Genomic DNA, 72,089 nt, shown 5'->3' with positions numbered 1-72,089 from the left:
TGGCCATGGGTAGTTTGGTCCAACTCTGTCCCTGGCCATCGACGCCAACATCAAGCGGGGATTATTGGCCGGCGAGGCGGACCGCCAGGCCATCAAACCACCTAGGAGGACCACTAAGGCCCTCCCCCTACATCGGATGACTTATGTGACCCCTCCTAGGCCATTAAAAGGGGATAAGAGCCCCTAATTTGAGATATTTTTTTGACCGAGGTTCTTAGAGACGACTGAGGACCCGTCTGAGGCTGGCGGAGCAAGAGGAGGTGTGTGACACCCCCCCCCCCCCCCCGACAACTCCTAGAGCCCCAGAAGGTGCCAGAAGAAGGTGATGAAGATGAGGACTTGTGCCGGCACGGGAGAGAAGCAAGGGGGAAACCGCATATTAAAGTTAGGAAGACATAGATGAAGGCTCGTGCCACCCCCTTACTTCGATTCAGGGCGAGTTGGTAAGTTTCTTCTGCTTCATCTGGATGAGAAACGGTTAGAATTTTGTTAATTTGAATTATTTCAGTTCAATTGCAATATTGATTAATTTGTCATCGAAAATTATCATCGCAATTTTTTTTGGACATTTCATCGAACACCTCGTGTGTTCGATGAACATTATTCGTATTATCTAAGATTTATTTTATGAACTTTATACAAAATATAAAAATATTCATTCCCCCTTATTTTGACTTCTATCGGGCATTCTGACGAACATCTCGCGGTCGTTCAATAGAAATACCTCGTATATTCGATTTTATACTATTAAGAACCTATATAAAAATTAAATACAACATTTATTTCTCTGATTTCGACCTCCTATCTGATATTTGGTCAAACACCTCTCGGGTGTTCGACTAAATCAAACCATAATTTTAGTAAATTGATTACAAAAACTCTATAAAAAATCTATAAAATATAAAAGCATCTAAAATACCTATAGTAATTCTATACTAAATAGTTCACCTATATAAGTAGTATTCTTTAAGTATAAGTGATCTTATATTAATATAATTACTTCTTAATTACTACTGTGAACCCTCTTATTCCCTCTTAATATCTCTATATACTTTTCTGACCACTTATTTAGTATATTATATTAGATATACTCTTCCTATCTATATTCTTAATATATATATATATATAATAATCTATTTCTCTAGCTACTTAATCACTTCTCTAGCTTCTACTTCGTCTTCCATCTTATTACTGATATTAAGTACTTTATACTTCTTCCCTAATTGTATTACTATCATCTTAAATATAATATCTAGTATCTCACTTATTTCTTATTATTAGTATATACTATATATATACATTTGATATCAGGTTTTTCTCCTCTCTACTTCTCTTATTATCCTATTATTTTATATCTACTTATTAATTGTTTCTTCTTATATTCACTACGTCCAGTACTATTATTATTTTATCTTAACTAACAACTCATTTATTGAATATATACCTAAATGCCAGTCCCTGTGGAGACGACCTTACTCATGCTATACACGAGTAAGTTCCTATATTTTACACATTTATTTGATTGTAGGCAAATTAAAACTACAACAACAAATTAAAATTTTAACACACAATTTGCTTCCGTCAAATTGCTCAATTTGACAGAGGCAAATTGCTTAGTTAATTTAAATGTCGTTCTAAAATTAATTTGCCTACAATCAAATAAATTTGATAAAATATATAAACTTAAGTGTATAGCGTGAGTAAGGTCGCCTCCACAGGGACTGTCCTTTAGGTATGTATTCAGTTTTTCTTATTCATTTATTGACAGACTAATATTTATTGACGGATCAATTCGCCTTTTGCTTTACGCACGATTAACATGCCCGCATTGAGGAAGCCTGCGAGGCACTAGAACGTGATGCTTAAAGAATGAAGAAACACGCATGTCGACACAAAAGGGATGTGGAGTTCCAAGTGGGTGATATGATCTTGTTGAAGATGAACGCCCAGATGTTAAAGACAATATAGGTGAAGCAAAGGCATAAGGGTCTGGTACCACTCTATGATGGGCCTTTCAAGGTGATAGCAAAGATTAGGCAAGTTGCCTACTGGCCCAACATACCTCATCGGCTGGCGGTCCATCTGGTCTTCCATGTATCGGTACTGAAAAAGTATATATCAGACCCTGAAGTCACAACGAGGAACGAGCCTCAGCGAGCACCGTCAAATGTGCGGGTGCATTTCGACTGGGAGGTAGAAGCAGTCCTCGCGAAAAGGGAGACTGATCGGGGAGGACGTCACGTTGCTACCACAAGATTGATTACCTCATCAAATGGAAGAACAGACCAACTGAATCAGCGACATGAGAGCGCAACTCAAATTTGTGGCGATTTGAGGATCTACTGTGGGCATATGAAGTGGCACAACTGGCATCGACGAGGGCGTCAAAAAGTTCTGGCGATGGGGGCGTGTTAGACCCCTAACTAGGTGACTTCCTTGCCCAAAGGCATGTGTGCTTATTGGGAGGGCGTGTTTGCGTAGTGACTCATGATACCTAATGATCGGGTTCTATCTACAACAATGTTGCAACGCACTAAGGGTGGTGACAATCAACCCTAATCTTTCAGACCAGTGCCCCTGTAGTGGTAACACACTATGAAAGGTTTGTGTGCCCTTCAGTGCCTTGCACGGCGTATCAGGGTGACCCGTACGATCTGGAGCACGCGGGCTATCAAGAGCACGCGTGCAGGCGTGCTGAGCACTGCACACGCAGGATGCACAAGCTAGGCGACAGTGCCATGGTGCGACGCGTGGAGCTGTGCGGGGAACCGCACGGCTGCGCGTGCGCATTGCGTGCAACGCATTTGTGGGTCATGGGGTGGGGACATCTCGCCAGGAGACTAAGGCATGGCACATAGTGAGCGTCGAGACGGCTTAGGAAGTGTGACACCCCTGCTAGTAGCACTAGGCGCACAATGCCCAGCCCGAAGCATGTGTGTAGCGGCGGTGCCAGCAGGCGTGCGCGGGGCTGCGGGCCTCAAAGCGCAGGGACGCCCCTAGCGAGGAACGCGGCGCCTCGTCTCATTACCTCAGTATCAACCCTGGTCTTTCCCATGTAATGCTTGTGACGACTATATAACCCTATTCCTCGACAAGGCTGCATCCCATGTAATGCTTATATGTGATCTTAAGTTATTTCAAAAAACTTCCGCTACCAGAGATCAAGGTTGTTGAGTGTTCTACTACAAGCACTGAGGCCGGCATGCGCCAGATTCGAGCAATTGTCCTAGCTCAGAATTTGACCACATGACACTCCTCTATAGACATCATAGGATGGATGGCAAAACGCTTTAGCTCCACCTGAACGACAATGTTCAGTACATGGGCGACACACAAAATATGTTAACTAATGCATGGGGAATAAAAATGATTGTGCCATGTAGGGCATAACCACACACATAATTCAGGCTCCTCGAAAGTACTATGTGTGAAGCTCATGTTTCTATCACATAATTGTATTCCAATGATGGCCATTATCCTTTGTTTCTTAAGGCAATATTGGTTGTCACTTTAGAAACTTGCAACGTAAATCACCTTTAAAAAAATTATGTCAAGTGATAGTCAGTAGGAGAAGTCCAACATTGATCTTCAACTCTAAGTCAAATCCCTCTAGCAATTTGACAAGGATGTTAGGCATCAACTTGCCAGTGTGTTTCTCGTAGGGTCGTCAAATGATGAGGATGGTCTCATAGTACTTCCAAGGAGCCTCGATCATGCGTGTGGTTATGCCCTATAGGCCACAATCGTTTTTCATTGTCCATGCATCTGTTGTTACCAATGTCTTCTCAATATCAGTTAGCATATGCTTGACATCCACTTTTATATTGTAAAACAGCTTCATCATCCATGGCTTGATGACCTGTGAATAAAGAGGGTCCACCTTAGTTTGTATGCCATACCGCCAAGCTTTTTTTCTACGCATCACAATTTACTTAAATGCCGGTAATTCAATGCAGAAAATGAGTAGAGAAATGATATCCTTCATCTCCTCTGATGCTAACCCTTCAAGGGTGGAATTATGCCACAGACACTTAGCACCCCATCACGCATGAGCTAATTAGTATGAAACTGCATGGAGGCGATGTATTTTGCTCTTCCTGATATTTATGATGAAACTTGTTGTGATTATTAGACAGTAGTGCCAACGTCTCACATTATTGGTTGATAGAGAATCAAAGTCAATTTACCAATGAATCATGAAATGTTATGGTTCTTACATATGATTTCTGAATTTATTCAGAAGTAATTTGTCGAGATCATGCACATTTTTTATCCTACTTTATTAAATAAATAAATAAAGTGCATTTGGTTAGATCCAACTTATTTTTGAAATACACAACTCGCACACACTCTCTTTCCAAAATAAAAGAGTACACCAATTACTACGCTTAGATTTATTGGATTTGTTGCAAAAATATCGGTATTAAACCCAAAACCTCCGGCAGATGGCCAGTAGCCCAAGGAAACAAAAGAATCAGTGACATTTTTCATATACTCTCCTCTTATAGATAGGACTAACAAAGAACAGAGTTCTTTTTGTATTACTCCCCCCTCCCTTTGCTTTGGTTGATTTCTTTTTTTATGGGATTTTTTTTAATAGATTAATTTAATTGCTTAATTTTTAATTTTATAAATAATAAATTAAAAATGACAATTACAAGAATATACTTATTGGGTTAGGTCCTGAGTATTTTTTCAATTGATAAATACCTTGTTTGTTGCATTGGAACGCATACTAAAAAAGGTTTCCATTAGACTACGAATTAAAAACAGGAAGGAAGAAAGCGAGAGGATCTGCTAATTACTAATCCTAAAATCAGGCCTTCCTGGAGGTATTCCCTCAACAAATAACTAATTGTTATAGTGCAATTTAGAGCTAATTCGAATAAGCAAAAAGCTAGTATAAGTCAAAAAACACTATTACGTACTATTTTATTCGAGAATTAAACAAATGGATTAGCAAATAAAAGTGCTAACGCCACAACTAGTCCATAAATTTTTAAAGCTTCCATAAAAGCCAAACTTAACAATAAAGTACCTCGTATTTTACCTTCTGCTTCGGGCTGTCTCACAATACCTTCTACAGCCTGACCCGCAGCAGTACCTTGACCAACTCCAGGTCCAATAGAAGCAAGTCCTACAGCCAATCCAGCAGCAATAACAGAAGCGGCAGAAATAAGTGGATTCATGATAAGCTAAGCTCCTCGCAAAAAAAAAAGAAATGGTTAATGATACAATCAAGGAATACATCAGCAGAAAGACATTAAAATATCGCTTTTTGTTGTTATCTGTGATAGAGTTTTTTGTTTTAGATAAATCTCTATGCATAGCATCTTATTATAGTTATTACATTTGTTTATTCTAAAACCATTTTTGATCCAGTCAGTCAGTCAGTCTTCACTCTTTGACTTCCTTAAGTTCAGAGTTGATCTGGATATTTGTTCAATCCCCAATCACAGAAAAAACGAAGAATTTTCTAGTTTAATCCCATTTAAGTGCAGCGAGCAACCAAAAATATATAAGACCCTCACTATAACTAGTTAATTTATAATATGACATATACATCTATTTCTTCTATAACGTAAACGTCTTATTGAAAATAATTATAGAATACATTTTTTGAACCATTGACGAAGGCTCGTTATAGTGATTTGACTTTTTATATTTATAAGATAAGTTAGTTTTTTATATTTATAAGATACGTTAATTTTTTTAACTTTGCGTGGACAAAGACAAAAATTTATAGTGAACTAAACTCAAAAATAATAATATTAATTTAATAAAAAAATAAAATACACTATAAATACAATCAAATTTTATAAAAGGAAGAAGTATATAATCTAGACTCAAAGAGAAATAAATAAATAAATCTTAGGAAAAACCCTAAGATTTTTTTATTTAAATTTCAATGATATGGTATAGCTTTCTTTACTGCTAGGATTCTCTACCTTACCTTATCTATATAAATAAATTTATATAATCGATTAGAATTCCTATAAAATCGATTACCTAAAAAGGAACTTTCTAAAAAAGACCGACTCTTTGTCAACTGGGCTAAGGGTGAGAAAAAACTATCAAAAATTATTTAACGGTGACCCTCCATAGATTCGCCTATATAAGCTGCGGCTAAAGTTGCATAAATAAGTACTTGAATACCGCTTGTGAATAACCCAAGAAACATAACAGGTATAGGAACTACTAAAGGTACTAAAGAAACAAGAACAACAACGACTAATTCGTCAGCCAATATATTTCCGAAAAGTCGAAAACTAAGTGATAACGGTTTTGTGAAATCTTCTAGGATTTTAATTGGTAAAAATATTAGAGTTGGTTGAATGTATTTACCAAAATAACTCAAACCTTTTTTGCTAAGACCGGCGTAAAAATAGGCGACAGAGGTCAGTAAAGCTAAAGCAACTGTAGTGTTTATATCATTGGTGGGCGCCGCTAATTCCCCATGAGGTAACTCTATAATTTTCCAAGGTAAAAGAGCACCTGACCAGTTAGAAACAAAAATAAATAAGAACATAGTTCCAATAAAGGGAACCCAAGGACCATAGTCTTCTCCGATCTGAGTTTTACTCAAGTCTCGAATGAATTGAAGGAGATATTCGAAGAAATTCTGACAGTCAGCCGGAACGGTTTGTGGATTCCAAACAGCTAAGGTAACTGAACCTAATAAGATAGCAATTACGACCCAAGAAGTAATAAGAACTTGGGCATGGACTTTTAAACCTCCTATTTGCCAATATAAATGTTGGCCTACTTCTACATCCGATATATCATATAACCCTTTGAGTGTGTTAATGGAACATGGTATAACATTCATATTGTCCTCTGACAGAAATCTAACTTAAAAAAAGAATTTTTTTGATTTGATTCAACTATCTCTTTCTCAACTGACCCATTTTAATCATAAGTGGTCTATTTAGGATACTAAGTACTTAATAATATCCCAAGTCCGAGTATTTTCGTTTTTAGTTTTTTATGAAATACAGGAATAGTAACCAATCCAATAAATCAAATATATATAGAGTTTATCAAAGTAATTGACTTATCTTATTAATAATAATAATCAATAATTTCTTATATAGCTAGAACGCCCTTCAATGATTACAGAGACTAATTTGTTAAGAATCAATCGGATTGTCGCGATAGCATTGTCGTTAGTTGCAATCAAAATATCTGCAAGATCTGGGTCACAATTTGTATCAATTAAACAAATCGTCGGAATACCCAAAATGACACATTCTCGGAGAGCCGTATATTCTTCTTGCTGATCAACAATAATTACAATATCAGGTAACCCTGTCATATATTTGATCCCACCCAGATATGTTTGCAGCGTGGATAATTGTCTCTTCAACATTGCTGCATCCCTTTTTGGGAGACTGTTCAGTTTTCCCAGCCTTTGTTCCACTCTTAAATCCCTGAACTTTTGAAGTCTCGTTTCAGTTGTGGACCAATTCGTTAGCATACCACCAAGCCTTTTTTTTATTAACAAAATGGCAACGAGCCTTTATTGCAGCGGATGCTACTAAATCAGCTGCTTTTTTTTTTGTGCCAACGATCAAAATTGTTTTCCTTTGCTTGCTGCATCAAAAACTAAATCACAGGCTTCTGATAAAAAATGCACAGTTCTCTTAAGATGTATAATATGAATACCTTTACGTTTTGTGGATATGAAAGGTACCATTCTAGGATTCCATTTCCTAGTCCCATGACCAAAATGAACTCTTGCTTCCAGCATTTCTTCCAAATTGATGTTCCAATATCTTCTTGTCATTTTTCCCCACACTTGCTTCCTCTTTCTTAAAAAAAACTAAAGAGACGAGGTATGTAAAATAAATAATTGTTCCGATGGAACTTTATACGAAAGATTGACCCTTGATATACGCTCCAAAACCTTAATTACTTTAAATTCATTATGATCTACCCCGATCATCAAATAAAAAAATGACCGGCTAATAAAATTACATAAAATAAATAAACTTATTTTGACTTTACTTTAGGCATCGTTGAATTGTTTCAATGATTCTTCTGATGTCTACTGAAAATTATTTGGCATGCAAGAACTCAAAAATTCTCTATGGTGAATATAAGATATCTATCATCTTTCCTTTGAATAAATTCTTATTTTTGATTTCCAAATTAATGTTTTTTTGCTGACTTGAGTGCTGGACTAATTTTTTGAATCTGGTACCAACAGGTATAATTTCCCCCTAGAACAACATTTTCTTTCAACCGTTTCAACCAATCAATACGACCTCGTAAAGCAGCTTTTGCTAAAACTCGAGCAGTTTCTTGAAAACTAGCTTCAGATATGAAACTTTGAGCATTAAGAGATGCCCTCGTTATTCCCAATAAGATTGCTCGATAACAGATTGCTTCATCCAAAGCAAGCCCTGCTAGCTCCGCTCGCAACAATCCTATAAGTTCTCCGGGTAAAAAAAACATTAGACATTCCATCTTCTGTATAATAATCACAACAAGTTTATTTACTCATTGTCATAATATAGCTAACACATCTATATTAGATCCCTGACATGTGTCCTGTACTTCTGTATTGGAGACAGTTTGGCTAATCCACATGGCTCCAATACTACAATGATTGACTCCAATGCGAGATCTTTGTCTATATATCCTTACGCTATCAACAGGATCTATGAAATGCATGTAAATAATTACATATAACATAAATGCAAGAAGATTTTGGAGAGAGACAAATAAATAAAGAGAAAGATGACCCCTAAAACCATGCTGCTCCATGTAACAAGGAATGAGAAGTGTGGAATAAACAGCTTTGCCAAAATGACCCAACAAACCAGGATGTTTGTTCCCTTAAAACCATGTCCCTCATTCCCTTAAACCTGTAAAACCATGTCACTAATTCCCTTAAAAACCATAAAACTTTCCTTTTCAAGTTTTCTATTAGGATAGAACTGAATACAACTAAATAGAGTAAAAACACATGGCAAGTTAAAATCAAAATGACAGTGATATTAGATGCTGTCGAGGGAAAACACCAAAGCCTACATGGTATAAGACTTTCCTTTAAAAGATAAGTTTATGGCAGTTCAAGACCTTTCTAGTTAGAATTATTGCTCATAATCTTCATCAGGGTTATGCATTCGGTACTTGAAAGTTCATAGGTTAAAAAATGAGAAAGAAAAAGGATACTTCAAAACCATGAATGCAGCATGTTAATATTATATTATTTTAGCCACAATAGTGTAGCAGCTTCAGAAGACAGCTTCCCTCCTTTAACTATACAAACCTAGACACTTCAGTGTAGATATAGAACACTTGCTCAAATGAATAGTGAAAAGAAATGGTAGCCTGATCAATATTTAACTACAGAAATTTCCAAATCATTTAACCTTTTTGTTAATAAATTTTAGAAATGACCTTGATTATTTTAAACCAAAAATATGGTCACAGAAAAAATGAATCCAAACACTCCACACACAAATGGGGCAATTGAAGATTATCAAGACTCACTAAGTACCAATTAGCATAAAAAGGTATAACTAGGTCAATATTAAGTACCGAGCTTCTATTAAAAAAGTTGTAATTACAAATGAAGAAAAATACAGGTCATCACTGATATTTTAACATGTAAATATAATTTCTGAATTTTGTAAAGGATTCTAATGCACATTGCATACATTCTACAAAAGCTAAGCTAAAGAGATATGAACAGAGAGAAGGAGAGACAATGAGAAAATTTAAGGACAAGGATGAGAAGAATAATTGGGAAAAAGAGAGAGGGAGAGAAAAACATCTTGTTGTTATCCAATTATGCCAGCGGTCCATTAGCTGTCATTAGTATCAACTCACCTTGCAATAGCACAATTCACAACAACACTACCACCCCTCTCATAGGTTATGAAATATGAATTGAAGATATCTCAATTTATGAATTAAGTTAAAATCAAATTATGATAGGTGAATTTATTTTTAAAATTTTACTTCTGTGTTTATAAACCAGACATTAGTGTTAATTGTGCCATTTAAGGCTTTTGAAGTATGCAAAATATTAGTATTATTATTATGAGCATAGAACGACTAAGGGTCTAATCTATTTGGAGGAAGTATACAATAAGTGGAGTTTAAGTTTAATATTTTTAGGAAATAATTGAACATTAAAAGCAGAATAATGAAAATTAAATTAAAATAATTCTATAAAGGTATGAAAATATTAGTCATATTTAAACTAATTGATCCAAATTTGTATAGAATAATTTAAGGAATATTAAGTGAACTTTATTGTGATAAATAATAATCAATTCTAGCGAAATGGCCTTAACCGATGCTTTGGTAGTGCTTGGTGATGGGGGAATCGAAGTTAGTGACTAGAGCAGACTGATTTTTCATTTTCCTTGCCCAACAGATTGAGTGGTGATTTCTTTTTTATGAGTCACCATCTAAACATTCATCCTTCAGTCCTTCTCTATTAAGATTTAAGAACATAATAAATGAATATTTGAATGAGCAAATCACTTTGTTGATCATAATTAAAAACAACAAAAACTAGTATGGGGGGTCCAAATATAGATCTGGGATGGATAGAGGTAAAGATTGAACTACACCAAAATTCCAGTCTGGATTTCCTTGTTGAGAATTAGATATCACCGCTTGATGTTGGAGCAATCATAGCCATTTATTTTTTCCCTCTTCTTTCTTTGTTGTCATAGTCTGACTTTAAGAGCAATCTGTATTTCTTTGTAGAATCCTCAGATTTTCTAAAGATTTTGTGTCATAAATGCAGAAACTTGCTGTCTGCCCAATTATTTCTGCACTTTAAATGCACAATGGCGAGTAATGAAAGGACAAAGGAAAGAAGAACTGAGGCGCACTCATTACACCTTTTCTTTGTTGAATCATATCATGACACATGTCCCTGCATCACATTTAGAGTGAATGAAAGAGACGGAGAGAGACAGGTTGAGATATAGAGAAGGAGATAGAGAGAGAGAAAGAGAGAGATGTAGCTGAGATATAGAGAAAGAGTGTTTGTGTGTGAGAGAGAGAAAGATAAATAGAGGGAAGAGAGAGAGAGACACACACACACACACAATATGAAGGAGAGGGAGAGAGTGAGAGAGATATATATAAAGAGATGGAGAGAGAGAGAGAGAGAAAGAAATAGAGAGACAACGAGAAGAAGAGGGAGAGAGACAGAGCGATATAGAGAGAGTGAGAGAGAGAGAGAGAGAGGTGAAGAGAGACTGAGCTAGATATAGCGAGTGTGTGTGTATATGAGAGATAAAGACGGGGGAGAGAGACACACACAACGAGAAGGCGAGAATGAGAGAGAGAGAGAGAGAGAGAGAGACTGAGCTTGATATAGAGTTGAGTTTGTGTGAGAGAGAGATAAATAAAGAGAGGGGGGAAGAGAGACTGAGCTAGATATATATACGAATGTAATCTTAGTAAAGGGGGGGAGAGATGGCAGGTACAACTTCATGGGGCTATCCAGGGGGACGGCGGCGGTGGGGTACGTGGTCGTTCTGGGGTTGCTGCTGGCGGTGAACATGGAGGTGGCGGAGCCGATACCGAAGGATCCTCTCATCCCGACCGCACGATTTCGCCGCCTCCGTCAAGCCCTGGCTCTACCCGGCAGTCAAAGTCAACGCCTCCTTGAAAGACCTCCCCGACGTGGCGTCCACCTTCCCCACCACCGGCTTCGTCGTCGCCGCCCTCAGCTCGTACGCCAGCGATTAACTCTGATCTTTCATCATGATCATCATCACACAAAAGAGCTAGATATAGAGAATGAGCTAGATATAGGGAGAGACTGTATGTGAGAGAGAGATAAAGAGGGGGGGGAGAGAGAGACTGAGCTAGGTATATAGAGAGAGTGAGTGAGAGAGAGAGACTGAGCTAGATATAGAGACTAGAGAGTGTATGCGTAAGAGAGAGAGAGATAAAGAGTGGGGGAGAGAGACAGACTGAGCTAGATATAGAGAGTGAGAGAGAGAGACAGACTGAGCTAGATATAGAGAGTGAGAGAGAGATAAAGAAGGGGGGAGAGAGAGACTAAGCTAGATATAGAGAGAGTGTATGTGAGAGAGAGATGTTAAGGAGACAACCGTAAGTCTTTGTTTAAGAGACGCTTTGAAGATTCAGCTGATAAGGAAGCAACGGTCGGCTTCGCTCAAAGACTGGACGACCGTTGCTCCCGACATTTCAAAAGAGGGCTTCAACGGCTACTGCTGCTATTTGCACAGAGGATGGACAACGGTCGGCAGTGCATCAACCATTCGACGGTCATATTGACGGATATAAATACCCTGTAATTCATTTGTTCAAGTGAGGCTTTTCTTTCTATTGTGTCTCCGCCGGTCACCCTGTCTCTACCTTCTGTTCGGTGATTCAGCCTGAATGGCATTTGAGCGTTGATTGTGAGATGCCGCCTCATCTTCCTCTCTTTTCTTCTCTACTTCTATCTTCTTGGATACGGGCCATCTCACTGTCTTTAACATGGTATCAGAGCCAGATGCCTTGCGGCAATGCTCAAGATCCTGTGGCTATGTTGCCTAGGCACAGCCAAGATACGCCAACGTCTTCTTTATGTCGTGTGGCTTGCGTTCTTTCTTCATTGGCAGTAATTTTCCCAGTTTGAGTGGGAATATCAGTTCTGTTTCAAGAAGAAGCAGTTTGGTTAATTTGGTTAATCTGCTCCTGGCCATGGGAAATTGTTATGGGTTCCTATCAGGATCGATTTCCTGCCTTCCCGTGCGAGAATGCACGCCGTGTCATCCAGGCACCGCCGTCGAAGCCCGAGGCCGCCCCCACCACTCTCAGTCTTACTTCCCACGATGGCCCATCGTGCGGGCTGTCTGCGTAGCCTATTGAGCGCCGCTGCCGTAGGAGACAAAATACGGGAGTATCCGTGCGTTTTTTTTTTTTTTTTTTTTTTCATAAAAGGGCAGCGATAGATCAAAATGATGATAATGGCTTATGATAATCACCCCGGGAACTTCTACCTTACCTTGTCCTCCAACCTCCTCCCGATACAAACCTAGATCAAGATTCGTATCAGTTTGGTACTCTAAGGATCCCAAGGATGGGATTTTTTGGAAGAAAGATGCCCATGATCATGGAGCATTTGATACTCTGATAAAAATACTGTTTATATATTTAAAAAAAAAAACAAAAACAAAAATACTGTTTATATTTGATCATGTGCATCATAATCACAAATTAAGTGATTAGGAGTTCCTCTGGTAAGTTGCATTTTTATCGATTTATATCATCATTAGCATAACCATGATCAATTAGAAACCCTTAAAACATAATCACAAAACTCTGATGTATATCATTTTTATCTGTGATCGTTTGGATAGAATTCTGGGATGCATCTTGTATCAGCATGTGGCTCTGGTATGTTGAATTCTCATTGATGTTTACCCATAAGTTGTTCCATGATTAAGTAGTAACCCTCGTAATAAAATAGTTTTCAAATATGAACTTGTGTTACAAAACTAGAAAATTAGGATACGCATCATGTGTAACCATGTGCCTCTGACAAGCAGAACTCCTATCTAATTTTTTCCTTGAGCTTTTGATTGGTCAAGTAATAAAACTTCTCATAAAATAGCCATTATATCTGATCATTAGAAACATTATCAGAAATTAGGAGATGCATCAGGTGTGATCATGTGCCTCTGGTAAGTTGAACTTTCATCGATCCATGTCTAAATGATGATCCATGAACACTTAACAATCACCAAGAGACATGGTTACGGATGTTTGCTATTATTTTTTAAGCGAGGGAATTTAAACCAAACTAAGTATGTTAGATAGGTATCTCAAAAGCAGATGACATTACATTTCGTTTATGTATCGACATATTTACACTAGTTCATAGACAAAATATTGACATTAATCTCACAGGACGATGTTCATCTGGATGCCCAGCGAAGTCCCTGACAAGAGAAAAGAACAGATCTTCAGGCAATCAATCAGTTTCCACCCAAAAATGAAATTAAGAAAGCAACTACAATAAACGTGATAGATGTTTAGAGTGTCGAACCTGTTAGCTATCTAGTTCCCGAGCACGGTCAAAAATCTACATGCCTCACCTTTTGTTTCCTGTACAGTCCACTTTAAACTAGATTTCCAAGAAAACATCAATATACATAACTCTAGGCTGCAACAAAGAGATGAGATAACCCCTCATCTCTCTCTACATCCTGCAGCGACGAACACATTTGATGGGATTAAATGGGCCAGTCCGCCGAGAGAGCTTATTTGGCTTGATGTCCCATCCTTCAATGTTCTTGGGCACACAAACGTCAAACAACATCTGCCCAAGAACACTGTTAGGGTTCATAGCAGGAGGGTTTTGTAGGTGGAAATATCCCCCTTTTTGTTCTTCCTGAACTGAGCTTCCAGCGCCATTGCCCTCTTTCGACTCGAGATAGCCCATTGAACTTGGGAGGAAGAAATGGTCACTTGGACGGGTTGCCACCCTTCTGAAACTCTCATTGGAGCAAGCAGCTGCCCTGTGTAGGTCAAATATTGACTCTGTTATCTGGTCAACGCTGTTGTGCTGAGCTCTCTGAGAGTGGAACAACACTGCCTTGCCCAGCAGCTCAAAAACTGCAGAACTATATTCTTCTGGATGGTGATCATAGTGCCCTGCGCCAGAACAAGTTATAAGGATGAGTCTTATTCAAGAAAAAGTATCATTGATTGATAAAGTCAATTAATGACACCTAATTTTGGGTAAATGGGTAGAGCACAGGATTTAAGATCTATACCTAAATGGGGAGAAGACTTCCATAAAACGAGCTTCACATCACCACCGTTCTCTCTAAGATGCTGGGTGAAATTGCACACAATTTGGCGGGGAGCGAGTTCATCATTCTCTGAGGACAAAATGAGAATCGGCCCCAACTTCTGCAAAGGCAATCAGAAATTAAATCAGGACATGACCAAAGAGACGAGCACACAACTCAATGCTACAAAGGGCTTTTAAAAATAAAAAATAATGGTTTATGTGGAGTGTTTGATAGAAACTAGCGTCTGCATATGATAACGAGTTTGCCAATAAATTCAAGTAGGAAGGACAGTGATGAACTGTTCATGTTGTCATCATCCTGGCGACAACGAATGACGATGATTTGTCATCGTCCTTGTGTCTTCGTCCGCCCGCCACAGACGAAACCTGGTGGAGGCCCTGCATAGGTCCACATCTAGAAAGGGGAATCTAATGGAAGAGCGAGAAATGTACAGAGAAGATAGAAAGATAAAGATGGTTACAATCCCGGATCGGTGGCAGAACCCCCTCTGGGAGGATCTGCCGATCTTAGAGGGCTAGAATTATTTAAAGGGAATTACAATAAAGTCGACATGATGGAAATACCCCCAATAGGGGTTGGGGATTATAACAGTCTTTACCGCAGAGGAGTGAAGCGTATGCCAGTAATCTGCCCGCTGCTCTTCAAATCTGCTGAGGAAAAGAGTGTCTAGACCAGATGTCACCATTTTTGCCATCCATGAAACTATTCTTCGTGGTTCAGATGCTCTGACTGAAGTTGAATGGAGGAATTGGGCGGCTAAGTCACTAGTGAAATCTATGGGACCGGAGTCGTATATTTGCCCCCAAATGCAGTCTTTAACCAATTGGCATTCATCCTGCATCAGACACAGAAGAAATCGACCCATCAGAACTTAACCCACAAAGAAATCGACCCATCTTGAACTGAAAATTGTATAACGGATTCATTGTGGGAAAAATCTGGACTGTTGCTTGTACCTGATCGAGCAATCCTTCATATTTTCCTTCGATTATCTGAGAATAAAACTGAAGGTTATCTCTGAGAGATGAATAATATGATGTGAAATGAAGGAAGTACCTGGAAGACCTTATACATGCATGCTTTTGGACCCCCAGAGAAGGCAGCGAATATAACTGGCCTTGGGGTGCGTCTTAACTCCTGTTCACGAAAGAGAACACGCATCAAAATTAAATAAGCACGGAAGAGAGGCTAATCATTAATTTGCGTAGAATATCCAAGGACATTGGTGAAGTGACTCGATTTCCTTAAATAAATTCAGAAAACGAAATCTATGGCAGACAGGTTAAAAAACAAGCCTTTCAATCAGGCTACTCTCCAAACATAAAGAGTACAAGCACCAGGAGGAATCATACTATTCTATGAACAAGAGCATAAAATATCCCTCGCTTCATATTATTGAACATGAGTTCGTTTTAAATCTGCAGCTAAGACTACAGTAAAATGAATACAATGCAATCAAGTTGTCTACCAGTCCAAATTTCCCTCAATTTTAAAAATATGGCTGTTATAGAATGACTTCATATCATACCAATACTTGATGCTTGTAAGTTATATCATAGAAAAGGAATATGACTTTTTTTACGCTATGGCTAAGCTAAAAAAGAATGGCCTGAATTTCTTTTAAAAAAAAAGAATGGCCACAAGTTGAATCCACCGAAAAAGGTAAAACTACCTTTGCCAGCTCAGAAAGAAGACTGCACGCTAAGGACGCAGCTCTCTCCGGAAAGAACCTGTATAATTACCAGGTGCCAGCATTATTATTAACCTATTTGATAAAAAACTAAATAATTGAAAGTTAACTTTACTTTAAATAAATAAAACAGCTTTATGCGATGTCTTATACAGTTGAACATTTTTGACAAGAATCTCAGCTGAACATAAAAGCATTATTTTCAGAATCTCAGCTGAACATGAAATGAATTATTAGAACAATTTGTTTTTGTGAAAAAAGTCAAGGAAGATCACCCAAGAGAAGTGATCAACCTGATGCTATTGAAATAGATGATTGGTCAATACACATAATGACTGAACACCTCCTTCACCGCTTTCTAAACCAGAATACCACAAGAGACTCCACGTTACAATAAACCTTAGGTTTTTTCCATGTTCTAAAAAGCAGTATTGAAAGGGCCACTAAGTACTAAATCTGTTCTAGCCACTTATCTTTTGCAGAGAAGTAAATTACGACTTTTCTAAAAGACATATACTATGAAAATATGCTAATTAATATTACAGAGAAAATATTCAGTAAAATAACATTAAGTTTACATCTTTAAAACCGTAAGTCCTTCAGAACCAGGGAGGAAAAATAGATGGTTACTTAATTACAATGAAAAAATCGCAAATGAAACAGCTCCCTAATTTCTCAAACTAAGATTGAACATTAAATAGGCCAAGAAAATAGGTGAAACAGCAATTAAAAGACGATTGGCATCCCAAGATGTTCAGAACCAAAAACAAATACGTAACTGATTTTACTTATCAACAACACGGAAGTTACCAAAACCAAAGAAGCTTCCTTGGGCTGGGAACAGAATATGTTAGAATTCAGTTTGAGTTGGCCCTTTGATCGTATGATAATGGATTTTTTTCATAATCATATCTGGGTCTAATCAGTCAGTTAAAGGCAGAAAAACTAACGACGAGAGTATTATATCTCCCCTATATGATCTACCCTTGCTGAGTTATTCCCCCTGTTGCCTCAATATTTAAGCTTCAATGTTCATAAAATACGATAAAAACCTCCTAATTCTAAGATATCTTAGCTAGGAAAAGGATTAGCCTCGTGTCATATGCTTTATCTCTGTAAAGTGTAATTTACACAGGTTTACTGAGGTTTCGGTTTACTAAGGTTTTGGTTTGTATAGGTCGTTGTCCAATCCCTCTTGCACTGTACAAGCCTCTTCAGAGCCTCCTATATCTTCGGTTCAAAGTGAGAACCATTAAATTCCTATTAGAAATAGTTCAATGCAGAGATACTTTGAAAGCCTAAATAAAGATATTCTCGTTCAAGATGAAGGTACCCCAGTGACCTAAAGCATAAATTAAGTACTAAAAAGGAAAGTTTCAAATGATGACATGTATAAACTGTAAGGACAACATATTACATGCGTCGCCATAAATATCTGAATGGTGAATGCCGCCTTCATATGCTAAAAATTATGAAGCATCATGAAGTCACATCAATTACAGTTCCAATAAATACTCCAGTGAATTCGTTGTATTCTGAAATTTAGGTCTTCTCTTTGAAGGATTTAAGTATCATAGCCCTACTTTCATTTTTTTAAAAGAATTATAGCCTTATTTCCGTTTTTTCACGAGGGCCAAAAGTGATTTAACAAAGTAGCCCTTCCTGGAAACGTAATATTTCAAGGGTAAAATACTATATCGCCACAAATGTTCCCAGTTTTTCAAGGGTAAAATATCATCTTCCTCTGAAAATAAAAAGCAGTTTCAAATTGAGACTATTTTTGGACAGAACATAAATAACTCAAATTAGCTCTTCAAATCACTTTTATCTGAACGACTTCAAAGTAATGAAAAATCAGCACAGAAATTGAAGGGAAAATAGAGAAAAACAATTAATATCATCTTGAATCCGCAACCATCACTCCATATAGAGTCAGGATGCATTAATTCACTTATTTTCGTCACAAAATCGCTTTTCTTCTTCAATCACGCACCAAACCCGTCGGCCAGAAGCAATTAAACATGCGATAAGACAGATGAGAACAAGAACAAACAGAACATTTCTGAGAACAGCAAATTACTCACATAGTAAGAAAATCAGCATGACAGACGATTGAATTCCACCCCCAAGATCCACAGAGCTCGATGTACTGCTTCATGATCTTTTCCTCGCCGGATGCCCACGCAAACACCACGACAATTCCTTCTGCTCTCTCCTCCTTCCTCCCCCAAAAGAACCGACCCCCTTCCCCCCACCACATCTCCTCTCAAAATCAAAATCAAACTGCAACCCAAGACAAAACCCACTTCGATTCCGCCGAAGAACACTAAAAATTATCGGATCATGCCGGGAAAGACTTCAAATTTGGGAATTGGAGGAAGAGGGGAGATGAAAACCTTGAAAATTTTCCCTTTTTCCCTCGTGGGTATGGCTCAATCCTGCTCTAGCGCAATTTCCTTTTTATATTTCTACGTAATTGTCGTTTCTGCAAGGCTCGTGGAGAGGATAGCTCCTCTTCTACTCTATCCTCCTCCTCGTAAATCCATTGTTTGTACCAAAATACCCTCATTCTATCTAGTAACTTGGTATTTTATATATGGGTATTTTTGTCATAACAAGATGTGCTCATTTATTCAGTACTTAAATCCAAATTTCGCCTCATTTCAGTAATATTTACGGTTTAAGGCATATTTTGATCTTACTTTATTCAGGCAAAAAAAATACAAAAATCTACTTTAAATCCAGACTAAATGTATTTTCAGCATTACTTACCCTTTGGTTTATTTAATACTCAATTGACTATATTAGGATTTTGCAGTGTATTAATTAATTGTTGGGATAAATTAAATGACAGAGCGTATAATCTGCTGATTGTTTTTTTGGCCAATAATAATAATAAATCGTCTTTAAATCCTTGACTAAAATATTTTCAGTGTTACTTACTCTTTTGATTTACTTAATTCTTTGTTGAGTATTTTAAGATTTTGCGACATATTTATCATTACTGAGAATCATTAAATGATTGAGAGTATTGTATGATGTTAGATTTATTCGGAGAATAATATAAAATTCTTCTTTAAATACCTAGATTAAAATACGTACAGTATTCTTTACTCCTTTGATTTGTTTAATGTTTCAATGTCTACTTTAAGATTTTGCAACATATTAATAATTATCCAAAATTATTAAATGATTCGAAGTATATTCTGCTGCTAGGTTTATTCGGCCGAATATTGTAGAAGAGTAATTTGTTTTTTATTGATACCAGTTCACATGTAAAACTTCTAGAAAAAATGAATATTTTCAATTAACCCAGAAACGTACTCAAAAAAATAGATAGATACATAGATGATGGAAAGAGAGGTAGAGAGAGATCGAGCCAGATATCGAGAGAAAAAGATAGAGACTGGTAGATAGAGAGAGAGAGGGGGGGGACAGAGATAGGGGAGGGAAGAGATATATATATATATATACAGATGATGGGACTTGGATAGATAGATTGGATGGGGAGAGGGGAGAGGGGGAGAGGGGGAGAGAGAGAGAGAGAGAGAGAGAGAGAGATAGAAAGAGAGACAGAGATAGAAAGAGAGAGACAGAGAAATAGAAAGAGAGAGACAGAGAAATAGAAAGAGTGGGGAAGGGGGGAAGATAGAGACAGGTAGGTATAAATAGAGAGGGGGGGAAGATAGAGACAGAGAGATAGAAAGAGAGAGAGGGGGGGAAGATAGAGACAGAGAGATAGAAAGAGAGAGAGGGGGGGAAGATAGAGACAGAGAGATAGAAATAGAGAGAGGGAGGAAAGATAGAGACAGATTGATAGAAAGATAGGACTGATAGATAAAAAGACAGAGAGGGAAAAAATAGACAGAAAGATAGAGAGAGAGAGAGAGATGCAGAGAGATACAGAGAGATAGGAAGAGAGAGAGGGGAAAGATAGGGATGGATAGATAGAAAGAGATATATATATATATGTGTGTGTGTAGAAAGAGAGATAAAGAGGCAAAGATAGGGATGGATAGATAAAAAGAGAGAGAGGGGGAAAGATAGGGATGGATAGATAGAAAGAGATAGAGATAGAGATAGAGAGAGACAGAGAGATAGATATATATATATATATATATATATATATATATATATATATATATATATGTAGAAAGAGATGCAGAGAGGGAAAGATAGGGTTTGATAGATAGAAAGAGAGAGAGAGAGAGAGGGAAAGATAGGGATGGATAGATAGAAAGAGAGAGAGAGGGAAAGATAGGGATGGATAGATAGAAAGAGAGACAGAGGGAAAGATAGGGATGGATAGATAGAAAGAGATATATATATATATAGAAAGAGAGAGAGAGGGAAGGTAGAGACAGAGACATAGAAAGAGAGATTTATATGTAGAAAGAGATAGTGAGAGGGAAAGATAGAGACAGAGGCATAAAAAGAGATATATATACATATATAGAAAGAAATAGAGACAGAGGCATAGAAAGAGATATATATACATATATAGAAAGAAATAGAGACAGAGGCATAGAAAGAGAGAGAGATATAGAAAGAGAAAGAGAGGGAAAGATAGAGACAGAGGTACAAAAAGAGATATATATATATAGAGAGAGAGAGAGAGAAAGAAGTAGAGACAGAGGCATGGAAAGAGAGAGAGATATAGAAAGAGAAAGAGAGGGAAAGATAGAGACAGAAAAATAGAGAGAGGCAGAGTGAGAACCAGAGAAAAAAAGAGAGAGCCGATGGAGAGAGAGACAGAGAGTGAACTTGATAGATAAAAGAGAGATAGACTGATAAAGTGAGAGCGACAGAGAAGGGGACGAGATAAAGACGAGACAAAGAGAGAGAAGATATAAAGACAGAGTGTAAGAGAGTGAGAGAAAGACTGATGGCTTAATCGACTGGATCAAGATCACACTGTGGACGATGATCCAATTAAAGAGTGTGGATTGACAAGTAATTGGTTTATGCGATTGATCAGATCGATCAACTGGACTCTATCAGTCCATTAAATGGTTTAAAATAAGCTCATCAATCAATTATCTGGGACCATTGACTATTAATTAGTCAATTGATTCATTCAATTAAAATTGATCCAATAAAAAATGTGTGAGAAAGGGAAAGAGAGGCATTAAGTATTATTTCACACACTTTGCTAGAATGTCCATCATATCAGGGATTTTTTTTTTAAATGAAAAATAACAAATCACTATCAATTGTATATCTGTACTTTAAAATGCTTCAAGGTTATATTTTCCTTCTAGAAAAGTTTATGGTAATTTTTAAGCAAAACCCATTTTATCCTATCGACATGGCGGTCTCCCCGAAAGTAAGCTTCAAAATGTCTCACTGAAATAATATTCACGTGTTTGAGAGAAGCTACTGCAGTTGATTGGTGGTGATGAACATAGTTTGTAATTCAGTCAAGACAATGCATCTATTGAAGAACATTTAGTATCTAATACTTTTTTTTTTATTCTTAAGCTCGTGACACTAACAGTGAAACATGTCTGCATTTGCCTAACAATTGCATACTCTAAATGCCTCTGCTCTATTGGGAGATGAATTTTCATTTAAAAGAGGGCAACAACTTTGGCATCTTATATTATCTTTACACTCATGACGATGAAGTGTTGGCCAAGAGAGGACTATTTCATGGATGTTCTGCGCAAAGGAAACTGGCCAGTGACAAGCAAGATCAGAAGTTTCAATTTAATACACTGGATCTAAAGTTCTTACAGTGTTTTACTTTCAAATCTTCAAAGTCTTGTAATTGTTGAGCAATTGAATTACTTATAAAAAATTGGAGTTGAAGCTTTTTTATAATTTAATTAATGAGGATTTTTTAATATAAATATATAGTAAATTATGTAATTAAATCCTCTGCATATATATCTTCTCAAGATTCATAATCTTGAATATTATTACAACAAAATAATAATTGAACAGTATTATGTTTTCACATTTTTCATTCTTTTATTTTTTACCCGTCCTTTGAAAAGTGTAGAGGAAACATGTTGCAATACTTTTAAACTAATCGACTATGTTAACAAAAATTAGGTTGTTTAATTCTAATTTAACTTCATTTACACAATCAATAAAATATCTAGTAATGCGTATAATTAATAATTTTGTTAATATCCTCCTAACATTTAACCATTTTTCAAACTGAATATAATGAGACTATTTGTCACATAAACTTTAATTTATTTAGCATGCATTTTTTGCAGTTTCATAATTTTCCTTTTATTTTGTTTATTTTTCACATTTTTCCTCCAAGGATCAGACAGGGCCGGACAATGCGGGGCTGTCTCTTGTCCAAGGTCATACCCAATCCCTACACTTAGGCCTCCAATGTAAAAATATTATACTCATTCAAATTTATGAAGAAACTAAACTATTATTTAAAAAATCAAAGTGTAGAACTAGTCGAAGCTAAGGTTTGTGGACGGATGACAAATGGGGCGAGACACAATCGCATAACTTATATCATGTTAACTCCTTAATCCTTATCATCTTGTGTTCAATTCCACGCCATTCTGTTCTGTCAGCAAATACATTTCAGGCAATTTATTTTGAATCATCCGTTACAGTCTCAGCTTAAAACAAAATAAAACTAAACGACAGGCCTTGTGACGATTGACTGAACAGAAGGCCGTTGAATCCCCTTCCGTCTGTCCCAAACCGGTGTAAGTCATCTATCCTCTACCTTGGTTCATGTTGGCCAGAGGCGTCAGTAGGCACAAGAAAGATAAAATGAAAAAATGAGAAGGGGAGAAAATTAAGATTTCAATGAAGGAATTTTTTAATGATACTGCATTTATAGTTCTGGATCATCCGGGACGTGGACTATGGACGGGACGGGATGAAGATCATGCCGTCTGACGTCCAGAATCAGTCCAGGGATGCGGACGGGATGTTTTTTTTTCATTTAAGACCTCAGGACGGGACGGTTTTTTCATTCAAGACCTCTGGACGGGACAGTTTTTTCGTCAGAGTGGACAAAAACCATTCCGTCAGTTCGTCTTGGGACAAATTTCCATCCCGATTTTCGTCCAACCTCGCGGGCGGGAGAGATAAAAAACCGTCACGTTCGCGTCCCTACACTAGTATAGTTCTGGATTGTTCGAATGGGACAGGACGAAAAAAATCAGTCTAGGGAGGCGGACGGGACGGGACGAAAAAATTAGTCCAGGGATGCAGACGGAACGGTTTTTCGTCTGAGACATCCGGACGGGACGGTTTTTGTCCGAGTGGACAAAACCGTCCTGTCCGTTCGTTTGGGGACGAATTTCCGTCCCAGTTTTCGTCCAACCTCGCAGACGGAACGTTTTTTCGTCATGGGACGAAACAGCCGTCCCGTCCGCGTCCCTGCACTATAGGTGGGGCCTAGGAACGAGACGGAACGAACTATACCATGGACGACATTTATCTCTTTCCGTCATCGAGTCCTATTACTCCAATTAACTCTTTTAAAAGGGTACGGTTGCAATAGCTTATTTTCTGAGGGGAGAATCTGGAAATACGAAGTTTACACCTATATATACATTATTTCCTCTCTAACAACCTTCATTTCTGTCGCCTCGTAAACCTCAATCCGCTCTTCAATGCCGGCCAAGATCTGAGAATCGCCGTTAAATTAGCTGTATTTCAATGCCGAATTCTTCAAGTTCTTTCTCAATCTCAATCTCACTCGATTTTTCATCTCTGTGTGTGATTCGTTGCGTGAATTTTGTGTTTAATTGCGCTGAGTTCTGGTTGTTGTAGCAGGATCACCGTGGAAGGACGATCAAGCAGCGGTAGAAGAGAGGAAATGATGCAGTCAAGAAGCATTGTAGATCTGGCGAAGGAGAAGTGCGGTCGGAGTCGCCGAGTGATATGAGGGAGCGCGGATCGTCATCGTGGCGATGACGAGAGGCGGAGGGAGGTGGTGCTTCTGCAGTAGGATTACGGTAGTGGTCTGTTGCGTGAATCTGTTGGCGGTTCTTTATGTGCTTCGATCTCTGTGCGCGTCGATCTACGTTTTCTCCTCTTCCTCCCCCGCTTCTTCCGGTCTCATTTCTCTCTCAGGTCTGTTTCGCGTCGAAGCATTTCGAATTTATGTTCATTTTTCTTGATTTTATGCTCCGCCTCTCTGATTTGACTCTCTTATTCATTTGTTTTCAATTCAGGGGCTAAATTTTCAGATGATCATGTGGCAAAGATTGTGGAGTATATTCGTCTAAGGCGAGCTGCTCAACCAATCAAGCTGATTAATGTGGTACGGTTTACCTTATTTTTCTTCTGGAAGAATTTCTTCTTCGATGAATATTTATTCTGTCTCTAGGGGGCACAATGCATCATGTCGATTATTGATCAAGCCAACCAGGCTGATGAATGTGGTATGGTTTGTTTTTTACATGGAAGAATTTCCACTACGATGAATCTTTATTCTGCCTCTTGGGGGCACAATGAATCAATAATAACCAGGGGTTGGCGGGGAACCAGTTTGATGAAGAGATGACAACCGTCGGCGGGGGTGGATACATATGGAAGAGTATGGTTCCCTAAAGGTGCAGATTTTTTGTTGGCTGCAACTCAGGCAGAGACATGTGACACAATTTTTGGAGAAAACTATTCCCAGATACTTCCTTAGAGTGTGTTCTGTGCTCAGGGACTGAAGAAAACTACTCTCATCTGTTCATTGAGTGCCCATTTACTCCAGTGGTTTGGGCCAGCCAGAAGACTCCATGGGCGGATGTCACTTCTGACGAGGCCTTCTGGGTTTCTCTCAGAGGTGGAATATCCTATTGGTAGGCTGATCATTGAAGGTTTCAAGCGGTGCTATGGGCCATCTGGCTGCACTGTAGAGGGGAGGATGGCTTTGATGGTATCATTCACAAAGTGAAGGGCTTTGTGTCTGGACGGTTTAGAAAGGGGGGAGCAATTTGGCCCCCTTGGAGCTCTTGTTTATACATCTATATTATTAAGTTGATCACCGATTTCGGATGATCTTCCACTATCCTTCATAATATAAAATAAAAGACTGTGTTTGAGGCGCTGATGATGTGGAGGTGCTGATGTCTTTTTGGAGTGGAGGGAGAGGATAGCCTTTTTGAGTTTGATTGTATAGTGTTTGTACAAAATCTTTACCGTTAATGATAGCAGGTAGGCCACCGGTTTCGGGTGGTCTTCCTTATTGTTCAAAAAATAAAATAAAATAAAAGACTGTGAATTGTTGAAATAGCCAGTTAGGGTGACAAATCTGGTATGGTTTGCCATCTTTCTGGAAGAATTTCCTTTACAATGAACTATAACCCTATTACAAGGAGGCACAATGAATCAGTAATGACTGTTGATTATTGATCAAGCCAATTGTGCTGATAAATCTGGTTTGGTTTGGCATACTTTTGGAAGACTTGCTTCTTTAACGAACTTTTGTTCTATCTCTAGAGATCACAATAAATAATAGTGACTTTGATTCATGATCACTAGGATTTTTGAGCTGAATATTTATTTACTGTAGAATAAATAGTGATAGTATTAATATTTGATAGTGTTTGCTACAATTTTAGCCTAACCTGAAAGACTATGAATATAGTATCTTTTCTTGTTTGGACTCTGCTTTCACATTCACAACTAAAATGGTATTGCCAATCTCTTAATATGGCGGCTCCAAATCCTTTCTTTTTAATGAATATGGTGGGCCCGAGTCTCTTACTTCTCTTAGAATACTTTTTCTCTTAATATTGTTTTTTGAGAACCTATGGATGCTTCTTAGAGTTAAGTATTTAAAAGCTCCAAGTCTTTCTCTCTGTCTGTTTTTCTTCGTGAAGAATTAGTTAATTTAGGTTTATACCTGCAGGATAGTACAATAAATCACTCTTTCTTGAACTTTGCCATTTTTAATGAAGGTTCAGAGACTGAATAAGGAGCTTATAAATAAAGATAGGCATTTGAATTTATCAGAACCTGTGAAGCAAGATCTTGCCAACGAGCTTCTGGAGAGACTGAAAAGGCTCGGATCAGATGCTAACTCCACTTTCCAACGAGGTCAGTATGCAAGAAGCTCTATGTTTATGACAGGATTGACATCCATTTCTAGGATTTGACTCGAAAAATAAGTCACGTCTACAAGTTAAGACGATCGATTGATCCACTGTTAAGACCATCGTTGTGACCTTGCTTGATCAATTTATGATTCTTCTCCAAATGTCGAAATAACATATAGACCGGCAGTGACAGTTCTTGAAATGCGTGAAAATTTTAACATCACATATCAATTCTCATTGCAACTAACTTCAAAATATTTTTTGAAAGGACTAATTTCAAAGTCTTCTAGATTTATCACTGGTTATTGTTTTCATTCAAAAAAAAATCACTGGTTATTGTTTGATCCTCAATTGTCGCTACATCAGGTAGTGACCTCATAACTGTTGATGAGATCTATATTATCATCTTTGGCTATTAATAATGATAGTATTGAACGATTTTTGTTTCTGGTTATATTACACGTGCAATTCATCTGGGAGGTTCTATTTGTTTATGGTTATATTTTTTTGTGCTCAATCTCATGTTTTTGAGTTTTTTCCAGTCATTTGTTTAAGTGTGCACCATGTTGGGTCATGTATAAAATTTCGTTAAAATGTTATAACATTTTCGTATGTTGTCCAGATGCATTGGAAAGATGGCGCGTTGATAAACTGGAATATGTAAAAAAGATGATGGAGAATGTCACTCTTAATTCAAGCCTCACTCCTGCGGAAGTCGGTGCGTTCTTCCATTTTCATTATTTTTAGTATCCCAAAAATTATAATTTAAAATATTTTTATTGACTATACTTTTCGCCTCCATTTGGGACCAGAGACGCTGAAGAATGCATTTGAATCTGATTGGCTAACATTATTGGAAAACATTGGCGTATGGATTCCGATTGAAGTAGTCAACAAGGAGATAAATGACAAACCTGAAAATGCGGACGACCCTGGTAGGATTCCTTGATCGTTTTTTGATTTATTTTGTAATTTTACATGAGTTAAGCAATCTCTTGCATGAGTTTGCTTTTAAGTTATCGCCCAAATCACATCTGAGAACTTACTGAAAATGACTATTTACACTTTGACTTCTTTAAAAAAACATTTGACTGGCATCACTTTCTCAGTTGCATCGATTTATTTTTCTTGCCTCTGTTGTGGAACATCAGTGTTCAATGATTTACAAAACCAAATTTTTTTAAAAAATTGGGCATTTGTTCCTTGGCCATGATTTATTATAATGATATCCTACCATTTGTTCCCATCCAACTATATCATATCAACACGTTGCATCTCTGGCTTGTGTTTTATTAGCATTCAACAATACTCCTCTCGTTTAATGTCATATTATTCTAGTTGATTTTCGGAAATACAAGTTTTCACAAATACAAGTTTCGCATGTCATCGTCTTTTCATTCACACTGATCATTATTTTAATTTTGGACTTGTCAATATCTATTGATGCTTGTGTGTTACTCTTCGAATCATTTTGGATCTTAATCTGATTTTTCATCGCTAAATAAAATATTTCCCTGCTTTTTTGTTATATTCACGAATAATGAAACTAAATTGTTGATCCTTTGTTCTGTGGCATTATTTGTCCACGAAGAAATCATACCCGGCCGACCAGTTCCAGCCGAGTGTCATGCTGAACTACACACAGACTATGATGGATTCGCTGTGAGATGGGGCCTTACCCACCACAAGGAGAGCGCCGCAGATTGCTGCCAAGCTTGTTTCGATCAAGCTAAACATGCAAAACCTGGGGAAATGAAGTGTAATATATGGGTGTATTGTTCTTCAGAATCCGGATGTTATTCTCCTGACATTTATGAACATAAGCACCAGGAATGCTGGCTAAAACAGGTAATTCTTCTCGATTACCACATTTGAGCTTTTCTTTAATAAATTATGTGAAATTTCTTAGATTTTAAAGTTTTTTTTCTTGTTATGCTGGATCGTGGATTGCCATACTTGGCCTCCCAACCTTCCAGAAGCTACTTAGAGGTTCTGATATCATTTTTTTATCTAGTTGTGTAATAAAATGTTCTTGTTAGCTCCATGAACTTGATGTCTATGAGGTCTTCCCGTCATTTGATATTTCCCTATTTAACTAATTTTCACAATGAAATAAAGATGAACTGTGGAGCTCTCAGTTCTTGGGGTTCGATTTGAGACTGAGGGAAATATAGAATAATCAGGGAGAGAGAGGAGCAAGTGTTGACAGAGATATGTAAACCCAAACTCAATTAAACCAGGGGTTCCCTGCAGGTATGCATCTGTATATAGTTCTGTAAACCCAAACTCAATTAAACCCTAAGAATGAAATTAGAATAATAGCCTTCTTATAATGGATGACCGGAGAGAGGAAAACCTGATTTAAGACCCAAACAATGTGATTAAACCTGACAATGGGACTACAGAAAACAGTTTCGGATGGAGGGGAGGGAACTGATCAGTCTTCCGTTCAGCCATCTGTTGTAGGGCTTGTTGTTTCGTTCTTCTCCTGTCCGAGGGGTCAGAGGGAATGGATGGCTGACCGGATAGCAGGACGATTAAGAATGAGAATAGTTAAGTGGTGATTTATAGCATATCGTAAAGGAGAATAAAGGAGCGATAGCTGGTACGGGGTTTCATTCCTTGGCCGTTCTGAGATAAGGACAGATGACAGATTGGATTACTATCCTGTTCTGTTTGTCATCTGGCCATGAGCCTTACCTAACATTCCTTTTTTTATTTTCTCTAAATTTCATTCCGCTGAAATGTAGTATTCTGACAATCGTTGATTTTTCGTCAAAAGAAAAATATTTGGGTACAGTTCTATGTATATTCCTGATAAAACCATATGTTACAGTATTGTATTCCATCTCCATGATCATGATTTTGATTTTAGGCCGACAAGCCAAGGCTGAACTTCAAAGATGAGTACTCAGAATCTTATAGAAGCTTACACCCATCTGCGCCTGTGGTTGTCCCCTGGATGTCCGGCGTCATTGGCTAAGGATTGTCAGTCTTCCAAGCTTATGGGCTGTGAGTAGCTTCCATTGGCAGAAATATTACTTGATTATTATTTGATCCTGATATTTTTGCATCCAAATTTATTCCTCTGGGTTTTTGTTTTATTACCTCGCCGCCATCATTGGGGTATCCCAGCCTGGCAACTGTTGGATTTGTTAGCATTCTATATAATACGGAGATAGAAAGAAATGAAAAATTACCTTCTTTTTATTTTACCTTGTCATAAACATTGTCAAAGTGGGTGCTTCCTTTTGTCTACTCCCCTCCTAAAACCACAGTATACTTCAAACGGGGATGGAATCACATCTTTGTGTGTTTAGCATTTACTTCAGAGGTATCTTAACCTAATCATCCATTTTATTTCTTGTATGTTCTGTATGTACCTTTTTGTGGGTCTTGTTGTTCTTATCACTGGTTACAGATACTGAATCACGTGGCTTTACGGTTGGCGGACAATGAGGAATACATCATTGTCATCGTCATATTTATTGTTATCCTCTCCTAGTTCAAGACGAATGATGAGTCGATGACGAGTTGAGGACAAGGCAATGATTGAGATGATGACGCGTTGCAATAGCAAATTCGTCATTGTATGATGATGTCAACTCATCATTCTCCTCATCTACTCATCACCAATCTAGGAGTTTAACCCTAACTGACTTAACTATAACTTGGAATACTTTGAGCTTCTCTCATATATGATGAGTCAACCCTAAACAATAGATTTCATAGGCATTGTTCGTACTGGCATTTTCAATGTTCATAAAACCATTCTGCTTTTCCAAAGATCAAGACTACCTCCGAATCTCGTCATATAAAGTAACTGTGCAGAAATACAGTAAATTCTATATAATTGACCTTCCGAGGCTTTTATTTCCGATTGACCCAAGTCGTTAAGTACTAAAATAAACCAAAATCGTGGTTTGAACTTTTCACTGTCTCATTTTACGATTCAAGATGATAATTATGCATTTTTCTCACGGATTTTTTCCCTCTGAAGGATACCTTCCACAAAAATTAAATCAGTGCACAGAATGAGGATTTTAAGGGATTATCCATCTGGAAACTGTTAAAATTCAGGGACCATTCATTGTTTTCCTGATATCGGAACTTATCCTAGAATATTTCTTTGAGAGCATCAGATTCTGTTTTTTTTGTCCAAGAATGTTGTAAATATGTTGGACAGTTAGTAGTATCCTTTCACCAACACAAATCATCATTTGTTACACGGATAATATCACTTTCCGCCGTTTCTTTGGAAGTAATTAATTGAGCATAGTTTAAACCCTTCATTTAATTTATGTTGGTGGTTGAAGTTTTATAGTGATCATGTTTGAGGATATCATGACTTGATCGTGGGTGCGAACAAGGATCAAGGTATTTGGGCGTGAGAAGAAGTCAAAGTAAAAGTTGGGTAAGAGAGTATTCCACCAGTCTTATATATATTTTTTCCTAATTTAATCAATACCAAAGTCAGGTTTGGTTTTTTTAGATATTTTCTCTTTACAGATGTCAAAATGTACGAGTAATAACCTCTATCCACTTCCAGCACCACAAATACAGAGTACTAACTTTTATTGACATATTGTCCAAGATTTGTTAGGCAATCATCAAAGAGATAGTCTTATATTTCCCTTGTGAGAATTTAGCCATCTTCTTCCTTGTAAGTCAATGCCTACTCATTTTGATGGGTTAGTGAGTCTTTATCCTGAATGGCCTTCAATCAAAGTCACATTCATTTTGGATAGTTAGAGTAACTATTCAAGAAAAGTAAATCCTGCTTGTCATGAAGGATTCTTGAAATAAAATTACTTAATTGCATTTAGTACAAATGTTATGTCGCATGTTGCCTAAGAAGAGCACTCTTAGGTTCGGAAAATGTAAATTTTTAGCGCGCATAAGTTTACCATGTTTATGGATTGTTTGAATTAAGCAAGTGAAATGATGTTCCATCATACATTTCGTCCCTTGCTGTTACCAGTGATGCATCCCGGCCTCAGAATGGAAAATGTCCCTCACTATTCTGTTCGGTCTTGAATTACTACTGTCCTTTGATTTACTCTAGAATTACGACTGTCCTTTGTCCGTTCAGTCATCCGTTCTGTCCAGCCTCTATGGACAGAAATGGCGAGAAATTGCCAATTCTATGATGGATGTCTCACCGAAATGTCGGTACGTCTGGACATGGTTGTTCGGTTCCTTTTGTGCGAATTTGTTCATTCTGTTCGGTTTTTCGAGCAGAACAATATCAAATTCAAACAGATCATCGCACAGACCCGTGTGCGGTTCTATTGTTCGCTTTGTGCGAATTTTATTCAAATTTTGTACGAATGTGCTAATTTTGTTCGAATGTGCGAATTCTGTTTGTTTTTGCACAAAAAAAGAACATAACAAAGAATGAGGCCCTGTGCGGTTCTTTTGTGCAATTTTTTTGTTTGTTTCAAACGAACAGAATAGAACAACCATGTCTAGTTACGTCCTGCTGTGTCCGTCCTATTCCGTATTGCGTCATCCATCCCAGAGCCTTACTTAGAATCCTGCCTATGTCAAGATTAAGGTTTAGGGATTGGGACATCCAATTGTGATCCATTCACATATTTAGAGTCCCTTTCAGTTATCTAAAACAGCCCTTTCAGTTCCATCGGTCCGTTTTCGGGTTCGGTGAGGGGAACATCTGAGTGATTGGTTTCGGGCTTCCGAATGTGCAAGGGCAGGAGCGATGAAGGGGCGTAGTGATAAAATGATGTCAATTTGACTATATTGAATAGTACGAAAACCTCCAGATTATGAATCCTATCTTAAGTCAATCTCACTAAAAATAATTGAAGATAAATATGAAGAGATCTTTAAGGTACTATGGAAGAGGGTACCAAGTTAATGTCAAGTCTACTTAATATTTTTTTGTGAGTGTATGTAATGTTTATTAGCAGTATGTCCAAAAGACTCGAAAGAAGAGTGTCAGAGATATGGATCAATGACTGGCTGCCTAAATGTATCAATGCCTGAAAACCAACTTCATAATGCAACTTAATATGGATTTATTTAGGAGTATACATTTAAATCATAATTATTATACCCAAAATTATATGACATTATGAGACCTTATCCATCCCCCAGTCAATGATTAGGATGCACTATCCTCTCTTCCTAATTTGATGCCCCCAAAGTATCCCACATTAAATGGAGATAGTAAGAATACCCTTTTATCGCTCTAATCTTTTTGGATTATATTTTTGTAGCGGTTTATTACTACCATAACACATTTTTATCTTTCATAAAAGACATTAAATTGATGATCACCTTGTTGTGATAGTGGATCTTCATTGTTCCAGCATTTACAGTATTTTTCAGCGATAAAAGTAAATCTATACTATAATAGGAATTGGTGTACCTTCTGGCCTCTGATTGGCTGACAAAAGAGTGAGAGATAAGAGAGAGTGAGAGATCCCCCCTCTGTGCCACCGCCCCACCCTCCTCCCCCGTCCTCCCGTGCCCCCTCCCCGCCGCCACACTGCCCTCCTCCCCCGGCCTCCTGCGCCCCCTCCCTGCCGTCGCCCCGCCCCTCCCCTGGCCGCCCGCTTCCTCCCGGCCGCCATCCCCTTCCTCGACGCCCGCGCCCCCCCTCCCCCCTCGCCCCCTCCCCGCTGCCGTTCGAGCTAGGTGGAGGTTGACCCGCTCGAGCCGGCGGAGCCGCCCCAGGGAAGCGGGGAGGGGGGTGCGGTCGTCAGAGAGAGGGCAGCAGGACGGCGGGGGGGTGCGGCGGCGGGAAGGGGGCGCGGACGGCAGGGAGGAAGCGGGCGGCCGGGGGAGGGGCGGGGTGGTGACTGGGAGGGGGCACGGGCGGCCCAGGGAGGGGGCGCGGGCGGTCGAGGGAGGGGTGGGCTGGTGGCTGGGAGGGGACGCGGCGGTCGGGGGAGGGCCGGGGCGGCGGCGGGGAGGGGTGTGGGCGGCCGGGGAGAGGCGGGGCCGCGGCGTGCGCACATAACTGCACGGCACAGACCCATGTGCGGTGTGCGAATATTCTGTGCGGTGCGATGTGTAAAATTGGTGTACCCTCCTGGGCTGAAAAGAGAGTGAGAGAGAAGAGAGAGAGTGAGAGATCCCCCCTCCCTGCCACCGGCCCGCCCTTCTCCCCCGTCCTCCCGCGCCCCGCACAAAGGCACAAAATTTGCACCGCACCACCCACAAAGGCACACAAAATTATTTAAAGCGATCATTGCGAGGGGGCCCCACTAGTAACTTGATAAGCATATTTATGTTGATAAAATACCAAGTTTATTAATTTTTCAAAATAGAGAAATTAATTAGTTTGTCTATAGTGACTACATAAATTCACGTAATTCAAACACGCCAATGACTTTTTGGATTTATATAATTCATACTTGGTTGATCCGTTTCATCTCCTCTAATGACTTTTTGGATTTATATAATTCATGCATTAAAATTTATAATCACAAAACTACTTTAAGAAAATTAGAATTTCTTGTCTTGGTAAGTTTGTGGTGACCCACAGATATTTTTATTAATAAATAAAATTTATGGAATTATTTAGGGAGAAATAAATTGGAGTTAGTAAGGAAGTATGTGACCCAGAAAATCAAAACACAGCAAGGTGATTTAATATGTTTTAATTTTTCATAAGTCTGAAACATCAAAGTGGTAAATATATGGATATAGTTCTTATGGGATTCATTTTTCTAATTTGAGATGTTTATAATCTAATTTATCGTATGTACCTTATAGTAAGTGAGTCAGAAATTTCAAACTAACCTGGTTGCCCACAAGAAAATTGATGCATCGACACTGGATCTCAACTTCCCATTGACTCGTATCCATAGAAATACCTCATTTAAAGCTCAGTCTCTCTCATTGGAGCATAAATTCTCATTAAACTGCATTAAGAATAAACATATGTATCTATGATTTCCGACGAACACAAAAACACACACTGCCTTGATGTAGATGTTTCACAATGTCCAAAAGTATTGAATTCTACCTTTTCGTAAATAAACAAATCTGGCATCCAATCAAAATAGAATGGCCTAGACTGTGTGTGTTCTTCCGAGTTGACCATCATGATACTTTGCCATGATCCACATGCCACTGCTACTTCAAATTTGGGTTGACATTGTCCAGGATGAGTTAAACCAGATAATCTGGTTGACCTATATTCCCTGATTGTGTCAGCCCATTAAACCCATTCTACAATCCGTAGAGCCACGCCATGACCTGCAAACTCTTGGTCCTCTATTCCTAGCTCACTCTATGACCCACTAACTTGCTTTCTATTCTAATATGATCATCAGATAGGTCTTTGATTCATGAAATAAATATAAATACTGGCAATTTTTATTTTGTCCTCAATAAATAATTTATTCATGAAATAAAACTAACAAAAATTATCAAAAAATATCCTAAAGATAAAATCATAATAAACTCAGGGAAAATTTCATAAAAAATTATAATTATTTTTTACTCAGAGTAGTTTACATTTAATTATCTGAACATAGTAAACAATAATAAAAAACATATTTTGTGCATGAACATTTCACCTAAATGAATCAGATGTTGATAAATGACATGTATGTGCACAATCTGAATGTACATTATCATCCGTATTGTTGGGTCGATTCCTCAAGACAATATTACTTATATACATTGAGAACACAAAAATATTTACATTATTTCTGTAAAATTTACATACTTTTATACATTAAAATAATTAGACATAGGTGTTATTATGCTTAGGATGATAAAGTTATATTTTTGAAACAAAATTTATTTTTTGTGGATTTAATGGTATCTTTTAGGATATTTCTGACATCATTCTACTAGAGAAATTGATTTTCTGGTTCATAATATAAGTTGTATGAAAATTTGAAAATATATTCACGGGGATATGAAATTTCAAAATTTTAATATATATTGTTATATTTTTATGAAATGGGATTTATTTTGTAAAGATTAATTTTAATTTATCGAAGGTTTTAAAATTGTGCTGCAATGTGTCACCATTAAATTCTATCAAATCATGTCCAATCAAGAGTTTCGGCAATAATTAGCACAACTAATCATTGTGAAAATGGATCATTATGGCATCGCTGATTTCCCAATCATTTATCGAGAAGTTTTTATTTTTTTTTCGCAAGGGTGATATGAACAAACATAAAGAATATAAGATTTAAATTGAAATAAATGCAATTCGAAGATTGAGGAAAAATGATTTAAAAAATCAGATTGAAAAGTCAAAATTTGTTGCAGTACAAATGACTCACACGTGTACATCTATAATTGGTTAAAATACAAATGATGATGACGTGGTACACAAATTGTGTCGTACCATCAGGAAATCATTGGATAATGTTTGGGTATTTGAAAACAAATGACATGCACCAAGATGCCATTTAATATAAAAGTCATAAAGAGAAAAAAAGATGGCTACGTAGCCTTGATAGAAATATATGTGGTTTGCAAGCCAATCATACATTTCATATCTTGTTACATGTTTCTTAATAGAACATATTAATTATAGTGCACGTGTGGAGCTTATAATGAAATCCATCAATATATGATCAGACTTAGTGAATGATGATGAGATTGTAATACCGAGATCACTAGTCTTTAAGTATGTGTCTAAATATTCCTATTCAAAGGATACACGAGAAGGACATCAAAGTATCCGGATCGAATAGAACTATTTAGCCTCATTCATATGATGAGTATGTCAGTTTCCGTAGCCTTTAGTGTGGAGACACTAAGGATAGATCCGAACGAATTCACTGATTTGATACGTACGAATCCCTGAATGTTATTATAGAGAACTGTCAATCAGGTTTATTCACATCATTGTTGTGTAATTGGTCCTCATACGTGAGACACCAAAGACATCTTGTGGATGGACAATTGTACTTTGACTATGACGTATGAGTATCTAATCATGGGATTCTAAATCGTCTTAGTTCAGGTGCATCAAGAAGTTCATGAAGATAAATGAGCGTCAAGATGAGATCGTCCACCCTCGTTAGAAGATGTGTTAGCCCGTGGAAGACGATGGGATGAAGTCGTTGGCCAAGACAATGAAATATCATAGAAGAGTTCTTCAATGATTTCTAAATGCATCAGTGTTAACTCTGATGACCAATTTGGGTTTGGTAATTGACCACATCATAAGTCACCCTAGGAATGTCAAGTGGATAAGGGACTATACATACATGGTAACCGAAGACAAACAAGTTCCATGAGTGAGTTGATGCACACTCCTTTGTATCTTCTAGAGCACGAGGTATACCTTTGATATAGGATGACTAGAGGGAACGCGATGGGATAACGACGGATATAGGGTGTTGGGCGACTAGGGAAAGGGTAGGATAAAACCAGACCACAGAATCACATGATTACTTTTGCGAATTAAATCCGATGAAATAGTGGTGGTGTAGCCCCTTTCCTCGTTGAGGGCGGGAGTATTGTCTTCAACCACCGCGATGATGCTAAGCACCAAAATCAATAAATTCAAACGATCGTCCGTTTGAAGATTTGAAAACTGATTCAACTATTTGATTAAAAATCTTAAATCCAAAGCAAACCCGATGGCGGTGGATGAACTCTCGAGGAATACTGGACGAAGAACACGGAACACTAGAGAGTTTTGGAGTACCTCTGCACCAGATAAGTCACGGCGAGGTTGCGGGGAATTCTCGAAGTGTCGTTGGTGGGACGATCGACGTGCGCTACGACAGGGTGTCACAGATCCAACTGCGTGGTCAGTTGGCGGGGGGTCAAGGGGGGAGTCGCCCCCTTGCGGGATGCGGGGCAGCGGCCCGACACCTGAATGGTATGCGCCGTGACCAGTGTCTGTGAGGGTGCCGAGGGGCACGTCGGGCGTGCGCTGGTGGCTGGGGACTCTGCGGGCACATGCGGACGGACGCGCGGTGGCGAGCGTGGGCGCCATGTGTGGGCGGCCTGCGCGGGCGATCGGCGTGGGCAGCCTGCTAGGGTGGGCGGCGCAGGCAGCATGTGTGGGTGGCCCGCGCGGACAGCCTACGCGGGTAGGGCTTGCGCGGGCGGCCGGCGTGGGCAGCCCGCTAGGGTGGCTGGTGTGAGCGGCCTGTGTGGGCGGCCTAAGCGGGCAGGGCTTGCGTGGGCAGTTGGCGTAGGCAGCCCGCTAGGGTGGCCTGTGCTGGCGGCCTGTCTGGGCGGCCTGCGTGGGCGGCCTACGCGGGCGGCCGGTGGGGGCAGCCTGCTAGGGTAGCCTGTGCGGGCGGCTTGTGTGGGCAGCCTACACGGCAGGGCTTGCGCGGGCGGCCGGCGTGGGCAGTCCGCTAGGGTGGCCTGTGTGGGCGACCTACGCGGGCAGGGCTTGCGCTGGCGGCCGGCGTGGGCAGCCTGCTTGGGTGGCCGATGCAGGCTTGCTAGGCGGACGATCGACGACAAAAATAGCGATCCGAGAGGGAGAGAGGGCTAGGGCAAATCCTCCAAGAAGAAAGAAACTTCAATTCTTGAAATAAATTCGCCAAGTGTTCTTTCGCAACATTGGCCCACATATAGGCCTTGAAGGAAATAGAAAATACAAGAAATGACATAATAAAAAAGTGGACATCGTGTTATCGTGTCACGTCAAAGGGTAGTTCTGGATCTGGCGTTGACGACGTGTCATGATGCGTGATGGGGCGTGTGTAGGTGGAGACGTGACTGATGCCGCTGCGTTAACTTGGCGACAAGTCATGATGCGGGACGTCTCAAGAGACGGTGGCGGCGTGTCCGAAGAAGGTGTGTTGACGTCGTCGCCACCAACCTTGGCACCCCACATGTTGGAGTCTTAACCTATCAATTAGGTGTAATCGATCTAACTTTAATTAATCTATATGATGATATCGTTAATTAATTTGGAAGGCCAATAATGGTTATTGGGCTGTTGGATTCATTAACTAGACTGATACATGGCCCAAGAGAGTCATATGCAAATGATCTTTGGATGTCGGAAGATATACTTAAGTTTTGGGGTTTTATGAAAAATAGCCACTTAGTATAAATAGGAAGGCCCTTGATAACATGCAAATAAGACTAAATGCTATTTTCATCATATTTTTGGGTTTTTAACATTTAAAAACATTAAATTTTAGTGCATGTTATCATGATTTTATGTTAAAACAAAACTTTTCTTAATTTTCAAGAGAAAAAATACTTTTGATAAATAATTAGGTTAATTAACACATTTTAAACATTTTAAAATTGAAATTTATAAGAAATTAAATGTTTTTAATTGACCTATTTCTATGAACAAAAAGAGATTAACAATAAAACTTATGTTAGAAATTAATAAAGCATTTTTCATGCATTGATAAATGTTTTTTACAATTTATTTCAGTTGTTTTTAAATAAAAATTGTTTTTTATGAAACTGGCCCTTATTGGGCCAGTTTAAGCACTAATCGGTGTTAAATGCGCAGGAAATGCACCAAGCCATGCGCTAGCCAATCAGAAGCCACAATAGTGTCTACGGTGTGTGACACACACTTACACAACATCGTGCATGTCGCGCACCACGCGTAGGTTGCATGGACCATTAAGGTGAGACTTAACTCACTACATGTGATGTAGTGAGTTAAGTCGTGCGAAGCTCATGTGGACCAATGGGATTTCAGATACACATAGTTCACGCAAGCCTCGCTCGTGAAAATTGCATGTACGCAGTACCATGCGAATGAAGTCCGACGTGTACGCGCCGCCACGTGGTCCAATCATGGCGCTTCGTTCAACCTGCGTACAAAGCAAAAAAAATGGGTTAGTAACAGAATCGGAAGAACTCGTTCTTTCAATTCTACGGCAATAAATTGGGGAAAACAGGAAATTAGAAACCGGTCTTGATTTTTAAGCTTGAGGAGCCTGGCTTCCTTGACAACTCGAGAACAACCTAGAGTGCATTTGGAGCTCGAATTGGACAACAATTCCAACGATCCAGTGCTGTATTCTACCCCAAAATTGGGAAAAACAGCCTGGCTTCCTTGACGACTCAAGAATAACCTGGAGTGCATTTGGAGCTTGAATTGGACAACAATTCTGACAATCCGGCGTTGTATTCTTCCCCAAATTTCAAACATCAAATCGTGAAAATCTGGTTGTTCGTTGCGCAGAATTCTTTCAAGTTGATTCATAGATCATTCCTGATATTTCTAGGCTCAATTTGAATTCAATTTACACTTGATTACATGCTCAATTTTAGCAATTTCATAATTCTATTTAGTTCACGATTTCGTTTAAAATAATGTTTTCAATTATTTTAATCTGCAAATTTCCACTGTTTTCGAGTCGTTTTATATGCATTAGCTAAGGATAAATCATGTCGAATTGCGATAACTTGAATTTTAAAAGTTACAAGGTTAGAGACAAGCTACACACATTTTCTATTACTTGAGTGAAAAAATTCATATCAGTTAAGTTTAGAGTTCTAAACCCTAATTCGATAAAAAATGAATTTCACCATTGCCTCCCTAGGGTTCGACCCCGTACTTGAGCACTAAGGGATAAATAACTTTTATTGGTTAAGTTCAAAAACTGTTAAATCATTAAAAGCACATTTTTTGAGCTTATCAGCCTTGAACGAAATTCATCTAGGCCAGATTTTTAAGGGGGCTTTCCCTTCATCTCCCTTCTCCCCACACCTCCTCTCCACTCCCAATGTGATCGAGACTACATTAAGGTGATGACGGAGGGTTGAGGAAATTCAACATACCGTGGATTGCATGGATATGTCTAGAGGCTGCACACTTGAGCAGCATGAGTCGTCTCGCTCTGGGATTCAAGAAATCATGGAATGCAATCCAGACACAAATTCCTTATTTATTAATTTTTATCGATGTCGTTACGATTTCATTTAAGTCTTTTTCTGCATATCATTTTGAATTCTTCATCCAGATCTAGGTCTCTAGAACCCAACAAGTGTGTGGTGACTGATGGAAATATATGTGGCCGGTAAGCCAATCACACATTCCACATCTCGTTCCATGTTTATTAATATAACATATTCATTATAGTGCACGTGTGATACTTATAATGAAGTCCATGAATACATGATCGGACTTAGTGAATTATGATGAGATCGTAATACGGAGATCACTAGTCTTTAAGCATGCGTTCTAAACATTCTTATTCGAAGGATACGCGAGAAGGAAATCAAAGTATCCGAATAGAATAGCACTATCTAGCCTCACTCGTATGATGAGTATGGCCGTTTCTGTAGCCATTGGTGTGGAGACACTAAGGATAAATAGTGGGTGCTCTTTAGTGAAAATAGTTCATTGAATTGATCTGTACGAATTCCTGAATGGTATTATACCAAACTGTCAATCAGGTTGATTCACGTCACGGTTGTGTGAGTGGTCCTTAGACCTGAGACACCAAAGACGTCTTATGGACGGACGATTGTACTTTGGCTATGGCCAACGAGTCTCTAATCATGGGATTCTAAACGGTCTTAGTTCAGGTGCATCAAGAAGTTCACGAAGGCGATTGAGTGGTCAAGATGAGATCGTCCACCCTCGGTATAAGAGGTGACAGCTCAAGGAAGATGATGCGATGAAGTCCTTGGTCAAGGCAGTGAAATATCGGAGAAGAGTTCTCCGATGATTTCCGAATGCATCGGTACTAACTCGGTCGATCGATTAGGGTTTGACAGTTGACCATACCCTAAGTCATCCAAGGAACATCAAGTGGAAGAGGGATTATACATACACGGTAACCGATGACGAATAGGTTCCATGAGTGAGTCGATACACACTCCTTTGTATCTTCTAGGACACGAGGTGTAGCTTGGCACCCACGTGTCAGAGTCTCGACCTATCGATTGGGTTAAATCAATCAGACATTAATTAATCTGTATGATGATATAGTTAATTAATTTGAAAGGCAAATAAAGGTTATTGGGCCGCTGGAGTCGTTAACTAGATTGATACATGGACCTAGAGGGTCACACGCAAATGTATTTTGGACGTCGAAAGATATACTTAAGTTTTGGGGGTTTTTATGAAAAAACCCACTCAGGGGAAGACCTTGAACGAAATTCATCCAGGCCAGAATTGTTCAGGGGCCTTTCCCCTTCTTCTCCACTCTCCCCACACCCCTCTCCATGCATGATGTGATCGGGACGACGTAACGACGCCGACGGAGAAAGAACGGGGCTCGTCAATGAGAAGGAGGAGATATGACGTGCCAAGGACCGCATGGATACGTCTAGAGGCTGCACACGTGAGCAGCTCGACTCGTCTCTCTCCGGAATCCAAGAAACCACAGATGCGATCTGTGGAAAGGTACACGTTTTAATGATTTTGTTGATGCCGTTCGATTCGTTCAAGTTTTCCGCTGTGAATCTTTTCTATTTGTTCATCCAGATCTAGGCCTCTAGAACCCAACAGTGACACACTGTAATATCATAATGATTAAAAATAGTAAAAAAGTGCATTTTACTTCTTTCCTCTATGTAGAAACCCATGACGCTCTTATCGTAGTTGATCATGGAAGATGAGGTGATTATGCCCATCATTAAATGAATGACTAATTTTCTAACCATCAACAAAAAATGAGGAAGCGACATAACCCATTATGAAGAGATAGAAAACTGAATGGCCAGGATTGATCCATCTTCAAAGCTTGATATCTTACAATCCAATAGTCTGTGTGAGCTAAAATTTTGAAGGTTGCTTCTTATTCGACCCCCCGTTCCTATACATTTCCTCTTATCTATAAATAGATACATACATCCTTGTAAAATTCATCCTTAAGCTTGCTTCCTACACTTGTGGGATGATTGAAAGATAGTGAGTTTCTGAGATCCGACAAGCTTGTTCTTGGTGTCTTTTATGTGTGAGAATAAGGGGAGCTTACCTGCACTGGCGAATCACAGTGATCATAGCAGAACGTAATGATCTATTGTAATTATCCTTACCTTACTTTGGTTCTTTTTTGCATCAAGGTTAGATTACTACCATTTCACTGTCATGTTCCGCAAGTGCATTATGTCTTCATATCATCCAATCGTCTGACCACTTTCACGTTGTTATAATCGTCATATCGCTTACATGACTTGCTCTTTTCATCACGTTGCTCCTTTGTATTTTCTTGATACCGTCACTCCATTCTCGTTCTCAACCATTCTTCTAAAATTCTGATTATCACTATTTGTTATCTAATATAATTCTTAATTTTATTACTAATTATTTCCCTCTCACCTTACATTTCTTGGTCACTCAACCTTATACTTTTTACGGATCTCACGTCATCTCATTAATAACTTTTAAAGAATAATTAATCCTTAATTATTGTTACTGGTGGAGATGATCTATACTCATCTGACTAAATTTACTTAGTGAGCACATGCATACATTTTATTGATTAAACTAAAAAATCCAATGATGAATTAAAATCCTAATTTTTGAGTATATCAGTCATCACTTTTGGTCTTTACCTATACTAAACCTAGGTCTCTTATATCCTCTCCTTCTAAGTCAGATTCATAGTATGAAGGCCTAGCTTCATCTGCAAATGAACATTACCAAACTTATCCAGAGAAAAAATGATTGAGTTAAATCATAGAAATGATGGCATATCACATTAATTTCAATCAAAGAGTTTCTTAAACCATAAACTGATTTCATATATATATATATATTATACACAATCATGCACTCGTAAAGTAATTAGACCAATTTAAGGGACATTAATCACATGTTGTCCATGATCAAGTATGAAATATCCTCCTGTAATGGGTTAAATGTCATGGAACAAGAAATTCATCTCCTCCCATGGACAAAGGTCAACGATAATCAGATAAAAAAAATCAAAATTTATGTTTAAATGAATTAGCAATTTATGAAAATCATCAATTAGTTGGTCAAACCTTCTATCATTATGTAATACATCTTATCCAATTGAAAACTTCAAATATTGTATGATGTTTTTGTCCTTTATAATTTATTAACATTTATTAGAATTAAATAATAATATTATATTTGATTTAAGGGAATGTTAATGTTCAGAAACTTGTATCATATTATTTGAATATCTGAAAACACAAGTTAAAATACAAAACCTTTTGGGGCAAAAGGAACCTTGAGTCTTTACTAAACCGACATAAATTAATTTTAAATTACTTTATATGAAAATGGATAAGAATCCATTTAGAAAGATAAATATTTCCACTTCTTTAAAAGATTATTATTTATTCATAGATCAAAATATTATCAAAACTATGAAATATGTGTATACCAATTATCCTAAAGATAAATATTTTTATTTAATTAAATTGGTCTTCATGATCTGCATGGGTAGTTAATACCAATTCCTTTTCTCTTTTCATGAGTAAAATAAGTTAGACACCTTACAGCTTCAGATGACCCAAAACACTGATAAATCTCCAAAATATGACATTATGTTACTAAAAATTTGCTAAATTATTTGTATATATCATTTAATTTAGTATTAGGTATTTTTAATGAGATTGGAAATTGAAGAACTAGCACGAGGATATCGGAAAAGTTCTATTAAATTCGAAATTATTTATTTCAAAGAATTATTTTCATGAATATTAGAAGGTAAAATAAATAAAATATTAAAAATGAAATAAAGATAATTGGATATTGATATCTAACGATGTCAGCTCATGAAGAAAAAAAAAGAATACTAACAATGTCGACTGCCTTATTTGGAAATTAAATTATAAAGTGCACCAATATTGACTGCTAGAAAAAAATGATCACCAAAGGACACTAAAGATGAGGATGAAGATGCAAAAGTGATGTCACGCCTCAAGTCTGTGCTCTAGGAGTCTAGGTTGACATGTGATGTCATCTTATGAAGGACCTCCACAATTTTTCAATAAACAAGAAGATGCTTATTCCATTGAATGAGCTGGAATTTTCAATCTTTGGCCTTTGATTGATAGTTGTGGAATTCAAACGGCGCTTTGTTGTACTCCAACATTTCAGTAAATCAAAGAATGACTTGCCGAAGATTAAATAATTTTTTACAAACCCCTATCTTGTTCCTTAATTTTCCCAAGACTCATGATCTATACTCCATCAATGAAACATCAAATTAACCCGAAAACATGCAATATAGATACAAAATAGTAGAAAAATAGATTGAATGGTGCAACAAAAGTATATAGTCTATTGGTAAACAAATTAATATTAATCTCATGTTAGAAAACTGAAGAAGTTAAGGTGATATAAAATTATGCTAACTAGCTCACAACATAATAAAATGTTTTGGAGTGTTGGAAAATACGTTCTTTATTTTGCAAAACCATACTCTGGTCATGCTGAATTTTTAGTGCTGGAAACACCAGTTAAACATGCTTTGAAAATACAAAAATCCATAAAAAATAAGAATATTCATTTTACGTTAATAATTCAAATAAAAAGTAATAGGTGTAAGATGAAGTTTAAAATTTAGATTGATCACCTACTCAAGTTAAACACTTTCAGAGCACATATGAATATCATGTGATTTTAATATGATTTCATATTACCAAACACATTTAAACAAATGGAAATATACAAAATTGACTAATAATAAATATACTGTTCTCCCATCATATAAAACAAAAAACATCACATTAGATATTTTTTATGGGCAGCTGATCATTAAATTTATAAACTTGGAAGAGGAATGAACGCACTACATATAAAATAATGGTGTACTAAATGCTATATTCTAAACCATACCCATGTTGCCCAACTCTTCTAAAATCGAACGCGAGTTCAACAATAACCCATCTTTCCCTCCATCTCTCTCTCTCTATAATTTCTCTCTCTCAGGGCAAGTTTTTCTCTTCACTCTGGCGCCGATTGTCGTGCAAGAGTTTGAAAAAGTTCACAGAGCGCTGTATTAGCGAGAGAAGAAAGAAGCTGTGAGGAAGAAGTGAGAGAAGCGGCCATTGGAGGGAGTAAGACGAGCTTTGAATGCTCGTTCTTGGCGGAAAAAAAGAGAGTTTTCTTGCGTTTGCTCGCTGGATTGTTCAAATAGAGAGCTACCCACAAGAAAAGGAGGAGAGAAGGAGAGGCTCCGAGGTGGGTTTTGGAGGAAACCTTCGTCAACGCAGTCTAGGACAGGTGTCTTGTCTTGGGTGATCGTCGGAAATGTGCTTTGGATCCGATTCTTGCGGACCCATTTGACGTTTCTCTCTCTATACTTCTCTCTCTATCTCTCTCTGTCTCGCTCTGCGTTTGCACCTGTGCTGGCCTTATGCCGGATGGAGATTGAAGAATGCCCATGGGAGAAGACCCAAGAAATTTTCGTTTTTTCTAGAGAGAGAAAGCTTGAAAGAATTGGGCACACAAGGAATTGGTGAACAAGGAAGGAATGTCAGAGGAGCTCTGCTTCATTGCCAAGGTTCTCTCTTTCTCCATCTCTATCTCTATATCTTATTTTGAAATGTGTGAGATTTTCTGAAGAAGATGAATCGGCTATTATTGCAGAGTAAAAGTGAAGAGAGTTTCTTCAACCACGGAACCAGGAAATCTCTGAAATGCAGCTTTCTCAGGAGGCTGTCGTCATCAAACCACCGAAGAAGACTTCGATCTCTCTCAGAATGATCATCCTTGTCCTATCCATGGCTTTTGGGATTTACATCTGCATGATCTGCCTTAGACAATCCAACCTCCGTAGCCATGAAAATTTTGTTCAAGTAACCGTGGGCAGAAGATGTCCAAGTGCCAATCTCTCGCACTATCCCAGGCCAAGAACTTTTGACCGGTAAATTTCAAATTAATTAAACTAAATCAAGTTTTTTTTTTAAATTTTGTTCTTGTGTTTTTCGGCAGGAGAGAGTGTGCATGCAATCCGGTCAAGTTCTTCTCGATTATTTCGATGCAGAGATCGGGAAGTGGCTGGTTTGAAACGTTCTTGAACAGCCACATGAACATCAGCTCCAATGGGGAGATTTTTTCAGTTAAAGAGAGACGGAGTAATTTCACGGCTATTAAGGCCACTCTTGATAAAGTTTATAATCTTGATTGGATGAGCAGCGCTTCCAAGAATGAGTGCACTTCTGCTGTGGGATTCAAATGGATGGTTAACCAGGTATGCGAGCCTATATGTTTTCACATTTTTTTTTGAAGATAAGAGGAAGATCACCCTAAATCAGTGATCAACCAATTTTCATAACTTTTTTTCTTAGTTAATTTCGTCCTTGAATTGAATACTCATGGGATACTTGGTCTCCGTTGCCAAACATGAAGGAAAAAAGTTTTAAAAAGCTTTTAATCCTCTTCCTAATAAGTCGATATTTGATAATTCAACACGTCGACCAAAAAATTCTATTTAATATTCTTGGAACTAATTCTCTCTATCATCTTTTTTTTCTTCTTTCAGCAAATCATGAAATACTCAGATTTGTTTGAAAGCTGCGTTGCATTTTCCTGTTGTTTTTTCTCCCTTCTTGCTTGATCAGGAGATAGGATCTGACAGAAGCACAAAATCCCTCTTGTTCAGAGAATAAGGTCAGTTTTCTTAAGGACATGTCGTCGTATTGATGACTAACAGGGGCAGAACACAAGCAAAAGACCCATAGCGAGTAACTTTAATTCGAAGAAAAAAGATAGAAAGAAAAAGAGGTGGCTTTTTTGGCTATTATCCAAGAGGGTTTGGAGCTTTCCGATTTAAGAAAATCAATAAGACTATCCAATTTACTTAGCAACCTACAATTCATATAGTTACGCCTCTCCGAATACTTTCAAAGTCACTCTCGCTGAGAGAATGAAGTCTATTCTGGAAGAATCACAGCAAGTCTCCGATCCTAACGAAGTCATTTCCCCAAAATCCAATGAACAACGACAATTTCTCAGGATTAGGCTGCAAATTTGTGGCACCATAGTAGAATCAGTATTAATTGACCTAAATCGCGCCATTACTGCTGGGGTGGGGATGAAGACTGCTCTTATCTGTTCATTGAATGCCCATTTGCTTGAGTGGATTGGGCCAGCCAGAAGACTCCAGTGTTGGATATTACTTCAGATGAGGCCTTCTGGCCCTCTCTTCGGGCAGAGCATTCAGAAGAGAGGCAGTGCGGGCAAAGCTATTCACAGTATTATGGGCTATCTGGCTGCATTGTAACGAGACCATTTTCATGGGGAGGATGGCATCAATGGATGGCGTCAGTCACATGGAGGGTCTTGTCTAGGGCTGGTTTAGAGAGACCTGAATGGGGGTCCCGATTTCAGCCATGTGTAGCACGCGTTTATATATATATACACCACTGGGTTGACCTCCGATTCTGGGTGATCTTCCCTTTAATTTAAAAAAAAGACTATTACTGCTGCCCGGATGGGCCTCGACCTCCGATCCATGAAAATGGAGAATGTCCGATCGTGTTTCTTGGTTGAGTTGTAGAGGATATATGAAGGTCTTTCAGAACCTGAGGTTTCTTATTATAATAGTCTTCATTTGAAAGCCATCTCCAGGTGCTTATCAGTTTGTCTCCACATTTTTGTGAGGATACTGTTTTATTTGAGTTATTATCTGTACTCCATAATTTATTTATATCTAAAAAATAAGCGTTTTTTTAATAATTGCGTCATAAATGTTTAAGTCTCTATTCTTAATAGAGTTTATGGAGAGATCATAGAGATACTTTGTTTTTTTTCCAATCTATGCTTTTGTTTTCTGCATTTTCTCTATGCAAATGGAAATCGTATGAAAAGCTGAATTGTTTCTGTTTGATCCATTTCTTTGAATATTATGAACTTTATTTTAGAATAATCTGGGTCTCTTATAACTCCAGTTGATGATACTATTCTAATTCCTTTTTTTCTTCTTCGTTGTTCTCTCTGTGTCTCACTTTCTCTCTTTTTCCATGCTACTTTCTCTCTATTTCTCTTCTCTCTTTCTTTTCTTACCACTTCCCCTCTCTGTTGCCTCCCTCCCTGTTTCTTTGTGGGTCTTTCATTCCCTACCCCTTTTTCTACCCCACTTGCCACTCTCTCTCTCTCATATTTTTCAACGTTACTTTCCTCTCTCTCTCTCTCTCTCTCTCTATTCCTCCTTTCCCTACTCATTTTTCACACCGCTTCTTCTCCCTCTTTCTGTCTCCCTTTCTCTCCCTTCCCCTAATCTTTACTCGTAAGCTGCTCTCTCTCTCTCTCTCTCTCTCTCTCTCTTTCTCTCTCACCCTCCTTTGCCCTCTCTCTCATTTTTTTGCCCATAATTTTAAAATAAAGTTATCGCTCCCTTTCTCTCTTCTTCTTTCGCATATCCTCATTATATGCCACTTCCTCTCTCTATCTCTATCTCTCTCCCGTCTTCTTTTGTCCTTTGTCACCTTCTCTCCCATTCTCTTTCCTGGTGCTGCTTCTTCTCTCTCTCCCACCTACCTCTTTCTCTTCCACATCACCCCATTTTTGCCTTGGCTCTCTATGTATATCTTATCACTTTGTCAGGCACACATTTAACACGAACGGTCCTGTTGTCTTCTGCAGGGTCTAATGGAGTACCACAAAGAAGTTAGCCAGTACTTCAACAGGAGGAGAGTTCTGCTGATCTTCCTCTTCCGCAGGAATCTTCTCCGGCGGATGGTTTCCGTGATCGCCAACTCCCATGACCGATTCGCCAAGCTCCTCAATGGAACCCACAAATCCCACGTCCACTCCATCAATGAGGTCAATTCTCTTCGGTTTTCATCATCAAAAAAATTCAAAATGTGGCACTTAAAGGAAAACTTGTTCTCTGATGACGACTGTGGAAATGGATAACATATATGTGTTCTTTGAGGCGGGAAACTTCAATATCTCATCTCTTAAATGTTATTGTTATCATATACTGTAAGATAGACATTAAAGGATTGATATTGTCAATGTAATCCAATATTGTCATCGTTATCTGGGATCCTCAACGACCCTGATAATGCTCGTTAGTTTTTTTTTTATGGAAAAATGGAAGATCAACCCAATAATGCTAAAAATTGTAATTTCCTATTTTCTGCGATTCTGCTTAAAAAATTTGTAATTTTTTCATTACATTAATAAATTTATGGGTAGTTTTCCGATTACAGGCAGCCATTCTGGCCAGTTACAAGCCTGTGATCAACACCACTCTCTTGCTCTCTGATCTGAGAAGATCAAAGGAGTTGGTTGACCAGGCCTTTGACTTCTTCAAGACGAGTCGTCACATCATCCTCTATTACGAAGATCTTGTCAGCCAGCGGAGTGTGAGTCAAATATTTTTTCATTTTTTCTCTCTTTAGTTTGTTGATTTCCTCGAAAGGAATAACGTTGTATGGTGAGCTGATCTTGAAAAATTGTGGGGTGGTTCGGGGCTGCAGCAGAAGCTGCTGGAAGTGCAGGACTTTCTCGGAGTGCCTCGTCGGCAATTGTTCAGCCGCCAAGTTAAGATCCACACTAGACCGCTCTCTCAACATATTAAGAACTGGGATGCTGTTATCAATGCAATCAACGGCACCGAGTATGAGAAATTCATCACATCTGACTACCACATGTAGGTCATCTCTCTCTCTGACTCTCTTTCACTCTGGAGTGACGTTCAATGACCTGTTAGAGGCCATGTTATAACAATGCCATGTTTACTTTCTAACTGGTTAAAAAGTCCCCAAAAATGGGAAATGCTTCTGGTTATGTGCATCTACAGCGCTTACCAGGGGGACCTGTGATTTCCTTCATTTGCATTCTTCACTTCAGCAGTCTCTAGGTTAAGTTAATATGGTAAACTCTACCAGAACCCTGAAAAAATTTACAACGTTTAGCAGCCATCTCTCTCTCTCTCTCTCTCTCTCTATATATATATATATATATATATATATCTAGATGTATTATATCCTCTTTCTCTCACTCAATATCTCTCTGTCACTTTGGGGTGTCATTCAATTGTGTGATGAAGGCCATATTGTAACAATGCCATCTCTACCCTCTCATGGGTAAGAAAAAACCCAAACATCGTAAAATTATGGTTCTGTATTGTTCCAGCATTTATTATCCAGATTTATGACTTCTTTCATCTGCATTCTTCACATCGCTAGACTCTGGCCCGAGTTAAGATGGAAACTCTGCCCCGAGTACGCAGAAAAACCTTGTTTTATTATTATAAATTTTAAAATATAAAAACTTTGCCGTATAACATTTATTCATCCAAGCTGTGGCATTCTTTTCTTGTGTTTTTCACCCCTTCGACGTCTGAGTGGGGTTTAGGTACCAACTCTGCAACCTATTATCCAAATTGTTCCTGTGATTCACTGTTGTACACTTTTGTGATTAAGATGAATGCTATTGCAGGAATATAAAGAACACCTGACTTCCTTGATGTAATATGGTAAAGATGGCATCATTGGGTAGAATTGATGCCTTTTTTTCTGTACAGTATGGTTAACATCCCAAATGAGGGAATCAGTTTTTGTCTCCTGGAGTTCTTTGGATAACAAAATGGTCAACAACCCGCACAGTTTGGAGAGGATCTGGTGCAGAAGCTGCCCTCCATTTGCTAGGAAATGCACGCAAATAGCTCATTTGGTAAGGGGTCTTCGGCTCCAAGTCCCACCTATGGTCCAACTCCCATTCCTTCGGAACCTGAAAAGGAGGAACATAGTTAAGGATTTAAGGATTACGGTTCAGGGTTTAGGATGAAGGATCTAGGACTCAAGCTTCAAGGTGTAGGATTAACGGTTTAAGATTTAAGATTTCGAGTTTTCAGAAAAAACAAAGCAATTAAAATGTAGGATTTAGGGTTTAATTTTTGGCCATCTACATGGAAACAGTGATCACCTTGTCGACAGCAAGTGTGAAGACCTCAAGATTACCATCGTTGGTTATGTGAAATCGGGTGAATGACTTGTAGTTTGCAATGCGGAGGGAGGAGAAGGCCTCGTCAAAGTGGATTCCAAACCAGTTGATACAAACGTAGAGGTAGCTGCCGAAGATGAGAGATACCACTGGAGTTGAAAACACCCAAAAGTACAAGAACACAGAGGCATAATATATGATGGTCCCCCCTCTGGGAAGTGACAGAAACCCTTTCTGGCAGATTGTGCTCCTCGTCACAGCCATGACCTGTAAAGTAACGCAGTGATTATGATGATGATGATTAATATTTAAAAGATATGATGATGGTGATGATGATGATTAAGATGATTGAGGAAACGATAAAGAACTAAAATAATAATGAATGATGGGGTTTAGAGAAAGCAGACTCCTTGATGATCACAACTATGATGATGTTAATGATGGTGATACTATGGCCTATGATGATAATTGCGATGAGATACTTGATGACAACCTCTGGTATATCAAAGGCCGACATGAGATACTTGATGCAGGCGGGGTAAAGCCCAAATGTCCACCGCTCTATTCGAGCTCGGAGTTCAGTTGGATCGGGGAAGTGCTCGCTTTCGATAGACTGATACCACTTATAGAGTGTATGATAACCTGCTCCAATCAAGAAAAAATATATGAACCAGGAATTGGACTTCATTATTGCTATTTGAGGGGAAATCAATGAAAAGGAAAAAAAATCAACTTAGAGTTTTCCTGACCGGAAGATGCCAAAAGCTTGTTGCCAATGCACATCTCGATTCCCAACTCCATCAATAACAAAAGAACAAGTGCCGCAGCCATATGGGCAGAAACATGGAGTCCTCCGATTATGATTCTCTTCTTGGCAGATAGTTTTGGAGGGACAAACAAAAATGATACTATAGCCAAACCCAGGAACCCACTCAACGATACATAAGAATGCTCCAGCATGTACATGAAGGCAGTCCACATGGTATTGGAGAAGCTAATGATGCGGCCAGACACTGAACTCACTTTCAATAATTGGTCAAGATTGCACTGGAGGATAAGATAAATGTGTCAGTTTGTTTGAAAGCCTGCCAAATTCCCGGAGAATAATTTCAAAAGAACAGGAAAAATGTTTCAAAATTTACACCCTAACCACAGACAAATTTGCAATCTCCTATCAACCTATTTAGGTAACCACGGAATGCAGGTATGCCATTTCCGCAAAGATTGAGCCCAGGAATTTTTATGGCATTCATTTTTATTAATTTTAATGAGATTGAAGCAAACAAACTTTAGAAGTTTCTCACAGAGTTGTGCAAGAAAAATAGCAGCGGCTTTTGATATCACCTGGGGAAACATAGAGAAGACTAGGATGAAATAAATAATTCCCCCAATAATGTCGAACTGCCAATTCTTCTTCCGGAACTTGAGGATGTTACCCAACGCCATCTGCATCATATTTTACCTCAGTCCACTGCTACATTACACGGTATCAAAACACATCACTGAATATGGATATGATTGATGGATGAAGAAATACCCGGTTAGAGTCATCGAAAGACGGATAAGTTGCCTGACACTCGTAGGAAGTCCCTTGGAACTTGGTAAACTTTCTGAAAACATGAGTGGGATGGAGAAAGGCGCCACCACAGCCATTGACCAGCAGATTTGGCACGTGTGGGGATCTATCTGTGGAAACAGACGAATGCCTCATGTAATGATGAAGATCACCTGCCATGCGAAGCTTGCACCTTCCTTTCAGATAGTCGCGTATCAAGTGGGCCACATTCTTCCCAGTGTTCTCGTTCCAGTACCAGTCAAGAAGCCAATTCGGCTCATGGGTCATGATGATTACCGAATCGTTCTCCTTGATCTTTGAAAACATTGTAAACATTTATGTCAGACGACAGGGGGAAGTGGGCATTCTCTACTCTAATAAAGGTGTTTTAGACAAAATGTAATCTCCTCTCTGCTTATTAAAGTCAGATAGAACATAATGAAAAAGCAAGCTCTTTATTGTGTTTCTAGTTCTATATTTATTGGCTCCCAGGGCGGCAGAGTCGTCCGGTCAACCTGTCTCTATCTCTTCACGGTGTTTTTTAACAATTTAAAAAGGCAGGAACTTTTTATATTTTAACAGAAGGCTGAAAATAGAAATAAATGAGAGAAGCACGAGGAGATCGTAATTTACTTTATTTTGGGATAAGTCTGCGAAGAACTTGAATTGATACACATCAATGTCTCCATGCAGGGCCTGGTCAAGGCCGAACACCCACCATCCTTTAGGAAGCTGTAGCGCGAAGTAACTCTTCTTCTGAGGCACCATCCATCCACCCAGCCAACTCTTGTGACACACATATCTAATAAAAGTGTTGAGTCCATCAAACCAATCTGAAATGACAATCTAGAATAAGTTATTGGAATAAATATCCTACGATCGGATAGAATTTCATCAACTCATTAGAATCTTCGAAATCAACAGAGAACATCGGACGTACAAAGAAATTTTGATCAAAGAAGCATTGAACTTATTAAGATAATTGCACGAACCATGGTTGCCTGGGATGATGAAGCATTGGGGCCCGTGATAGCTTTTTAAATCCTTCACTCCCACAGGAAGCTCTGGCTTGTCGATGGCAATGTGCTCTGGTCTGTACCAGGAGGGTGGTTGTAAAGCACTTTCAAAGGGGCAAAACAGCCGCCTTTCATATGTGAATGTTGAAGGATTCGGATATCTGCCCAGTGAAAAAGGTTAACAATAGAAAAAAAAAGATGGATAACTTTCTGTTACTTCATCTTAACTTTATCGCCAAAAAAAACCAATCAAGGGTTTTGCATTAAGGGTTTAATGCATTAGGGTCTGGGTTTCACTCAATGTTTATGAATTAGGGTCTAGGTTTTTGTCACTAGGTTTTGTGTTTAAGGTTTGAGGTAAGGGTTGTGGTGTTTAGTATTTAGGGATGGGGTCAAAGCGTTAACGGTTCTGGGGTTTTGAATTAAGGATAAGGGATTAGTGTCTTGGGCCTAGGATTTCACACTATTCCAACAGTTTGATTAGAAGCCAGTCTTTTTTCCAAGGTTTACTCAAACTTTGAGCAAGAGTCTTTTTATCCTTGATTGGATGTATTCAGAAGCGGACATAGAAAAATAATGAGGTTGCCACATACCATGGTTAGAAAAGTCAAAAACAAATTCTACATAACCTTGATGATACGAGAGAAAAATGAAAATCTGATGACTCAAATGGGAAAAACTTACGCTAGATCTCCTCCAATCAGAAGCAATTGTCCACGTGGCAACGATTGAACCGAACCATTATTCCTGGCCCTGATACAAGGCTGTGCAAGCAGCTTAGCCACCGTGTAGGTTGAATTCCCTCCATCTCCAGTGTCTGCAATGAAGTCAAACCAAAAATCTTCTCTATCGCTGAAATGATCATACAAAAGTTCACCTTCCCTCATTTCCTTGTCTACGTTGCTCATTGCAGCCTAATTCACAATGGAAACAAGATAACTCTTTTTAGAAAACCAAATAATAACCAGCAAAAATTGGAATGATACTTGCACTATAAACCCTAAAAGCCTTGAAAATTGAAAATTGGAAATTTACCTGCATCATACGCATGTCGAAACGACCTAAGAACAAAGTCACAGACACCAATAGGTCAAAGACTGTCTTGAACAGATCAGCTGATGTCCTGTCACATTTGGATATTGGTTCGCCAGAAAAATATCAAAATAAGTAGATAATGATGAACGCGTAAAAAAATGTGAGCTTTCTGGTGGAAGCTTACCCTGAGTACCAGGGGACCATGTCCAGAAAGTCAGGTTTCATCTCTTTTTTTAGCTTTTCATTTTCAGATATCGATTCAGGATGTGTCAGAGCCCACCTGATAATTATGCATGTAAAAATTGTCATTTAAAATCATCACTAAGGTTGGTGTTACGATCCTCATCAAGATCGTATCTAGACATCTAGAATTATATTGATGGAGAGATGGAATAGGTAAGAGAAAATAAGAGAGACAGGTGAACACCCCTCAAGAATTACTGGATCAGTAATTCTTGCCTTCACGATGCTGGAATCCAGCAGCCGTGCCAGAACTTGACTTGATCATTTGCTTCCTTCTTATGTGGGTACAGTCCTTATTCAGGACCCTATCAATTGGTTGGAGGACAATGAATCATCATATCATCATTGCCATCCTATATATATATATATATAAGAATGTCGATGACAAACTTATCATCATCATTGCCATCCTACAGCAAGACAAATGACGGGAATGATGATGGATCTTTATCATCCTCTCATCATCTGAAACAACGCGATAGAGGGGCCGCATTAAGAGAGAAAAAAATGTATTAGACAAACAAAATTACTCCTTTTGTCATCAACTTTATCATTCGTCCACCTCCAGGATGAAATTACAATGCTGATACGTCATCATCATTCATGCCTGCGTAAGAATGACGATGACAATGACAACTTAAGCCATCTTAATTGCCATCCCAGAGAAGACGAATGCCGAGGAAAATGACAACTCATCAAGGACAGCAAACCCTAATCATGACGATCAATAAACTGAGAGTACAATTATGACATACCCTGAAGACCTCTCCACAACATAATTAGCCATGTAAAGACCAATAAATGTTGCCCAAAGTGAATAGAGAGGTGATATTTCGTCTGATGGGCCGGAGCAGGATCCGCTACAAACCAACTAACATAAAATAATCAAAATATTAAAAAAAATTGTTAAAAAATACTAAAATGAATAGTACTTTCCCCTAAATGACCAAAATATTAAAAATAGTTAGCCAAACAAAAACACTGAACTGAATAGTACCTCCCCATAAATGACCCATTTTGATAAAAGCGGATAATCAGATGCAGATCCGACTGGCGCAAACCATGATGAACAAATCTGATCCTTGAATTCATGCATCCGAAGTATCTTTGATATCCATGGGCTTATATCCTGCTTTAATGAAAACCAAAACCAGCCTGAGCTTTTTCTTTCCAGAAAATTCTTCCTCACTAAGGCACGGTTTCCACAATGACTGTAGAACACACAACAGGCAATACTAATAACCTGCATAAAAGATATTAAAAGTATCATCTTAATGCACTGCATAAGAATTTTTATTTGAAGTGAAAAAAAAAACTTCTACTTACTGCGCAGTTCTGGAGAATTGCAAGAATTCCAGGCCGTTTCCCTGCGACAGGGGCGACAAGCCCAATGTACCAGAGACCGAGAAAGACAATGTGGAAAATAAGAAGAAATATCACAGATGAAATGTACACAGTGAGGAAGAGAGAGAGATTCATCCTCATGTCTACACCCATCGACTGGAAACTGGGAAGATGATATAGAGCAGCAATGAAGATCCATGCAACATACCTAAACCATACATAAACGTGAGATGTTTTCTTAAAAAAAACGAAAGAGAAGAGAAAGAAAAAGACATACCATCGACTAAAATTGGAGTAGCTAGGTTTGATCGTCTTGCCTATGAATGGAGATGAGAAGAAATATAAAAAGCCAATTAGGCACCCATACATTGACCACCACTTGATGTTGATGTCTAACTTCTCGATCAATGTATGGATATTATCAGTGGAAATGAAGAACAGGCAGCCGACGACGACTGCTGTCATCGCATGCCGTGAATGCTCGTGCGGGTAAGGGTATTTGTGTGTCAAGATTGTTCTCACTCTTTCCATTTTAAATCCATCAAACAATGGAGAAACAGAAGGCATATTTGAGCCCATTTACTCTTCCGAGGAGCGAGCAGAATTTTCAATAATCCTTCAAACTTTTGTGATAAGGTGTTCACTTATGTGAGCCGCTGTAAACCATGAAACAAATCAGGAATCTGAAAAATCATATGGCTACATCAGTTATATATAGAAGAAAGCAAAAAGATGCTATCTTATAGCCGGAATCTAATCATGAAATTGAAAGTACCAAAAATTACCAGAGGCATACTACGTGAACAAAAACAGTACCTTAAAATTATGAGGTTACATCAGTTTTAATTGGAATAATGCACAAATATTTTTCGTTCCATTAGGAGTGCAGTCATGAAGTTGAAAGTAACAGAAACTATTAGAGACATAGCATATAAAAACAAATCAGGAACCCAAAAATTAAAAGGTGATGTCAGCTTTACATTGAAGAATAAATAAAGATGTCGTGTTCTATCCAAAATTCAATCATGAAGAAATAATTACTTATTCAAAAGGGCAGGTTAAGACAATTTGAGAGAAATCTATCTCCAGAATGGTATCGAGAGGATGGGATGGTAAAAAAAAGTTAAAACGATATAAAGTTAACCATGGACAAGTATCTAACGAAGCACAGATGTATGGGTAAAAAAAAGTGAACAGGAGCACCGGAACTTGAATTTAAGAGTTTTTTCTCGGAATTTTAACTTCATGTAATAACACGTGACTTCATGCAGTCAACTGAATTTTATATTCGACGGATAAGAAAAACATTTTCAAAAAAAGTCTCTGGAATAAATGATTGAAGCCACGCCGTGTCCGGAGAAAAGGAAATATTGCTGAAAAACACTCGGTCGATGAAGAAATAGTCGAATTTTTCTTCAATAAAATTTTGGTTTCAGGACTGAAAAAAAATATTTTTTCTTCAGGATGTAGCTTCGGAGGAAGAAAAATGGAGAAATGCTTAGCATCGTCAAGACACTATGCAACGCTGATAATAATACCGGTCAGAAAATACAAAACCATAAAAGTAATATAAAATCAAAACATCGGGAGATCATCTCGACAGTTAATATCGTTAAATTGATTCCGGATGCTCCGTTTATAGCAATGATGTTATATGTGGGGCGAGGATACCCAAAGGATTATTCTAACAAAAATTCGACTCGGAAAACGGAAAGTCAACAAACACATGCACTGAAATAGAACTTTTTTACTTCGTTTATTGCTGCGAAAAAAAATCTCACCCAAATTAGAAAAGACAAATTCCCAAAATTCCCATCTTGATGGTTTGAAGAAACGCAAAGAAGTATGAGAAATTCAAGCTCGATGATAGAAAGGCGGACCAAATCAATACATTTTCGCCGGGAAGATAGAGATAGAGAGAGAGAGAGATAGCTTACCGCCTTGAAGAAGATTGAAAGGGTGGGGATGAAATCTTAGAAGGATTTCTTCCGCTATGAGAGAGGAATCTGGGAACGTTTGGAGGGAACAACAAAGGGCATATTCCACTCAGCGAGAGGGAAAGATCGGAAAGAGAATAAGATAAAATGGAATTGGATTTGAAGAACCCGGATTGATTACACGCGCAGTTTACCGATTTCACCACCGCCTTCTCTCTCTGACTTCCCTGCGCAGGATATGGGGTCAAAGAAATGGGAGACCCACCTAGAGAGAGAGACCCAGATCTTTATATAGATGGGTAGAGAGAGGGAGAGATAGATAGATTGATTAATAGAGAGAGAGAGATGGACGAAGAGAGAGGGAGAGATAGAGAGAGAGAGAGACGGAGAGATGAGAGAGATAGATAGAGAGTGAGAAAAGATTGAGAGAGAGAGAGGAGGAAGAGAGACCCCGATGGTTAGAGAGAGAGAGAAACCCAAATGGTTTGAGAGAGACCCAGATGATTAAAAGAGAGAAAGAGAGACCCAGATGGTTAGAGAGAGGAAGAGAGAGACCCAGATGGTTAGAGAGAGAATGAGAGAGACCCAGATGGTTAAGAGAGAGGAAGCGAGACACCCAGATGATTAAGAGAGAGAAATAGAGAGACCCAGATGGTTAAGAGAGAGGAAGAGAGACACCCAGATGATTAAGAGAGAGAAAGAGAGAGCCAGATGGTTAGAGAGAGGAAGAGAGAGACCCAGATTGTTAATGAGATGATGAGAGAGACTCAGATGGTTAGAGAGAGAAAGAGAGAGACCCAGATGATTAGAGAGAGGAGGAGAGAGACCCAGATTGTTAATGAGATGATGAGAGAGACCCAGATGGTTAGAGAGAGAAAGAGAGAGTCCCAGATGGTTAGAGAGAGAAAGAGAAAGTCCCAGATTGTTAATGAGATGATGAGAGAGACCCAGATGGTTAGAGAGAGAAAGAGAGAGACCCAGGTGATTAGAGAGATGAAGAGAGAGACCCAGATTGTTAATGAGATGATGAGAGAGACCCAGATGGTTAGAGAGAGAAAGAGAGACCCAGATGATTAGAGAGAGGAAGAGAGAGACCCAGATGGTTAGAGAGAGGATAAAAGAGTCCCATATGGTTAGAGAGAGAGAGGATCCCGCACGCCCCCCCCTTTCCCGGAAAAAAGGGAAGCCCTTTTCTCCTTTGGGGGGCCACTTTCTCTGAGTCTCCGCCACTAACTTTCGCTGACCCCACCCCCCTATCTAGCCGCCACGTGTCACTTATTACATCATATAATACATATATTTTACTGTCCGAAAATAAATAATAAACACTAATGAGTAGTTAATAATTCGAATTTTAAATTACTACTATCAACTCTCTCGAAGACCAAAATATTATTATATCCGCATCAATATTAAAAAGACTTCCAAAGAACGGTGACCCCGAAACAAACTCTTAATTTTTCAATAATAGTTTGACCGGTATTTTTCAATAATTATGCCCAAGTGGGAAAAATTAAAGTTCTAGGCAATTTTCATCAGTGGATATGGCATTAACGGGCAGAATGGCACGTGTCAGCCTCTGAGCCGTTGGACTCTTGTGGCTGACTGACATCAGGTGACGTGTCCTATCCTGTCCGATAAGATCAATTGGAAAGAAAATTGAAGTGGCAGAGCTTTCTGAGTTGGAAGGCAAAGACAAGCCTTACTATTTTTGGCAATTTTTGGCGATTTTATATATTTTTGGAAAATGAACATTTTATTTACTTTTCCTATCTCCCAGCTTTTATTTGACACATTTTTGAGGTAGTTGGATTGAAAAATATTAAAATCTATGATTAAACGTTTTATTTTTGATCTCTATCAAAACCCCCCAAGTTTAATTTTTTGTAAAACCCCTATAGCCATTGATTTGTATAATGATGCCTCACGAACTCTATTTTATTTTATTTTCATATGTTCAACTTTTGTTTGACACATTTTTGAAGTAGTTGCCTTGAAGAAAACTATTAAAAACATTTTATATTGATCTGTATCGAAACCAGCTTAAGTTTAATTTTTCCAGTAACTATATAGCCTCAGATGTTTACAATGATGGCTGATGAACATTTTCTTTTCTTTTAATGTCTCCAACGTTTTATATTTGAGCTGTATCCAAACCCCTTGAAGTTGAGCTTTGTCCTAATGACCATATAGTTGCAAATGTTCACAGTACATAAAGTTTCCAGAAGAGGCACATTTTGATATTGTTGTCCATTCATGTATACTATTTGGTATTCTCCAAATATTTTAGAAAGAGATATTTCTGATCTTCAGACTAAAATATTGTTTAGGTGAATGCTACTGGGGATTCCAACGAAGCTTATTGATAATATTACCCCTTATAAGTTAGAGCATGAAAGGAAGAAAGCTGGTAAATAAAAATGCAAAACCTTTGAAAGTTAGTGCTACTCACTTCTATTCACATTCCATAATTATTCTGGATCGAGAACAACTTAATAAACTTGGTCGAAGCTTAATTGAAAACTCCATAAACGCTACCTTAACGTCACTTGAGCTGCAACACAGGATAACTCTTTCTTTCTCCAGAGATCACCCTTTATGCTTTCATGCCTCACCCCTTGCTATTTATTTTTTCAAAATGACCAAGAAAAGATATGTAAACAAAAAAATATTATTATTGGTAATATATTTCAGGTGGTAGTGAGGTCGTTTGAGATTGTTAAAGAACATTTATCATTATAGAATAAAAAATATAATTGGATAAGGTGGTCTAGAGATCTAAGAAGGGGCTTGAATGAGGCTCCTGTTGCTCTTTTTGCCTAAATAAAGGGGGCTTGGATGAAGCTCATGTTGATTTTTAGGCTAAATAACTGTACTAATAACCTGGTTGAATAATTTTACGAAAAATTTAAAATTTTATTTTATAAATTAGGTCAAATATTTTGCAGCTTCTCAACTTATATTACATCATTTTATAGGTTTTTATCAACATCTTATAATTGATAAGAAGCTCCTTTACTCCAAATTTGGATTGTGTGGGAGTATATAGTGAATTATCTAGGAAGAAGACGTAGGAAAGAGGAAATTTCATTTATTATTTTCAAGTTTTGGTTAAGACCTTATCTTATCCTAGGGTCCCCTATTTTTCTTTAGAGAATCTATAACTTTTGAAATATGAGGCCATGTTGACCTTTCAGAATTCTACTTGATAACCACTCAATTCTGAAACCAACACCAAGGTTTATCACCATGGATAAAATCCTTCATATGCCTTGATTTTATATCACCCTAGGTTCTACTGAGTGATGAGCCCAAACTTTGAAAATTATTTACATCAAGGTGGAATTCAAAGAACCAAAATTTAAGTCACCTAACAATGAACTGACTTATGTAGCTAGTTAAAACCAAAGTAATCTCTTGGTAGTCATATCCAGATTTTCAGCCATGGTAGTATAGCTGAAAATATGGATATGACATATATTCAAGACAAAAAATAATACTTATTAAGTGACAGTGAGAGTGATTAGTATTAACATCTGGGATTAGTAGAGGAATATGCAAGTGAGGAAAAGACCTATCGAAGAAAAAGATCGAGAGAAAAGTGACAGTGGAATGGCAGAGGAGTGAATGTAGATACCTCTTGACACTAAAATCTATCATAAATTCCATATAAATTCAAAGATCACAAAACAGAAAATATACGAGACACAGAATAATTATATGGGACTAATTAATTCAAATCCGAATACATATCCTTTTACACCATCAGGCTAAGCTTGTCAAATCAATCATGCATGAAGCTATCTATTTAAGCTCACTTTATACATAGTATAATTCAATAGAATTTTATGGCATTAAGAAAGAACCCTGAAGTACAAGTCTAGCTGCACAAGAAAATTATTTGTGGAAACTACCAAATTAAGCTTCTAAGTTAATTAAACATGAAGAATTCTGTGATTAAAATTATTTTTAATCGTTATAATTTATTATCAATGACCATATAAATATGGTATTGGAGAAAATATAAAAATTTTCATCACACCTATTCCCTTTTTTATAAATGAATTTAATCTATTAAGTGATGTATGTGATTCCAATAAACTTATCCCATTGTGAGAAAAAAGCTGAGTGGATGCTAAAAAGCTACCGAGCTGTACACTTTGTGCATGCTTCCTTAAAAACATACCAAATTGTCACATCTTCTGATTAAAGTATCCCAAAAGGCAATATATTACTTATCATTTATAGTTTTCTTGTTGTTCATTATTTAGTTGACGAAGTAACATAGGTCAACTAGGGGATGTAATTTGAACTAAAGGCATAATACATAATGTGATGATAATGATTTAACTAGTCTATGCTGTGATTAAACTTGCCTCATGTTCTGATTAAAGTAGCCCAAAATGGTAGTATATTGGCTATCTTCTATAATATTCTGGTTGTTCATTATTTAATTGATGAAGTTACTGAAACTCAACTACATGGTTTACATTGAGTTATGGGAATAATACAGGATGTGATGATAATGATTTCAATAATTTGGATATGACTATGTGATGTGGGTATGACTCAAAATAACACTGTTGTTAAGGTGAACTCATTTATTTTCCTTCAAATGACCTAGTACTAGTTTTGATTGGGATTGGGTTCATTATATATTATATATTTCGTTCTACATAAATAACTTACTCCCCTTTTCAATTATGACCTAATTCTTCATTTTATTTGGTTGGGATCTGTCACATAAATAATAAATTTCCTATTAGTTCAGCCTCGATTAAACTCTATGCACTGAAATTTATTATTTCTTTGGTAAAGGAATACTAAGAATAAAATTGGAGAAAATAAGAAACATAAATTGGATAACATAATACCCCATAAAATCCTAAACATTTGATTTTATATATTTTCATTATCATTTATTTTTTATATTTTATTACCTCTTTGGTATTTTTTAAAATGGACAGAATAAGCTCAATATTCTATGAAATGGATTAAGAGAGAGATTCCCTAAAATAAGACGATTCAATGAAATTTATGGAGTTACATATAGTATAATCCAAATATAGGTGATATTATATATATGATGAGATTGTAATAGATAATAATTTTTGTTTTTGATGTGTGTGGAAAGTATATTATATTACATATTGGAGTTCATGACTTTCTTACATATTTATTCCATTTCTAATTCCAGAAAATTGGTACCAGAAAAATATAATGGTCATTATATATAGAATCAACTCAATAAATTATCTCACTTTTCATGATAAAATTTTCCAGTCCTTTGATTATATATCACTTGATATATCTAATGGATTATGAAACACTTTTGAGTGATCTAAATCCTATTACCCATCATGGCTTTTAAATGATTATGTTTCACATTGTTGTTGAAGGCCAAGTGCATCTAATAGATAAATATTCCAGATGATAACCTAGACTTCAAGCTTTCCAATGCATCGAACGACGTTGAAAAATTCCTACTATATCAAAAGTTACAACATTTTTGGTCTACAACCCATTGGTGCCCACTTATCTTGCCCAACAGAGCGCCGCCGCCTGAAAATTGCAGCCAAAGGCTCTCTTTAATGTTTAATCTTATTTCTTGCCCTAAAAAGTCTCCAAAATTCCAAAAAATAAATTTAATTATTCGAATTTATCTAAAACAAAATAAATACACATTTCATTTATTTAAAGTAGTTTTGAGTAGTTTTCATTTGTTTCATTCATTTTCCTCTTCAGAGAAGACTTAAAAAGTATAGAAAAATATAAAGTCACTTAAAAAAATTATTTTCATATATATTTTCATGGAACGTTACTCTCTGATTACCTGCTCCTTGTGGATTAGACCCGTACCCTATTCTAAGTAGGAAAAATGTTATAAGTATTGTTGGATAATCAGAGCCTTAAAATGACTTATTTAACACAAATTGTTGTCTATCATGGAGCATGTGGTTTAATTTGATGCAAAGCAAAGAAGTTAAACAGGGTTTGACTTGTCGTGAACTCTCTCGAAAGAGATGGTGCCTTCAATAATGCTGACATTTAGGAGATCACACAAACCTTGTTGTCAGTTTCCCTAAGGACCAAGTGGTTCTCTTTCTCCAAGTATTTTGATCACCCTTGAGCTCTCTTCCACACTATTGTAGAATAAGAATGAATTAAAGAAATCTGATGCACTAAGCCTTCAACAATAAGTTGGGAGCAGATATCCAAGACGATATACAAAAAGAGGGGAGAAGAGATCAAAATGAAGTGCCTTAACTCTCCCAGCCATTGGATTTTATTCCAAGGGTCTGGAGGGCTAGGATTAATTGATTTCAAGCCTGGATCCACATTCCGTTATTCCCAGATTTGAAAATAGGCATTTCAAATTCAAATTATGGGTTAGCTCCACAATTCTTGCCTTTAGTTGACCTGATCCTTAAGGAGGTTTGAATGGGCTTCTAGGGTGGACTTCTTGTGTATCGAGCCTCTTCTTATTATCTATTAGATGGCTCAGGTTTCTACTTTCCCTACATTTGTATCCCAACACCATTGTGTTTACCTAAGTATAGTTTTTCCAATAAAACTCCAAAAAGAACCGAAAAAATCCACTTGACTCTATAGAGTCACGTCAGGTTAGTCTAAAAAATAAATACAATATAAAAAATAGAGCTTATGAAAATACATCATAATTTTCTCATTTTATCCTTCCATGGAAAATAATGCTAGTTCGAATCTAAAAATATGAGGCAAAAAGAAATATAAAAATATAATTTTATTGATCTAATTTGATGTTATCACTCCACCCCTGGTGCGGGCCCCTGTCAACTCCTTTGAGTTTCATTCCTGCAAACGCATTCCCCAAACGAAAAATAAAATGTAATCATAATAAAAAAACATTATTTTTTTAAAGTTTTAATTGAAATAGGGACATATTTTATAAATCAATAGGATGGGAAGATCATAACTCTGAGGAATTTTTGGAAAATTTAGGAGCAAAGTACAAATAAAATAATTTAATGGCATAAAAGTAGATATTTAGGAATTATTTCATAAGAATAAAATAATTAAAAATCACAGTTGATCAAGTAATAGTGGTTTATCATCCAACAAGGTCTGTATGCCATTCTTGTCCCACTGCATCAATCAATGATGATTTAGGCTGAAGTCATCCTTCATTAGTAAAGATTCATTTTACATGTCGGCTCTTAAAATATTTCCATTAATTTAAAATCCTGCCATTATTTGGGTTTTGGTAGAATGCGATCCCCACAGTCAAAAATATTTTCCATCAAGTGCAGGCTTGTCTCTCTAGGCTTTAGTCTTTCATGATGAAATTGTCTGTAGTTGTGGGTTAGGTAAGAAAATCGTCCTATACATGAATCTATACTGGAGATATTTTTTTATTAGATTTGGTTAATCATAGAAATCCTTTCTAAGGTCTTAAAATTTCTCTAGATATAAAATTCAATTATTTGCTAATTTTTAAAGTCCTAATATTTATTTAGTTTCCCATAATGTCCTACAATCAATCAACATGGGAAAGGTGCAGTCCTTTCCATAAAAGTGTTAAAATAGGAGTCCCATGGTAGAGTTTTAAAATATATTTATCAATCAATGACACATTCAATTTAAAAAGACATTCAGCTATTGGTCATAAATGAAATTTATTTATTAGATAATTATAAATAATGAATACTTAATAAAAATTAACCTTATTTAAAATAGATTATATAATGATATCTTCTTCCTTGATTATATAGATTATATTGGTTCACATAAAATGTTTATTGGGTATTTTCATCCTCATACTTGCCAAAAATACCTATCTAATGAGTCATTTTTAAAACTTCCAATTTACTGATCACAAATGACTTTCCAGTCTTCGAATTGAAATTTACTAATGTCTGTGAAAATTTCTTATCACTTCAAACTTAACTAATGAATATTTCACTTTGTAAATAAGGTTTTTTATTTATTATTCATTTTAATTTGAAGACAGATTACATTTTAATACTTAATTTAAATGAGATGAATTTTAAATAAAATTATCTGAATAAGTCAAAACTTGTAACATGTTGCCATATAATTTATTTGGATGGTGACTGATAATCTCAAATTTATGGGTTTAAATTCATCATTGGTAATTGAGATTATTCAATAAAAATATATTTAACCTTACTTAATAATACTTAGTTAAGGAATTAATTTATTAAGTATTCATTATTTATAATGAATCGTCTCCACAGGGAACGGTGGTTAAGGAATTAATTTATCATGCTAGTGATGATCAACAAGAGGATAGATGACGACATTATTCGAGGATATGGGCTAGTGATATCAATTAAAAAATATGTATGTTATATGCTAATTTAATTTAAAGAAAAGAGTAAGTGAATGTGACGGACACGATGATGAACGATGATATGAATGAGGATAGTGGTTGGATGTGGAGCGGTACGATGGCGAGGATAAAGAGACGAGAGAAGAGAATAAAATGAGAGTGAAGGTACAATGACAAACCCTAATTATGTTAACTATGATGTCGGGAAAAGAAACAACGTAAAGCGAAAACACTTACCTTAGACCCTTACATTCTGCCAGGATCACGGAGATTTACAAGTGCTGTTAAGTGCCCCCTCTTCTCCAATGATTCTCCCCACACACCCAGGACAACAAGAACACACTTGATGGATCTCAAAACTCACTATCTTTCAATCAACCTACATAAGCTGGAACCAAGTTCAAGATGAATTTCACAATGATCCAGGACTCTATTTATAGATCAAGGCATGGACGGAAAGAGGAGGGGAAGACGAAGCAATGATAAAAATTTCAGCTCAATCGGAGTTGTAGATCAAAAGTTATGGCCGTTTGAAGTTGAGTCAATCCTAGCCCTCGATTTTTTCTTTCCGCTCATCATCGTACTCATTTTCTGTTTTCGTTAAATAGTCCAACCGCTTGAGATTCTGTGCCATTTCATCTTCCGCGCGCAAGATTTTTGGAGTCCACGTATACTTGTAAAAAGGACAAAAAGACAAAAAGGAAGAAAAGAAAGGGTGGAATTGAAATAATTAAAATAATAAGATCCCTTCTCGAGGCTGATGTGGCAGTGTGTCAGGGCACACCACGTCGCCTCTCGCTCTTTCTTCTCTTTCTTAATTTCTTTAACATAGGATACAAGCATGCCAAGTGTACATGCGCGAGTCACATGTACACGTGGTGGCCCATCATGCGGCCACGCTGCCTCTGTCGGAATCAAAAGAGAGAAAGCTGAAAAAGTGATTTTTTGTCTTTTGCGCCTCGGTCCATGCAGCATTTATTACTAAAAAAGGCATCTTTTTTTATTCATCCAGGTCATCCTGCGCAGAGAGAAAAATAACCATCGACATGTCAGTCATAAATGCAATCATGGCTTTGTGAATTGTGAAGCGATGATTTCTTGGCTAATGATTGGCTGAAGCCAATCATTAGCAAATTTAAGAACGAAGCTAATGATTGGCCGTTTGATAAATTGAAAGGCGCCACGTAGCGGCGCGAATAAAAGGCTAAAATATAATTAAAAATTATATTAATTAAAATAAAATCCCAAAAAATATATAAATATATATTTTGACTTAGAAAAATCATATATTTCTGAATTTGATCTAAAAAAATTCTATAAAAATCATATTTTGTCTCAAAAAAATATATTTTAGAATCAATTATTAGAAACATCCCAAAAATGCATTCTAAAAATAGATTTAATCTTTCAATCTTGATAACATGCAAATATAAATAATTTAATGCAGATAAACATGTAAATATGATCATATAAGGCACTAAAATTGCATGTTATCAGTGACCAACAACTGAGTTTTTGAGATTATAAACTGTGATAATATTTTTGAAAGATGAAATTGTGATCAATCTGAAATTTTGATGGTAGATTCCTCATTCTTTCATCTACCCATATTATTTTGGATATGTAAAAAGATCCCCTGATATTTGTAAAAGACAGCTTTAAACTCACTTCCTCCTAGAGAGGAAGATTGAAAGAGAGTGAGGTTTTGAAGGTCCATCAAGGGTTTTCTTTGTGTCTTCATAGCTTGGAAATGATCCATAGAGAAGGGAAGAGGCTTATCTGCATCAGAAAATTAGCCCTGAACCTGACAGAATGTAGGGATCTAAGGTAATGCTCTTTCCCTACATTGATCTTTCTCCAATCAAGATTACACCTTAAGGGTATTTTAGTAAAATGATTTCATATGTTTTATAATGAATGTTCAAAATAATGCACATCTTAATAGTGGTTGCAATCAAGCACCATAGGTCATCAGTCAACTAGTTGACTGGTTGTAAGTGAAGACCAAGTGGTACACTTGACTACATTAAAAGGCTACTCAGTTTGACAATATGGTGAGTAAGTCAAATCATTGATTTAGGACTTAATTTTCTATAAAATTAAAATAAACGTATGCTCTGACACTGTCCAAATATTTTTTTGGATTCGAGCTCCTTTGACTTGTTTAATGACTTTGCCAAATTCTTGATTACTACCATCAAGTATAAAAGGCTGAATTTATTGGTAATTTAATGATGATTGAATATTAGAAGATGTGATAATTCATTAGTGATATCTTGAAAAAATGACCTGATACACATAATTGAGAATTTCAAATTATTGTATACTTGCAATCGTTGGCATAAGAGCTAGTTTTTACTCTTCATCGTTGAGACGTTTTTTGAACTTACGGCAAAATCATAAATATAAAGTTTCATAATTGAGAGGATTACTGATAAACCCCAAATGTGTCATTTAATTATACATACTTTAAAGTCATTTTGGGATCATTTCATGTGTATCTTCTCCAATTTTATTAGAATTTCACATTTCATGCACTAAATAGAGCAAACGATAAAATAAAGCATTTGGATGTCATTTTTTATGTATGTTTTACAACTTTAAATATTTGTGAGTGAAAAATATAGTTAATACCTTTTTATTTTTCTAATGCTCTATTTAGTATGTATGCTATTGCAGGGAGGAAAAGGACATTGGAGAAATAAAGAGAATAAAGAAATAATGAAAATTAATGAATAAGAAAGGGTTTATTGGGCCTGCTAAGGCACCAACAGGCATTTAGAGCCCAAGCCAGCCGCAGGCTAGCGAGCCCAAGGTTCAAGCCAGTCCACAGCCTGCAAGGGGCAGCGCCTGGCACGCCCAGCTGGCCAAAAAGAACAGTCCCACAGAGATGCCCACAGAAGTGAAGTCGCACGCATGAGAGGTATGGCTTTATTATTGATTCAGTTGATAATACACTCTGACATTTATATACCGCTTTGTTAATAAAAAAATTTCAATATGGGATTTACAGCACATAGTCTATTTTATCGCTGCGTGGGCTGCACCACCAGGTGACCAAGCGATCACGACCCGATGGGCCGCGATCTCAAGAAATAAAAGAAAAAATGAGACCGGTCTTCAAGCTCGTCTCTTTTCAGGCCATTTTAGAAGGCGGATATGATCTCAGCCGTCTGATCTTCTTTAAGAAGATCGGACGCTGGGATCTATTCCGTTCATTTATCTATTTCAGTTCCTCTGATTGGCTGCTGGGCGTTGACGCAGACTGCGGGCCCATTGGGGGACAAATCAGATGAAAAAAAAGGCTGACGTGGTGGCTGACAAGGCGCTGATAGGGCAGGAGCGGGGTTACACCATAAGAGGGGTCCAAGACTGCAATTCAATGGCAGCCGTTGGATGTTTATAAAGAGGATCGGATGGCCATGGGCAGTTATGTCCATTCATGCCCCTGGCCGTCAATGCTGCTGGTCGCAGACGGTTGTAGGTTGGCCAAGGGGACCACCAAGCCATCTAATGGCCTGGGAGGAACCTCAAGGCTATTTCCCTCCATCGGACAACCTGGGAGGTCCCTTCCAGGCCATTAAAAGGGGCTGAGAACCCCCAATTTGACATCTTTCGTCCATAAGCCTAACCGGCGGCGAGGATCCCATCCGGCAGTGGCGAGATCAGGAGGGGTGTGACACCCTTCCAACCGTTCTTGGAGCTCTGGGCGGTGCTGAAGAGGAGTCTGAGAAGCTTGGATGTGAACCCAGATGGAGGAAAAGCGATCGGCGCCGCCACCCCTTCTCTTCGAATCAGGGCGATTTAGGTTCTTCATGACCCTCTTCAGTTGATTTCTGTGTTTTCACACACTCTGGACGCATTCTTTCTGATTCAATCAATTTAGGGATTAAGTTTTGATTGAAATTTGGTATCGCGGACTCTTTGTGGCATTTCATCGAAGACATCCTGTGTTCGATGAAAACTTATTGATTCACCTACGTTCGACCTTATCAATCTTATAAATTTTTTTAAAAATATTCATTCCCCCTTATTCCATCTTGTACCAGGCATTCTGTTTAACACCTCACGGGCGTTCAACAGAAATACCCTCTTATCTCTGATTTCTTTCTATAAAACTTATATAAAACTACATAAATATCATATAAAAAAAATAATTCATTTCTCTTTAGTAATCGACTCCATTTCTGGCATTTGGTTAGGTGTTCGACTAAATTAACCCCTTAACTCCGAAAGTCCGGTACAATATATATATAAAATTATAAGAACATATTAAACTAGTACTATTAACTATAAAATAAATATTATAACTATATAACCCTCTTATTCGGACCCTTTCTTAGGAATTTGGTCGAACACTTCAAAGGTGTTCGACTCAATTATCCCTTTAACTTCCTAAGTCGACCCTTAAAAATCTATAAAATACATATAAAATATTAAAACATATAAAATACATGTAGCACTTATCTAATAAATATTTCACCTACATATAAGTAGTATTCGATAAGTATAGGTGATCTTATATTAATATAACTATCCTTTACTCCTTCTCACTTAGTATATTACAATTATTCTCTCCTTATGTATATTCTTACTATATATATATATATAAATACTTCTCTTACCCTCCTGTTCTATCTTTGTATGTATATACCTATAAATCTACTCCTCTTATTCTATCCTCTTACTAACTACTCTCATTAAGTACTCTATGCTTCTTCACTAATAATATTATTATCATCATAAATATAATATATAAATTCTTCATTATTATTACTACCTATAAAATATATATACATATAATATATGATCTCTCTTCTATACTATTCTTATTAAACTACTGTTCCCAATACATACTAATTACGTAATTTATCTTATATTCATTATCTTTAGTATTATTATTATATCTTAATAAATAACAACTTGATCATTGAATACATCCCCAAAAGCCAGTCCCTGTCGAGACGACCTTGCTCACTCTATACATTTGAGTAAGTTTCTATATTTTATCAAATTTATTTGATTGTAGGGAAATTAATTTACAACGACATTTAAAATTAACTGCCCAATTTGCCTCCGTCAATCACTTTTTCATATTTTCTAAACATAATCCATACATATGATTTATACACTGTTGATAAATTACTAGTATGCCCTTTCATAGTTCTAAGTCCACATATAAAGTTTCCAGCCCTAACTGAAAATTCTTCTTCTTGTTCTCTGAAAATTGCAATCCAAAAGTAAGAGAGATCTTTCACTCCCTAAAGTTATTCTCAATCCATTTTTAGAATTTCTGCAACATGATATGTGTTGATATCATC

General features: G+C 37.5%; 4 protein-coding genes across 10 annotated transcripts; 2 read left to right on the top strand and 2 right to left on the bottom strand.

Annotated features, from left to right (window-relative positions):
- Positions 1–13,784: 13,784 nt before the first annotated feature.
- On the bottom strand, positions 13,785–18,975 carry LOC144704599 (uncharacterized). The gene is made up of 8 exons (XM_078577075.1): positions 18,588–18,975; positions 16,486–16,543; positions 15,870–15,950; positions 15,770–15,805; positions 15,412–15,648; positions 14,772–14,910; positions 14,042–14,649; positions 13,785–13,934 (listed from the first exon to the last, which is right to left on the bottom strand). Exons 1-7 carry the CDS (start codon positions 18,761–18,763, stop codon positions 14,195–14,197), a joined length of 1,182 nt encoding a protein of 393 aa, XP_078433201.1. The 5' UTR covers positions 18,764–18,975; the 3' UTR covers positions 13,785–13,934; positions 14,042–14,194.
- Positions 18,976–24,056: 5,081 nt separating this feature from the next.
- Positions 24,057–31,705, top strand: LOC144704676 (dimethylallyl, adenosine tRNA methylthiotransferase). Of its 6 annotated transcripts, none has more exons than XM_078577178.1 (9): positions 24,060–24,169; positions 24,271–24,570; positions 24,672–24,760; positions 26,394–26,532; positions 27,154–27,249; positions 27,344–27,466; positions 28,123–28,379; positions 29,407–29,543; positions 30,848–31,705. In XM_078577178.1, the coding sequence occupies exons 2-8, from the start codon at positions 24,408–24,410 to the stop codon at positions 29,512–29,514; spliced, it is 975 nt and encodes a 324-aa protein (XP_078433304.1). In that variant the 5' UTR covers positions 24,060–24,169; positions 24,271–24,407; the 3' UTR covers positions 29,515–29,543; positions 30,848–31,705. The 6 variants fall into 6 exon arrangements, with proteins under 6 accessions (XP_078433306.1, XP_078433304.1, XP_078433305.1 ...); XM_078577179.1 differs by having other exon boundaries at positions 30,856–30,874; XM_078577180.1 differs by lacking the exon at positions 30,848–31,705 and having other exon boundaries at positions 24,057–24,169; positions 24,268–24,570; positions 29,407–29,741.
- Positions 31,706–45,259: 13,554 nt separating this feature from the next.
- On the top strand, positions 45,260–50,192 carry LOC144704819 (uncharacterized). The gene is made up of 6 exons (XM_078577364.1): positions 45,260–45,913; positions 46,000–46,276; positions 46,345–46,603; positions 48,997–49,176; positions 49,569–49,724; positions 49,839–50,192. The coding sequence occupies exons 2-6, from the start codon at positions 46,050–46,052 to the stop codon at positions 50,013–50,015; spliced, it is 999 nt and encodes a 332-aa protein (XP_078433490.1). The 5' UTR covers positions 45,260–45,913; positions 46,000–46,049; the 3' UTR covers positions 50,016–50,192.
- A 611-nt stretch (positions 50,193–50,803) lies between these two features.
- LOC144704284 (uncharacterized) lies at positions 50,804–59,023 on the bottom strand. Of its 2 annotated transcripts, none has more exons than XM_078576646.1 (16): positions 58,437–59,023; positions 56,777–57,182; positions 56,482–56,707; positions 56,153–56,398; positions 55,911–56,026; positions 55,097–55,192; positions 54,913–55,000; positions 54,562–54,791; positions 53,854–54,038; positions 53,495–53,694; positions 52,844–53,176; positions 52,651–52,752; positions 52,056–52,353; positions 51,800–51,948; positions 51,289–51,573; positions 50,804–51,093 (listed from the first exon to the last, which is right to left on the bottom strand). In XM_078576646.1, exons 2-16 carry the CDS (start codon positions 57,076–57,078, stop codon positions 50,914–50,916), a joined length of 3,036 nt encoding a protein of 1,011 aa, XP_078432772.1. In that variant the 5' UTR covers positions 57,079–57,182; positions 58,437–59,023; the 3' UTR covers positions 50,804–50,913. The 2 variants fall into 2 exon arrangements, with proteins under 2 accessions (XP_078432772.1, XP_078432771.1); XM_078576645.1 differs by having other exon boundaries at positions 56,777–57,155; positions 58,437–59,022.
- Positions 59,024–72,089: the final 13,066 nt, after the last annotated feature.

Source organism: Wolffia australiana, chromosome 6 (genome assembly GCF_029677425.1).
Source record: "Wolffia australiana isolate 7733 chromosome 6, ASM2967742v1".
Classification (NCBI taxonomy): domain Eukaryota; kingdom Viridiplantae; phylum Streptophyta; class Magnoliopsida; order Alismatales; family Araceae; genus Wolffia; species Wolffia australiana.
The sequence above is the reverse complement of the archived record's forward strand: the minus strand, read 5'-3'. Positions and strand labels throughout refer to the sequence as shown.

What these genes read in the sequence shown, in the direction of transcription:
- LOC144704819 (XM_078577364.1), top strand. Translation starts at nt 46,050, where the DNA reads ATGCAGCTTTCTCAGGAGGCTGTCGTCATCAAACCACCGAAGAAGACT. An exon ending in ACGTCCACTCCATCAATGAG is followed by an intron (nt 49,177 to 49,568) that starts GTCAATTCTCTT and finishes TTCCGATTACAG; the next exon opens with GCAGCCATTCTGGCCAGTTA. An exon ending in ATCTTGTCAGCCAGCGGAGT is followed by an intron (nt 49,725 to 49,838) that starts GTGAGTCAAATA and finishes TCGGGGCTGCAG; the next exon opens with CAGAAGCTGCTGGAAGTGCA.
- LOC144704676 (XM_078577178.1), top strand. Translation starts at nt 24,408, where the DNA reads ATGACGAGAGGCGGAGGGAGGTGGTGCTTCTGCAGTAGGATTACGGTA. An exon ending in CGGTCTCATTTCTCTCTCAG is followed by an intron (nt 24,571 to 24,671) that starts GTCTGTTTCGCG and finishes TTTTCAATTCAG; the next exon opens with GGGCTAAATTTTCAGATGAT. An exon ending in TAACTCCACTTTCCAACGAG is followed by an intron (nt 26,533 to 27,153) that starts GTCAGTATGCAA and finishes TATGTTGTCCAG; the next exon opens with ATGCATTGGAAAGATGGCGC.
- LOC144704284 (XM_078576646.1), bottom strand. Translation starts at nt 57,078, where the DNA reads ATGGGCTCAAATATGCCTTCTGTTTCTCCATTGTTTGATGGATTTAAA. An exon ending in AATGGGTCATTTATGGGGAG is followed by an intron (nt 56,027 to 56,152) that starts GTACTATTCAGT and finishes ATTTTATGTTAG; the next exon opens with TTGGTTTGTAGCGGATCCTG. An exon ending in CTTTCGATGACTCTAACCGG is followed by an intron (nt 52,753 to 52,843) that starts GTATTTCTTCAT and finishes AATATGATGCAG; the next exon opens with ATGGCGTTGGGTAACATCCT.
- LOC144704599 (XM_078577075.1), bottom strand. Translation starts at nt 18,763, where the DNA reads ATGTGGTGGGGGGAAGGGGGTCGGTTCTTTTGGGGGAGGAAGGAGGAG. An exon ending in GCATGTATAAGGTCTTCCAG is followed by an intron (nt 15,806 to 15,869) that starts GTACTTCCTTCA and finishes TTTTATTCTCAG; the next exon opens with ATAATCGAAGGAAAATATGA. An exon ending in ATACGCTTCACTCCTCTGCG is followed by an intron (nt 14,911 to 15,411) that starts GTAAAGACTGTT and finishes TTGCCTTTGCAG; the next exon opens with AAGTTGGGGCCGATTCTCAT.